The sequence below is a fragment of the Musca autumnalis genome, unplaced genomic scaffold, assembly GCF_047663935.1.
Source record: "Musca autumnalis isolate F117 unplaced genomic scaffold, ASM4766393v1 scaffold_1, whole genome shotgun sequence".
NCBI lineage: Eukaryota > Metazoa > Arthropoda > Insecta > Diptera > Muscidae > Musca > Musca autumnalis.
Window position 1 is genome coordinate 261,943,886 of NW_027411644.1, and position 72,089 is coordinate 262,015,974.

The 72,089-nt window shown below is 36.8% G+C and overlaps 4 protein-coding genes across 4 annotated transcripts in view; 2 read left to right on the forward strand and 2 right to left on the reverse strand.

Moving 5' to 3' along the window:
- The window catches only part of LOC141391433 (prolyl 4-hydroxylase subunit alpha-1-like), a 6,348-nt gene extending 4,026 nt beyond the window's left edge, over positions 1–2,322 (reverse strand). The window contains exon 1 of the mRNA XM_073964327.1: positions 2,033–2,322. Coding sequence (XP_073820428.1) covers positions 2,033–2,247 — 215 coding nt within the window. The 5' untranslated portion in view covers positions 2,248–2,322. The remainder of the gene's footprint in view (positions 1–2,032) is intronic.
- A 12,731-nt stretch (positions 2,323–15,053) lies between these two features.
- On the forward strand, positions 15,054–34,695 carry LOC141391448 (prolyl 4-hydroxylase subunit alpha-1-like). Its single transcript, XM_073964333.1, has 5 exons — positions 15,054–15,120; positions 33,024–34,066; positions 34,129–34,185; positions 34,258–34,423; positions 34,484–34,695. Exons 1-5 carry the CDS (start codon positions 15,054–15,056, stop codon positions 34,588–34,590), a joined length of 1,440 nt encoding a protein of 479 aa, XP_073820434.1. The 3' UTR covers positions 34,591–34,695.
- Positions 34,696–41,263: 6,568 nt separating this feature from the next.
- LOC141389480 (prolyl 4-hydroxylase subunit alpha-2-like) lies at positions 41,264–56,036 on the reverse strand. Its single transcript, XM_073961012.1, has 9 exons — positions 55,645–56,036; positions 50,162–50,313; positions 49,947–50,097; positions 49,600–49,787; positions 49,386–49,513; positions 41,771–42,226; positions 41,653–41,706; positions 41,429–41,594; positions 41,264–41,359 (listed from the first exon to the last, which is right to left on the reverse strand). The coding sequence occupies exons 1-9, from the start codon at positions 55,854–55,856 to the stop codon at positions 41,301–41,303; spliced, it is 1,566 nt and encodes a 521-aa protein (XP_073817113.1). The 5' UTR covers positions 55,857–56,036; the 3' UTR covers positions 41,264–41,300.
- Positions 56,037–70,201: 14,165 nt separating this feature from the next.
- The window catches only part of LOC141391460 (prolyl 4-hydroxylase subunit alpha-1-like), a 16,356-nt gene continuing 14,468 nt past the window's right edge, over positions 70,202–72,089 (forward strand). The window contains exons 1-5 of the mRNA XM_073964341.1: positions 70,202–70,307; positions 70,372–71,480; positions 71,546–71,599; positions 71,673–71,838; positions 71,913–72,006. Coding sequence (XP_073820442.1) covers positions 70,467–71,480; positions 71,546–71,599; positions 71,673–71,838; positions 71,913–72,006 — 1,328 coding nt within the window. The 5' untranslated portion in view covers positions 70,202–70,307; positions 70,372–70,466. The remainder of the gene's footprint in view (positions 70,308–70,371; positions 71,481–71,545; positions 71,600–71,672; positions 71,839–71,912; positions 72,007–72,089) is intronic.

Here is a 72,089-nt window from a genome sequence, read left to right on the forward strand (position 1 = left end):
TTAACGTTCGGTCAATAATTTGGGCCTGAGGGTTGATTACTATTTTAATGGATGTTACATGAAATTTTGCATAGAAACTTCCTCAAAGAAGAGTGACAGAGCAAAATAATTTGTTTTAAAATCAAGAACGGCGTTAAGTTCTGCCGGGCCGAACTTGGTATACCCTCCACCACGAGTTGTATTGAAGTAAAATGGAACAATTAGTTTCCTTTCGTTTATGAAGAAGACTAAATACCAAATTTTAGCAATATCAAAATACCGAATTTCGGTAGGTACCGTTCTATGGGGGCAATATCAAAACTTCGATATACAGCGACAAATTTCTGGCAGAAACTTTTTGGCTGAAAGAAGACTAAATACCAAACTTCCGATATTTCGGCCAGTTAATGTGGGTATAACCTTTAAAATACCGAAAATCAAGAGGTGCGCTTTTATTTGGGATACAGAAAGTCGTGGACCTATACTGTTAATTCTCTTCTGGAATATTTTAAAACCCCCTGGAAGACTAAATAACCAATTTCAGTCATTTCGGTGGGATATTGACGACGTAACCCTCAGAATAACGAAAATCGGAAGGTACCGTTCTATGGGATCTATATCGAATGGGAAAAATATCGAAAATTGGCATGAACAGTTCTGTGGGGCTATATGAAGGCGTGGACCTCGGTATAGGTGCACGCCTTCATATAGCCCCACAGAACTGTACATGACAATTTTTGACATTTTGAAAGTTGAAAGTTGAAGACTAAATACCGAAATTCAGCCATTTTGTTGAGTTATTGTGGTCACAACCTTCAAAATACCGAAAATCGGGAGTTACCGTTCTATGGGTTCTAGGGGCTATACTAAGGCGTGACCGAAACTTTTGGGTACCACCAACTAAGAGTAAATACCAAATTTCAGCAACAAAGCAAAGCATTTCGTAGGAATATTGAGGCCACAACCTGCACAACACTGATACACCCACAAATTTCATATGGAAAGTTTTGTACCCCAAATGAAAACTAACTACCATATTTCGACAATTTCGGTGGAATATTCATGCATAACCTGCAAAATATCGATAATCGGGAGGTGCCGTTCTATGAGTGCTATATGAAGGCGTGGACATATACCGACAGATTTCATATGGAAAATTTAATACCCCAAATGAAGACCAAATACCAAATTTCCGACATACGGAGGTACCGTTCTATGGGAAAGTTTTTTACTAAATTTATACTAAATAGTAAATTTCAGCCATTTCTGATGAGTATTGAGGTCACAACCTTCAAAACACCGAATATCGGGAGGTACATTCTATGGGGGCTATATGAAGGAGTGGACATATACCGACTAATCTCATATGGAACGTTTATTACCCCAAATGAAGGCTAAATACTAAATTTCAGTTCTATGGGGGCTATATGAAGGACCTATACGGACAAATTTCTGGGAGAAAGTTTTATACCCCCAACGAAGACTAAGTACCAAATTTCAGCCCCTTCGGTGTGATAATGAGGCTAAAACCTGCAAAATACCGATACTGGTACCGTTCTATGGGGCTATATCAAAACGTGGTCCGATATAGCCCATTTGCAATGCCAAACTTCCTGGGGGTAATAGAAACTGCTATACCAAATTAAAAAGCTCTATCTTAAAAATTGTGAGTTGTATCTTGATTTCAACAGACGGACGAACGGACAGACGGACATGGTTATATCGACTTAGAATTTTACCCTGATCAAGAACGTATATACTTTATAGGGTCTCCGATGAATATTTCGATGTGTCACAAACGGAATGACAAATTTAATTATAACCTCCATATTAAGGTGCAAGTATAAATATGATTTTGTTAGTGTAGCCGGTGTTGGGTCTGCTTGTAGAATCTTCTGTCATAGGCTGAGGATATATTTAAGTCAGTAAAATTGAGTGATACTTTCTTACATTTATCTATGCACTTTTCACTATAATATTTATTATAAATCTCCTTTCACTTATTCCCTTTATTAGCAAATTATTTTATATTATTTTTCGAAACTTCTCTCACTTTTTTAATGAATTCACTTTGGCTTGTAATTCTTCGACATATCTTTCCACAGTATTGATCAAAATTTTTTCCGACATCAATAGTTGTTCCATGCCCGCTATCGAAGTAGATATGCTGCGCTCTTGTGCATCTTGTGAATACGCGATTGAGGCATTTAATAACAAAATCAATAAAAATCCAAATGAAAATATTAATTGCCGCCGCCCGTGACTCATATTCACGATAATAACTTAAAACTACAACGGCACTACGAAAAGTGATGCACCTACGTTGACAATTTTCGTACTGCCTTCAATTGGAAACTGTCAAAGGCATTTGCCACTATCTCAGACAGGTCTATTCCAACAACATAACGTTGGTAAATTGTTATCAGTTCCAATGGTGTATGATACCGTGGCAATATGAAGACATGACGGTTCTAATCAATTGTTTGAAATACTCCACAAAATGAAAACATTAACGTTTTTTGTCGTCACCAACTGTTGTGCATTGTGGTGGAGTGTAATACATTTGTGCCTAACATTAGTTTTCATTTATAGTTCAGATAACAATAATTTGTTTACTTTATTTTTTTAATAATTGTGTTGAATTGAACCTAGAGGTGCAGCGGTATATTCTGTTTTCAATTTCTATAAACAAAAGAAACTAATATTTGAGTTTGAAGTTGTTACACTATTAATTTTATTTGTTTACATTGTAATGTATCCAACATTTTTATTATTGTTTATTGAATAGAAGCGTAGGAAATGAGGAAACAATTTACAATAAAATTGGTAGACAATATTCATAAAATATAATGCCCTTTGTTCCTTATGTACATAAGAGTACTTCTAGACTTACATTCTTAGTAGGTCCTCTACAGGACATTTGTTCTCACGGTGCGCCTTAACTAACTTTAAATGAAAGATGCATACACCTTGGAAGTTTTTGCGGATTTTGGAACTACAATGTTCATAGATGAGAAAAATCAAAAAACAACAAAAATCAAATAATTCGTGGTCAAAGTCCACATTTTTATGGTTTTATCGGTTTTCACAAGCTTTCTTGGAAACTACAAGTCCTATCGTAATCGGACTAAAGAAAATGTTGTAGCAGTGAAAATTCTCTACAACATTTACCTTAATGTATTTATGTAGATTTTACCATTTTTGAGATATAGAAGTTCAAATTGGTACAATGCACTGTCTGTATCGCCTCCATACAAAACAATGTCAAATACGGTGCCCTTTAACTAACTTTGAATGAAAACCGCTTACAACTGGGAAGTTTTTGCGCATTCTGAAACAGCAATGTTAAAGGAATGGACCGACATAGACCATGGGGGTGTCATAGGGGGTTTTTACACCCTTCGGGCTGTTTTCTCAAGAAGTATGGACTTGCCCCTGTACCTTCGTATAGGGGAAAGTGAATACAAGATGTAACAATAAAAACCAAGGCGATTCGAGAGATGGCCCAAAAGTGAACTTTTCTGAAATTTTGTGCGGGAGGTACCCGAAGGAGTGGACTGATTGAGTCCATACTGATACCTTATCTAAGTCTGGTACACATTTCACGATGGGCAAAGTACTGACCAAATCGGTTACTTTCTTTAAGAGTTATCGTGCGCACAAATTTTCCGAACATTTTCGAACTTTTATGGGGGTGGTACCGGAAGGAGTGGGCCGATATAGCCCATATTCGAACTTAAACTAAGTTTGGGTAAAATATTACGAAAGCCACAATTTGAACCGAATCGGTTTATCCGTTCGAGTGTTATCGTGCGCACCAGCCAGACAGACAGACGGACGGACATTGCTCAATCGACTCCAAATTGTCTGAAACACTTTTCGTCCAAACATACCTGGGGTCTAAAACCATTATTTCGATGAGGCACATTTTGCCCATATGAAAGTGTATATACCCTCGTTAGCATAAATGCTGAGGGTATAATTATTTAAAAATGCCCCTTTGCGATCGGCTTGGCTGTTTTGTTTTGTTATTGGTGAAGATTCATAGAATATAGAGTAATTATGAAGTTAAGCCAGACTTAAGCCATCATATGATTCAACAATAACTAGAGTTTGGGAATTCCCGACTTTTTTTCATTCCCGGGAAATCGGGAAGGAAAATTTCTCATTCCCGGGAACCCGGAAATTCCCGGGACTATGGGAAATCGAATCCGTGGGGCATAGACGTGACAGGGAGTAAGCAGACATGAAGTACTTACTCCCTTTATGTATAGTTGTCTCGTTAGTTATCTCTTTGGAATAATATTAAGGGTAAAATACGAAAGGGTCAACAAGCAATAGCAGACATCTTAAAAGACGTTGCTCCAAAATCTTGAAAGAACCGATAAATCATATACGATTTATGGCGGCTGTTCAAGAATATCTATATGTATGCGATCAAAATCCAATTATTCCTGACTAATTTGCGGAGGTTATATAAAATATATGTTTCGCACTACCATCCTAGCAAAGCTTTCTTGATATAAAAGAGGGCTGTCCGATTATATTTTTAAAGTCAACGATATGGTATGTTGTTTTTATGGTTCGAAGATCGTGTTAATCATAGAATAAATCCGTTTATAGCGAAACACCAATTATCGAGAATAACACCAATTATCGAGAGGAGCAAAATGTATATATTTTATACGAATTACCGCGATTTTTACAATGGACCCGCAATTACTAATAATCGGGGCACGAATTATCGCGACTCCACTATATTGCCAATATTAAATAACTATAAACCAAACAAGGCTGGGCGAACTTGTTATACCCTCCACCACGAGTAGTATTGAAGTAAAATGGAACAATTAGTTTCCTTTCGTATATGAAGAAGGCAAATACCAATATTTCTGTAAGATAATGTGGCTAAAACCTAAAAAATACCAAAAATCAAGAGGTATGCTTCAATGGGGGATATAGGAAGACGAGGACCAATACTAATAATTCTTTACTGGAATATTTAATAACCCCAGAGAAGACTAAATAACAAATGTCAGTCATGTCGGTGGGATATTGACGTCACAACCTTCAGAATTACGAAAATCGGGAGGTACCGTTCTATGGGGGCTATATGAAGGCGTGGACCTATACCGACAAAATTAGAAGGGAAAGTCAAATACCCCCAACGAAGACTAAATACCAAATTTCAGCCACTCCAATGGATTATTGTGGCCATAACCTTCAAAATACCGAAAATCGAGAGGGGGGCTATATAAATGCGTGGACCTATACCGACAAATTTCATATGGACAGTTTTTTACCCTAAATGAAGACTAAATACCAAATTTCAGCCATTTCGAAGGAATATTGAGGTCACAACCTTCAAAATACCGAAAATCGGGAGGTACCGTACTATGGGGGCTATATTAAGGCGTGGACCTGTACCGACAAATTTCTGGCGGAAAGTCTTATACCACCAACAAAGACCAAATACCAAATTTCAGCCATTTCGGAGGAATATTGAGACCACAACCTTCAAAATGCCGAAAATCGGCAGGTACCGTTCTATGGGGGCTATATTAAGGCGTGGACCTGTACCGACAAATTTCTGGGGGAAAGTTTTATACCACCAACGAAAATTAAATATCCAATTTTAGCCATTTGGGAGGATTATTGAGGCCACAACCTTCAAAATATTGCGAGCTGTATCTTGATTTCAACAGACGGACGGACAGACGGACATGGTTATATCGACATAGAATTTTACCCTGATCACGAATGTATATACTTTATAGGGTCCCCGATGAATATTTCGATGTGTTACAAACGGAATGACAAATTTAATTATACCCTCCATAGTTCGGTGGAAGGTATAAAAATATACATGACTTATATGTACATGAAAATACAAATACCCGTATTCCCGGGAATTTCATAAAAATTTCCCGGGAAATCCCGTTCAAAAAAATTCGGGAATTCCCAGGAAATCCCGGGCCGGGAATTCCCGACCAGAAACTCTAACAATAACAAATGAAACAAAAATAAAAATTACAGTATGCCAAGATGTTAGTTGAAACTCTAGCGCAGATGGTGAAAGGCGGGCTTTTTAGAAACGCACTCATTATAATATGTCATTACCTTTGATATTATGTACCAAGTACATAGTCGTATATTAAGTTAGTTGACAAAATCTAACAAGGAGAAAAAAACATACACACTTAAGACGAATTTAAAAATTATTAACGGTTTAATAAAAACCTCGATGCATATTATTCACTAATTGATACAATTTTTGTTTGCTCTTTCTTCCAATTATACTAATGGCGGAATTCTGTCATAATATCGATTGAAAAAATAAATATCGATATTAGCCCACAAATAAAATATCGATAGTGCTATCGATATTTTGCCAGCTCTATCAAACTAACTTATCTGCTTGCGCAAGTACCAACACTTTGGAACCATACATTATTAGCACGGGTAGTATAAGTGATTTGTAAAGAGTTTTTTTGTTTTACGAGATGTGGCTTTGTTTTTAAACTCCTTACTTAAGCCAAAGCATGACACAATAATACAGGTACGACGGAAAAAACAGCTGATTATCACACTAGTTATCAAAATGCATTACTGTGAATAAATTCACATACAAAACGTGACAAGCAATGGTTACTGGCACAATTACACTGTGCTACAGTGAAAATTTGAAGGGGTTCTGATGCATAAATTCGGTATTGTGGGAGTCCATGGAAGACGAAAATACCTTTGGTTTCTTTGGGTCACTTCGTTTTTTGATTTTATAACGGTAAATGTAGTGAAAAACGCGGTTTCTTGGATTTTCAACTTTCAACGGACATAACTTCTTTTTTCCACAATGGAAGTTTACAGCTTATATTTTATTTAAAAGGTGAAAATCCTGGCTTTCGAAAAAGCTCACGCATTTTTCAACCGATTTCATTGGTTTTTCCCATTTTGTAAAGTAACTAAATTTCCTTCTTGATAAAAGTAAATAATTACGCAGTTTGGTGTCTTCTACGCAGCCTAGAGCACGAGCAAAAGCATTTTCCTGTTTTTTAATGCGTTTTTGTCACACTTAAATCACTATAACTTAACCATTTTTTACCCGATTTTTAAAAATAAAGACATGATTCTCACCTTTTATATACAAATAAGCTGTAAATGTCCGTTGTGGAAAAAAGAAGTTATGTCCGTTTTAAGTTGAAAATCCAAGAAACCCCGTTTTTCACTACATTTTCCGTTATAAAATCAAAAAACGAAGTGACCCAAAGAAACCAAAGGTATTTTCGTCTTCCATAGACTCCAACAATACCGAATCTATGCATCAGAACCCCTGCAAAAAAATGTTGTCCACTTTTGTATCACAGTGTTATTGTTATTAATGTAACACCTTCTTATTCCACCATGAGCCAAAGTAACATCTATTATCCAGTACATTTCTTCTTCTTCTTTCACAACTGATGTTCTTCGTTGTGTTTATGGCGGTGCCGAAGTAGACCTACCTCAAAATTATATTAACCAAGGGACCCATTTGCGTCGATAACATCAGCTTGGTCTTATCGCCGCTTACTGCCAGGCCCACTTTAGCAGATTCTCCTTAAACCTTCTTAATGGTATCAGTTACTTTTTTTACTGCTCGGCAATTAGTTTCCTTTCGTTTATGAAGAAGACTAAATACCAACTTTCAGCAATTTCGGTAAAACAATGTGGCTAGCCTTCAAAATACCGAAATTCGGGAGGTATCGTTCTATGGGGGCTATATGAAGGCGCAGAGTGTCACGACCGTGACCAAAAATTGTCAAAATCAAGTACTTCGGAAAACAAATTTATTGATGAGAATTTTTAGTAAACATTTAAATTTGAAGGAATTTGAATTATGGCATTGATTTGTCAAGTAGTTTTGTCCATGGGATGGTTCAAATCCGATAATTGTTGGAATTATGTATTTTTGTCCTAATTTTACTAAAAATAAAAACTTGTATTCTGCTCCAAAATTTTAATATTACAAGTAATTTATCGTTCTAAAATAAATTTTTAAATTGCTTTGGATGAAATAAACATGGATTTAGTTGTTGGAGCGCAGCATAACTCTCCAACGGATCTGCCGATTCAGTCCAACATTTGGCCTTCGCAATATTTTGTGCAAACTTAATTTAAGTTCGAAGATAAGCCATATCGGTCCACTTCTTCAGGTACCTCCCCCACAAATGTTCAAAAATTGTCGCAAAACTTGTGTGCACGATAACTCTCGAAGGGAGTAACCGACTTGGTCCATACTTTGCACATATTGAAATGTCTACCAAACTTAGATGAAGTTCCAATATGGACTCCATCGGTCCACGCCTTCGGGTACCTCCCACACAAAATTTTGGAAAAGTTCAGTTTAGGACCTGCTCTCGAATCGTTTTGATTTTTGATGTAGCCACTTGTATTCACGGCCCTCCATACGACGGTACAAGTTTCATCAGGGGCAACCCCATACTTCTTGACAAAATAGCCTGAAAGGTGCAAAAAACCCATATGACACCGTGTGTAGTTGTTGGAGCGTAGCATAACTCTCCGACGGATCTTCATATTTGGTCCAAAATTTGGCCTTAGCAATTTTTGTGCAAACTTAGTTTAAGTTCGAAGATAAGAGATATCGGCCACTCCTTCAGGTACCTCCTCCACAAAAGTTCAAAAATGTTCGGAAAAATTGTGCGTACGACAACTCTTGAAGGGAGTGACCGATTTAGTCCATACTTTACACATCCTAATATATCGGTCAGGTATAGATCAGGTTTGAATATGGACTATATTTGTCCACTCCTTCGGGTACCTCCCACACAAAATTTCGGAAAAGTTAACTTTAAGATCTGCTCTCGAATCACTTCCAGTTTTGTTGAAGCAGCTTCAATTCACTGACCCACTTACAATTTTTTCAAGGGCAAGTAAATACTTTCTGGGAAAATATACCGAAAGTTGTTAAAAAACCCAATGATACCATGTGTAGTGGCTGGAGCGCACTATAGCACTCGAAGTGGTCAACGGATTTGGTCCAAAATTTGGCTCACAGTTTCAATTCACATAGGCTGAGGGTATATCTCTGTCGGCAAAGCCGACTGATACTTTTTTACTTGTTAAGTACGTAATATTTGTGGTTTAAAACGAGAGGCTTTTAAAAATATCATCATTAAACAGTCAAAAACGTTTTTTAAGGAAAATGCTCATAAATAAAGACAAGAGTTTGATGTATTCAATAAGCTCACAAAAAATATGAAGACTGAACACCAAATTTCAGCCATTTTGGGTAGATATTGAGGCCACATCATACAAAATACCGCAAAATTAAGAGGTACGGTTCTATGGGGGCTATAGGAAGACGAGGACCCATACTGACAGATTTCTGGTGGAAAGTTAAAAGCCCCCAACAAATACTTAATAATATTTTCAGCCATTTCGGTGTGATAATCAGGCTAAAACCTCCAAAATACTGAAAATCTGGAGGTACGAAGACGTCGACCTATGCAAACAAATTTCAAGGTGAAAGTTTTATGCCCCCAACGATGACTTAATACCAAATTTCAGCAATTTCGGTGTAATAATGAGGCTAAAATCTTCAAAATACCTATAATCGGGAGGTCTCGTTCTGTGGGGGCTATATCAAAACGTGGACCTACACCCAAAATTCTAAGTTGGAATATTTCGTACTTCTGTTTAAGACTAACCACCAAATTTCAGTAATTTCGGTTGGTCATTATGACTAAAACTTTCCAAATACTGAAAATAGGGAGGTACGGTTCTATGGGGGCTATATGATATGAGGGTATTATTAAATTTGTCAAATTAAATTGTCAGATCGCAATTTTTAAGAGAGAGCTGTGTGATTTGGTACTGAAGTTTCCATTACTCCTAGGATGTTTGGTATTATTTTGTAGATTGTGGCCACAGCAACCCACCCAAATGGCTTTAGTTTGGTATTTAGTCTTTGTTGTAGGTATATGCCTTTCCGACTGAAATTCGTCGGTATATGTCCGCTTTTCGATATAGCCCCCGTAGAACGATACCTCCTGATTTGCCTAATTGTGAAGGTTGTGACGTCAATATCCACCCGAAAGACTGAAAATTGTCATTTAGTCTTCTATGGGGTTACAAAATATTCCAGAAGAAAAATATCAGCATTGGTCTGCGGGTTCCTATATCTCCCATAGAAGCGAACCTCTTGATTTTCGTTATTTTGAAGGTTTTACCGAAATATCGGAAAATTCTTTGAGTCTAAAAACTTATCGCCAGAAATTTGTAAGTATAGATCGACGATTTGATATAGCTCCCATGGAACGGTACCTTCCGAATTTCGGTATTTTGAAAGTTAGCCACATTTTTTACCGAACTTGCTGAAATTTGAAACTATTTGTCCCATTTTACTTCAATACAACTAGTGGTGTATGGTATAACAAGTTTGGCCTGGTAGAACCTAACGCCGTTTTTACTTGATCAACTTCTAGTCGACATAGAATAACTAGTTATTCTACTGGTTATTTTATTTATTTATTTATTTCTTCCTACAAGGTCAAGATCTTATAAATTACAGTGCAGGATTACAACTATAACTAGTTACTCAGTGCGACATGCCCTTGTAAAAATAAAGTGTTACTAATAAAACCCATTACATGGTAACTATTTCTTTTTGCTGGGTGAGTACAGATTGTACTGTTACCACTGTTCTGACAAGATATCGCGACGAGGAGTGATTTGATTAAGCAGTTGGGCCAGTTGAGTGGTATATGCTATGGCTATCTGTTGTAATTGCAGCTTAGCGATGTCCAATTTCCGTGTCGTGTCTGTCCGTACTCTATTTTCTACGTTTAATTGGAGCTGTACCTTTGCTGAAACAAAGTAGTAAGCCGAGTTTATGTTTGCTGTGGACACTGAATTCCCGACTGTTGGGCCAAAGATATTTATTCACTTTACCAATTTTGACATTAAAATAACCTGGAATAATTTAATTAATGCCATGGGCAGGACAACGGTCACATGTCACGGTGCTCTTGAATCAAATTTAAATGGAAGGTGCTTACACCTGGGAAGTTTTTGCGGATTCTGAAACTACAATGTTCATAGATGAGAAAAATCAAAAAACAAAAAAAATCGCCGGAGCGTTTTTTAAATAAATCGCGATTCAAGTTGACATTTTTAGGGGTTGTTTAGGTTTTGACGATTTTGTTTAGAAACCGCAAGTCCTATCAAAATGCGGCTAAAGATAATATTGTAGCTATGAAAAGTCTGTACAAGATTGACCGTTACGGTATTTTCGTAGGGTTTACCCTTTTTGAGATATTGAAGCTCAAATTGGGACAATGCACTGACTGTATCGCCCCTTATAAAACAATGACATGAAGGGTGCGTCTTAATTAACTTTTAAAGAAAACCGTTTACACAGGGGAAGTTTTTATGAATTCTGAAACAGCATTGTTCATAGATGAGAAAAATCCAGAAACAAGAAAAAATCGCTGTAGGGATTTTTAAATAAATCGAGGTCAAAATTCTCAATTTTAGGTGTTTTTTAGGTTTTCACGATTTTGCTTGGAAACCGCAAGTCCAATCGAACTGGAGCTAAAGAAAATGTTGTAGCTGTGAAAATTCTCTACAGGATTGACGCTTGTGATTTGTTTTTAGGTTGTACCATTTTTGAGATAAAGAAGCTCAGTTTTCATTTTTAGGTTTTTTTGTTAGGGTTTCGCGATTTTGCTTGAATACGGCAAGTCTTATCGGCATGGGACCTGAGCAAATCTTATATCTGTGAAAATTCTCTACAAGACTGGCTTATGTAATTTTCCTAGTTTGTACCATTTTTTAAGATAAATAAGTTTAAGTTGGGAAATTGCAGTCATGACATTGTTTTATAAGGAGATGATACAGAATTTAATTGAATTTGAATTGTCCCAATTTCAACTTCTATATCTCAAAAGTTGTAAAGCCTACAAAAATATGATAAAGGCCAATATTGTAGAGAATTTTAATATTTACTTTATTCACATTTTGATAGGACTTGCGGTTTCAAAGCAAAATCGCAAAAACCTAAACAACCTATAAAAATGTCAACTTGAATCGCGATTTATTTAAAAAGCGCTCCGGCGATTTTTTTTGTTTTTTGATTTTTCTCATCTATGAACATTGTAGTTTCAGAATCCGCAAAAACTTCCCAGGTGTAAGCACCTTCCATTTAAATTTGATTCAAGAGCACCGTGATGTTTCTTCTAAGCGCTCGTGAAATATATCTTTGATCAGTTCGTTCTTGTCTTCAGTGGGAGCATGAGCGCAAATAAAGCCGATCAACTACAAATCCGCAGCCAAACTTTTGCTTTATGTCATGGTAGCTATAATATAGTGCATCACCTTTAGGTCTTCCTGTGATGCCCTTCCCAATCCATCGTTTTTCCTGTATTGCAGTAATATCGACCCTGTATTTTACAAGTATATCTGTCAATGCGTGTACCGCACTTTCTCCATAAAAAGTGCAAACATTCCAGGGGCTAGATTCTTGTTCTATGAAAATTGTAAATGAAAAATATTTTCTTTATAAATTTTTTTATTTGAAATTGATCTCATTTATAAAAGTTTTCATTTCAAATTTTCATAGAACAAGAATTGAGCCCAGTTAAAGTTTGTTCGTCATATTTGGGGGGTTAGTTTTTATTTTTCTTTGTTTTTTTATAGTACATATGTATGTTGCTTTTTGGTGGGATGGGTTACTAGTCCAACGCCCAACCCAAGTTGCTCATCTTGGTTGCGGGATCGTAATTTTCACTAGTTGCTAAATATTGGGCAGGAACTATTGCGACATAAACTGTAACCCCATCTGTAGTGATTTAACATGAATTGAATTCAACCTTTTGATTATAATAACAAATTTGTTGAACAAAATATTTAATATACATTTTCCAAGAAGAATAATAAATTAAAATGTGTACGTTTCTTCCGTATGCTACAGTTCATTTTTTTCTTTGAATAATTTGCTTAGGTAAATAGAAAAATCTACATTTCCTACACTTGTTTCAACAATAAAAACAAATATTTTTATAATAAAATCTGAAATATCTGCCCTAAGCAGTCGATTAGTCGATTGCTTACCAACTCTTTAATACTCTGCCATTGCTTGAAATGTCGAGAACAATTTTAAATTTCCTCTTGTTGTTTATTTTTATTGGCAACATAAAATGTGATTATTATACCTCAATTTCGGGTTTGGAAACTTTGTTACGTGTAGAAAGCCATTATATGTGGGCCTTAAGTGAACATTTGGCTGAAGTGGAAAGATTGAAAGTTGAATTAGATAGGTATAGAAAATTAATTAAAAGATGAATAAATACTAGATATTTGACATTTAATAACTATGTTTATAGTTTAATAGATGAACTAGAGGAGGAGCATGACAATGTACAAAATGCAAAAGAACTTTATTACGAAGATCCTGTAAATGCCTTTAAAAGCATTCATAGATTATCGGCAGACTGGGGAGAGATTTTAAAGATAACACAGAATATTGAGACATTAAAAGGTAAATAAAATTTAATTTAATTTTTCAATCTTAGTTACATTCAACCACGCTTTCGATGTCGGAGTCTAGCAAATGTAGCAATGAATTGGAAGCAGGTAAACGTTTTCTTTATAACCAAAGCAGGAATACGTAGTCATTAGTGCCCCACTGGAAATAGCATGCTGCCAATGCACGTATATCTACGAACTCTACAGAGTGTGGTGATTTCTTTGGATCCCTTTTATGTTAAAATATCCTAATCAAAATTGAATGCATGCTTATTAAGGTGGTTGCTTATGCGGTGATACTTGCCTCTGGTTGTTTTCCGTCCGTCTTAAGCTACATCATGAACGGAGTCCTGAAACCAGTGGATACTTCGCCCACAAGCAGTGGCCTAGGGACGAATCTGTGAAAACTAAGATGGGGCTATTCACTACAAAAACACGATTACGAGGTCAAGAAATAGCAATTAGAAAAGCATTAAGATCGGCCAGGACATACTTTTTATCCTCTCCACCTTTAAATATTCTGAACTTCTTCTTCTTTATTTGCCTATTCGTTTTACGAATTTATGGCGATCAGTGCAATTACATAAAATATATTACATTATATTAAGTGCTTATATGTATTTATAAGTTGTTTATTATTTCAGCAAAAGATTGTCGATTTATGCACCTGCTGAGTAGAGTTGAGGCATCATTTATACCGGTCCATTCCTGAATATTGTTAATCCAAGACTTCTCTTTTCTTCCCCTGGACTGTCTGCCTTCTATTCTGCATCGGATGATGTTTTGGAGTAGTTTGTATTTGCTGTTTCGCAGGATGTGTCCAAGATATGCTGTTTTTCGTTTCTTTATTGTACGTATAAGCTCTTTTTCTTGGTATATTCTTCGCAGTACTTCATTGTTCGTTACAAACTTGGTCCATGGTATTTTTAGAATTCGCCTGTAAGTCCACATCTCGAAAGCTTCAAGTTTTTTCACGTCAACTGCCTTCAGGGTCCACATTTCGACTCTATATAGCAAAACTGACCATACATATGTTTTCAAATATCTTAGTTTTGACTTTATAGTAATATCATGACTTAAAAAAAATTTCTTGTATTTTACAAAAGCTTCTCTCGCCATTTCGATTCTGCTTCTTATTTCATTTGAAATGTTCCACTTGTCATTTATTGTGACGCCGAGGTATTTAAAGCTATGTACTCTTTCCACGTCCATATCTTTAATTTTTAATTGTGTTTGATTACTCATACTTTCTTTGGAAATAACCATGTACTTAATCTTTTTAATATTTATCTTTAGACCATAGCTTTCACTGTGCGTTGTTAGTCTAGTAAGTAGGTATTGCAGCCCTGCAATGCTATCGGCTAGTATGGTTGTGCATATCTAATATTGTTGAGAAAAGTACCATTAACCAGGATTCCTTTCTTGACATCATTGATAGATTCTTGGAATTTTCTTTCGGAGTATACATTGAACAATAAGGGGGATAATATACATCCTTGTCTGACACCTTTTGATATTACTATGTCTTCCGTGCATTCTCCGTTTACGTCAACATGTGCAGTCTGATGCCAATACAAGCTTTTTATACATCGAATTTCATTCTGCCCGATACCAATGGACGTAAGAATCTCTATTAACTTGTCGTGCTGTACTGTATCGAAAGCCTTTTCGTAATCATCTTTTTGAACAGCTTTGCATTTTTCAACTAGGATTTGTAGGGAAGAAAGAGCTTCGCGGGTTCCCATGCCTTCCTTAAAACCAAATTGGGAAGCACCCATAACTTTTTCACACTTCTCATATATTCGCCCATGAATTATTTTTAGGAAAATCTTCAATGCATGGCTCTGACTGATAAGTCTGTAGTCACTGCAGTGTTTCGGCTGTGTTTTCTTTGGTATAGTTATAAACTTTGATCTCAGCCAGTCATTTGGGTATTCCCCGGTCTAATATATGTAGTTAAATAGCTTGTTCAGGATATTAATGTTATCTCCGTCTATTAACTTCAATATTTCCGATGGAATCTCATCAGGACCACATGCTTTTTTAAGTTTTAAGGATTTTACTGCTGACTCAATTTCTTGTTTGGTTATAGATGTTCCTTCTGGAGGTTCATTCGTCATCATCACATATGTTGATCGGTTCTGGTCGGCAAAAAGGAGCTTTATGTACTCCTTCCATATTATCATATTTTCTGATATATCAAAAATAGGTTCATTTTCCTTATTGTATAGAATTTTAGGTATTGATTTGCGGTATACACCTGCCATTTCTTTGATCTTTTTGTGAAGATTGAAATCGTCATTTAATTGTTGCAATCTTTCAATCTCCTGGCATTGCCTGTTTATGAGATTATTTTTCGCAATTCTGATTGCGGATTGTATTTCTCTATTTAATTCGTAATATAATTCGTAGTTTCGATTTTTATGTCTTCGACGTTCCACAGAGGGGAAATTTGTGTTAAAAGTTGATCAAAAGCCCTAGAAAGCTCATTTATAGTGGGATTGATTTAAAATTTTGCACAATGCATATCTTCTGTACAAGGATTAATCCTATAGAAAATAATGAAAATCGGTCCAGATTTGGATGCAGCTTCCATATATATTGGCATCTTATATGAGATAAAAATGCACCAAAATCACTGAAATTTGACACATGCAACCTGAACTAGCCTAAAAAAACATTGAGCCAATTTTCAAACAAATCGGTACAGATGTATATACAGTCCCATATACATATATTTCATTCCAAATTTAATTTTTTGTTTCTGAATAATGCAAACATATTTGATAGGTGTTTGTTTAGTCTGATAAATAAGAGTCCCGGTAATGAGGCGGAACCTTGCAATTCCATATAAAAATATTTCATATATTAGTTGAGAAAAATTACATTTTTTCGGAATGGCGCAAATATGCGCAATTTTTTATGATTGAATCTGATATTTGAGACTCAAGCGCATAAAACATTAGAAGAAATTATGGTCGGGAAACGACGGGGAAACAGACTTTTTCACTATTGAAATTGTAGTAATCTTAAAAATTATCATAAAAAATTTTCATAAAGAGGATATGTATCACCATTATTAAAGAGCAAAAATGTAAAATCAACCTGAAAATTTTAATTGCTAATCTTGTTCGGAGACTGTACAAAAACAATAAATCTTAAAAAATATAAATTTTCGCGAAAATAACGTCATTTTAATGTTCACCTAATTTCTTAGTTTTCGAAAATTTACTTTTTGTTTTCAGTATGGCTGAGTTCGATCGACTGCTGCATTGGATTGGTTTATCTTACGAAGTCGAGGATGGTTATAGCAAATGTAGAAAAGGGCCTGGTTGCCGTTTATCAACATTTTTTTCATAAAAAACGATTTTCATATTTTGAGTTTTGAGCAACTTTAGGCCTATGTTTCCCCTCTGTGCGTTCCTCCATCAGATCTAGTATCTCCTTTGTCATCCATTCATTCTTTTGTGGTTTTGTTGTGATTCCTAGATTATTGTCCGCTATGGATTTTAGCGTATTATTAACAGAATTCCACATCTGTTCACTATCTGCAGCTTCAATTTTTCTAAATTCTTGATCAATGATCTCCCTCATTCTTGTCCTTACCCTTGGTTCCTCCAGTTTTCCAGTATTGAGTTTTCCACGTGTTTTTCTCTTTGAGTTTCTCTTCAATTTTGCTCTTATTTTTGTCATTAACAGGATATGATCCGATGGAACATCTGCCCCTGGATATGTGGATGTCTTCATTACACATGAAGAAAAGCGTTTATTGATCAAAATATAATCTATCTGGTTCCGTATTATATTTGTTGGTTTGTCCTGAGGGGATTCTGAACTACTATGGAATAATCAGTTTTATTTCTGCTACGAAAATACCAATGTCCACAATTTTAGGTGGAAATGTTCTTTGACCACTGAACAAAACATAATTTTAGCTAATTCGGCCAACTAAAAACTTGAAAATACCTGATATGGAGGTACCATTATATGGGCACTATACCACAACGTGGAACTGTTGTTGTCTTGTTGATCACTGGGAACCCTAAATGCCAAAAGTACAGCCAATTTAGGTCGAAAGTATAGAAAAAAAATTTCCAAATACCTGAAATCTGGCGGTACCGTCGTATGGGAGTTATACCAGGGCGTCGGTCGATGTCCAAAATATTTAAAGGAGAAGTTTTCTCACCACTGACCAAACCCCACAGGCCAAATAATAGCTAATTCGCACAATACACGTAATCGGGCGGTACCGTTATATGGGGGCTATAACAAAACATGCACTTATGTCCATAAACTTTAGTAATGAAGGTACTTGATCACCTTGATCCGTAAATACCAAATACATAATAGCCATTCGTCAGAAAATGTTGCTAATACGTCAAAATATCTGATTTAGGACGGTATTGTTATATGGGGCTATAGCAAAACGTGGACATATGTCCATATTTTTTGGTGTGGAAGTTTCAGTATCACTGGGAACGCTAAATGGCAAATAAGAGCTAATTCAGCCAGAAAATTTAGCCGAAATCTGAAAATACCTGAAACCGGTAGGAACCGTTGTAGTGGGGCTATTTAAAACGTGGACCTATGTAATTGTTTACCCCTACGATCTCTAAACGCTAAATTATAATTCGATCTGAAAATATAGCTAAAACGTGAATATACCGGAATTTGGGTGGTTCCGTTATTTGGGGGCTATACCAAAACATGGACCTATATCCATAATTTTTGGTTTTTTCTTGATTACTGAGAACTCCAAATGCCAAATGATAGCTTATTTGGTTAGTAAATGCAGCTATCAACGCCAAAATACCTGAATTGGGACGGTGCCGTTATATGGGGTTTTATGCCAAAACGTGTTCCAATATAGCCTATCATCGAACTTGACCTAACTACGGAAAAAATAGAAACGGGTGCGACAATATACGAATAAACGAACATGCATAGATCGACTCCGAATTTTATCGTGATCAAGAATATATGTACTTTATAGGGTAGCAAATGATTACTACAATTCGTTACAAATGGAAAAACAAACTTAATATACCTTCCATACTATGTTGTAGGGTATATAAAACGGCGCCCGGACATAACTCCCAAAACCATCGTGGACATAACATCCAACGCTTTTTTCTTAATTTAAAAATTATTTCTTTGCTTAATTTTAAAATCTATAATTATAAAAATTGTTATTTTAGAGTAGAAATTAGAATTATACATTTAAAAAAGCCTAAGTGCAAACCAATGCCGGAGTATCCACAAAATCCTCCTGATTTCATAAAATTATTTAAAAACGAACTTATTTATAATTTATATTATTACTATTTGTATGTAAGTCAAGCTTAATCTCATATTTGTTGTTTTCAAATTTAAAAACAACAAGTTTAAAGTGGTATGTAGTTAAAATTGACTACTTTAGGGGACGGCAGAGAACACTAGTTTCGTCCAACGCCACTTGGAATCATCAGTTCTCTTAGTTCTTTGTATTGAAACAAAGAACCCTTCCCCAATTGTATGACGACTCGAGCTCAAGAATAAGTGTGACTGATGAATTCGTTTAAATGCGAATTCAACCGAAATTCGAAAAACAACAACAACTAATCGTCCACGGTGCTCTGGGGAAGGGTTCTTTGTTTCAATACAAAGAACTAAGAGAACTGATGAGTCCAAGTGGCGTTGGACGAAACTAGTCTTCTCTGCCATCCCCTAAAGTAATCAATTTTAAATATATCGCACTCTAAACTTGTTGTTTTTAAATTTGAAAACAACAAATACGAGATTAAGCTTGACTTACATACAAATAGTAAGTAAAACACACATCTCAACAAAACTGGCAAGTGAATCTAATTTATATTATTATTTAAAAATATATACAATTTTTTTAGTTAAAATTATTTAAAAATTAAAATATGCCCGAAATTATGTCAGTAGCAGTTCGGAGAAGTTTTGCCATACGGTATTCGACGAAGACATTTTGTATACACAATAAATATTTAAATTTTTCAATATAGACATGTAAACATAATTTGTTTCTTAATTTGGAGTAGTAAGAAAAAATTATAACGATTTTAAAGTACTTGCATATTTTTTCAAAAATTTTGTATTTTTTTTAAATTTTGAAAATATTTGTAAGGAAAATCGCGCGATTTTTTCAAAGGTACATTCACCTGCGTCGCTATTCTCTTTTTATACCCTCAGCATTTATGCTAACGGGGGTATATGGTAAATTTCAAATTTCTTTTGCAATTCCATTGGAAGAAATGTTACAAAAATTTTTGCGAGCACATCCGCAATTTTTGGAACATAGATTAAGAAAAAAATCATGGTTTTAAATCTGTTCGCGTTCACAAAATTGGATGCTGCGCTCCAAAGTTATGGGCGGTTTTATTCCCTTATAAAGAACAAATATTTAAAAATTCCATTTTTGCTGTAATAAGAAAATGTATATATAAAGCGTTAACAGCATTTAATATCTATCCGTAGATGCCTAAATATTTACTAAATGTATTTCTATTTTCGCGGAAAATCAAGAAATACTGAAAAAATCTTGGAGTAAATTTAATTTATTCTAATTTAGAGTCCAAATAAAATTCGAAAAAAATAAATTAAAAATACGTACAGATTCTTGACAACGCGTGGAAAAATATGAGACCAAAATTTTAACGATAGGATGTAAAACTGACATATTACAGCAACAACAAAAGACGGAAACTTATTGTTGGAATATTATTTCAAAAATATATTTTTTTGTTTAATACGAAAAATAGAAAAAACATTTTTGGGAGTTATTCTACTATTTCGCTAAATTTCGGTGCAAGGACTGTCGGACTTCATTGAAACTTCTTCAGGAAAAATGCGATGACAAACCCGAAAGTGTATTTGATTACTTTGATAAACAATAGGATTATGAAATAGAAAGTAATATTTAAATTACAACCAAAGAAAAAACATAAAAGTTACAAAACATATAATTCGCGAATTCGTTAAAATCAGTTAAGGCGCATGCGCTTTTCAGATACAGCGAGTGCATCTCTATCAATATGTAGCGATTTTTCCACTTTTCATCCAGCGGCCAAAGTGTGCCGTCAGCTGCATCTTACTGTTCAAAAAAACTTTATGTGGGTAAAAATTGCGCGATGTACATACGATTATAAGGCGCATCCGATTTCAGCGACCGCCTATAAAAAAATACGTCATTATAACAAATTTTAAGCAAATTCGTCAAGAACCGCGGATGTGCTACCAAATTCAATTTTATACGAAATACGAATATTACTCCAGAATCTCGGTAATTTATGCCACACGGTTTTGGAAAATAATGTAATCGCGTATAAAGGATTACATTTATGTAAAAATAACTAAAGAAAATCGCGGTTTAATGCGCGGATTCATCAAAATATAATTTTGCAGAATTTCCTACTTTCAAGGTATCTATATCCGCCGTTTTAGTGGATGGATTTGAAAGCGGAAGGGTTCATTAGATTCGGCGCGTAAAAAAACTAAAATCACGCGGGGTTCAAGGGTACCTGAGTCACAGTTGTAAATTTTGAAGCCAAAAAATAGGTTTTTTAAGAAAATGTACGCACCAAAATTTCGCTTTGGACTCCTATTACTAGGGAGCTTTTTGAAGCACACTCATGAGATATACATCAAACGACGTGGAATCACGAGTTCTACAATCCAATAGATAGTTTGGGTAATTCTCTGGTTGCGCCCTCCAATTATAAGAAAAATTAAAAAACCCCAGATTTCAAAACTTCAAAATGTCAGCATCGATTTTAGGGGGATGCAGTGTATATATCGAAAAGTCATACATTAGAACCATGTTGCCCAAGGGGTATTCTTCAATTCCTTCTTTGAGCTCAGGTCTGAATTTTCCGTGGTTTGACCAGAAATCAAGAAAGAACACAAAAAAACTTGTAAACTTCAACATATTTTTACCCATTTTTTAATATTTCCACCAACACAGCTTCCACATAAATTATTTGTTATGGTTCATTTTATGCGACCCCGGCTAAAACACTTCAATTAATATAAATATATTCATATTGTATAAAATATATTGATAATTCGCGACTTATTAAATGGTGAACCTCAACTTCAACGATTGTAAAACATTTTTGAATATTACCATATACACTTTCATACGAACAAAATTTGCCTCATCGAAATAATGGTTTTAGACCCCAAGTATGCTTGGACGAAATGTGTTTCAGTCAATTTGGAGTTGATTTAGCCTTGTCCGACCGTCTGTCTTGCTGGCTGGAGCGCACGATAATTCTCGAACGTATCAACCGATTCGGTCCAAAATTTGGCTTTCGTAATATTTTGTCAAACTTAGTCTAAGTTTAAAGATGGGTTATATCGGTCCACTCCTTCGGGTACCTCCACCACAAAAGCACGATAACTCTTGACCAATTTGGTTCATACTTTACACATCCTAATATAGCTACCAGATGTAGATCAGGTTCGAATATGGACTATATTTGTCCACTTCTTCGGGTATCTCCCACACAAAATTTTGAATAAATTCACTTTAAGACCTGCTCTCGTATCGCTTTGATTTTTGTTGAAGCAACTTGCATTCGCTGCCTCAATTACGACAGTAAAAGTTTTTTCAGGGGCAAGTTCATACTTCCTGAGAAAACAGCCCGAAAGTTGTAAAAAAACCCCTATGGCACCATATGTAGTGGCTGGAGAACTCGAACCGAATACTGCTTTTGTTCACACATTGGATATTGTAATATTTCTTCGAATATTAGATGAAATTCGAAAGGTGGTGCTTATAGGTCCACTCCTTCCGGAACCGCGATTTCTCATAGACGTAGCAACCGATTCGGTCCAAATTTTGGATATCTAAATATTATCGAAACATAGTTTATGTTCAAATATGGCCCCTATATGTCCAATCCTTGTGGTACCACGCACACAAATGTTCAACATTTTTGTGTGGTTCGAGGATCCTTTGCATATTTTTAAGGAAGGTTTTCTTAGTGGCCCTGTTTACAGCGATATTATGTTCTTCGTAGGCTAGTGTGATAAAAAAGAACTATCTATCGATATCCCCGCAAATTTTTGAGCTTTAATCCTATCCATACTTTTGTCGGTTCATACGCCCAAAATTTTGAAATCCCCCTTTAAATACATAGATTTTTTTTTTTGGGAAAAAAGTATTTCAATCCACACAGGCTGAGACGATATCTCTGTCGGCAAAGCCGACTGATACTTTTTTACTTGTTCAGATAGTATTTGAATATTTTTACAAAAACTTTTTATATTCTTAAATTGTGAAAATATTTTTGTAAAAAATTGCCCATTTTTTTCAAAAATATTTTCGACTGCGGCGCTTTACTTTTTTCAGAAAGTGTTTATCCATTTGCACAAAAACTTTTTATTTTCTTAAATAGTAAAAAAATATTATTGTAAAAATCGCGCAATTTTTTCAAAAATATTTGCGCCTGCGCTGCTTTTCGTTTTTCAGAAAGTATTTGAATATTGAAAAAAACTTCCAGAAAATTTGGATTCGATGTAGCCATATTTGTCTGTCTGGCTAGCTGGGCGCACGATAACTCTCGAACGGATCAACGCATTCGTTGCAATCGTTTGAGTTTAAGTTCGAATATGGGTCACATCGGCCCACTCCTTCGGGTACCTCCCCTCACAAAAGTAAACGATCAAAGGGTGAAATCGATTTGGTCCAAACTTTGCACATCGTAAAATTTCTACCAGGCATAGATGAGGTTCTAATATGGAGTCTATCGGCCCACTCCTTCGGGTACCTCCCTCACAAAATTTCGGAAAAGTGCAGTTTAAGACCTCCTATCGAATATCTTTTTTTCTTGCCACACCTTGTATTCGCTGCCCCCACTACGACGGTGCAAGTTCTTTCAGGAGCAAGTTCATACTTCATAAGAAAATGGTCAGGAAGCTGTAAAAAAACCTATGGCACCATGTCCAATGGCTGTAGCGCAAGATAACTCTCGAACGGATCAGCCGATTGGGTCCAAAATTTGCACTTCGTAATATTTTGTCCAAACTTAGTTTAAGTTCGAAGATGAGTCATATTGTTCCACTCCTTCGGTACCTCCCCCATTAAAATTCTAAACTTTGCGCTAAAATGGAGTGCACGATAACTCTCGAAGACGGTAACCGAGTTGGTCCATGCCTTGGACATTGTAATATCTCTACGAGACATAGATCAGATTCGGTCTATATAGGACCACTCCTTAGGGTACCTTCCACACAAAATTTTGAAAAAGTGTAGTCTTAGAGCTCCTCCCATATCTCTTAGATTTTTGTTGTAGCAATTTTTATTCGCTGCCCCCATTACGACGGGGCAAGTCCATACTTCCTGAGAAAATGGCCCTATGGATCGATCATTCGATTCGGTCCAAAGTTTGGCATCATTAATATGTTGTCCAAACTTAGTTTAACTTCGAAAATGGTCCATATCGGTCTTATTTTTGGGAACCTCCCAAAAGTTCAACATTTTTGATTAATTGCAGTTTAGGATCTGGAAGATCGTTTGAAATTTATACCGCAACTACTTCTTGTTGTCCTGTTTACTGCGATATTATGTGTGTCGTGTGTAAATCCATGCATCCTGACATAGTGGTCCACTGAAATAACTGGTTGGCGCGATATCTATTGAACAGAAATGTCTCCCAAAAATATGATCCACTTCCAAAAAGGTACTTCCCCAGCAAACCCAATGTCGGATGTCCGACACATCTGAACAATTTCGGAAGCAAAATCATTCAGATTTGGCTCTGATTTCTATACAAATTTTTGTAGGGGAATTCGTTCAGATTTCGTTCCGATTTCGGAGAGAATGAGGGAAATAAAACTCCCTTCGAGTATACCAATGTTTTCCTTCCGATTTCGTTACGAATTCGGATCGATATGTCGGAAACAAATTTCCCAACCACCTTTTGTATATATCAAATTCCTTGCTGTTATATATATATATATATATATATATATATATATATATATATATATATATATATGGGCAAAACTGCCAATTATTTCATATTCCATTTCCAAAAAAATGAATTTTTTCTTTTCGCGCTACATCAACGATTTTTGGTACATAGGTTAAGAAAAAATTCCCCTGTACAAATCCGCTCGCGAGCAAATTTTTGGTTGTTGCGGACAAATGTTATCGCGGTTTTACTTCTGCTTTTAAGAAAAAATTATTATAAAAACGCTAATTATTTTATTGAGCACAATTGTCCCTAAAAAGTTATCACGAAGTGACATCATTAAGTAGATTGCATAATATTTGTAAAATGTTACTCAGCATTCGCGGAATTTACAAAAAATTGACAAAATTTTAAATGTAATCCGAAGTTTTTGAAAATATAGGTCCATTTACCCGTCAAAAATTACAAAAAAGTAACAGTTTTAAATAAAGACATCACGGGGAATCAAATGAGACCAAACTTACAATCATCGGGATAGTAGTTAGGATATTATAGCCAAAATAAGCACATATTTGTGTTACAAAAAACAAATTTTGGTTTGGAATAATAGTTTTCACATGCATTCTAGAGTTGAAAATATTGGAAAAATTCTATAGGAGTACTTCTTTTATTTTTCTTCAAACTCCCAAAGAAAATGGGCGGATTTTGCTTTATCTACATTCACATAGAAGGTTTCCCATTGAGGAAAGTTAACGTGTTGATGAAATAATTCATTAGTCATTTTAAACGGAAATAGAGTTCAAATAAACCGCTTTCACATATACGCATTATTAAAATATGTGTAAATCGCGTAATTATCAAAATCGTTTTGTCCGCATGTGATTTTCATGTACAGCAAGACCATATCTTTTAATTTGTATATATTTTTCGAAATATAATTTTGACGCTAAGATGTAGCATCGGCTGCATCTTAGCATTAAAAAACCTATAAAACATCGCTAATTTGCGCAAAGTTCATACAATTTCGTTCCGCATCAGGTTTTAGTGTCACCATGAAAATCTGCATCGATATATACCTATTTCAAGGCAATCAGTCAAGAACCGTGGATGTAGCATCACACACTATTTTTGGGATAAAATTAATGTAGTTCCCTTATCAGTGAAGTTTTTAGATCTCTGTTTCCGCAAAAAGGAAGATGCTGCACTAGTTTTTTCATAGCAGTGCAAGCGGCCCCCAGAATACGCGATAAAATGCGCGATATTTTCAAAAACAATATTAGGTGATTTTCCTACCTTGGAATTTCTCCTATCTCGCGTTTTAGTAGATGGATTTTAACGAATAATGTTTTATTAGATCCGCAACGTAAAAATCCAAAATTTGCAATCATGCACGAGTAAATCGAATGCAAATTGTACAAATTAGTCCCGAAATATATGATTTTTAGAAATTTGTTCGCACAAAATTTTCGTATTTGGATACAGATTTCTCTGAAGCTGTGTAGGCTACATTCACGACACATATATCAAATAACTCAAAATCGCGAGTTCTACAATCCTATATATGAGTTTTTGAAAAACCTGTTTGCGGAACGAAATTATAAGAAAATTTCAAAAAACACTTAAAATCTGGCTTCAAAATGTCAGCATCATTTAATGGTAGACGCAGATCAAATTTTGAAAAGTTATACATTGGTGGGATGATCCTTATTTAGTTGTCTTCTACTTTCACTTTGTCAGGAAAATCGGGAAAAATGTGGTTTAATCACAAATCGAGAGAAAACAAAAAAAGTCACGTTGGCTTCAACCCATTTTTACCCATTTTTTAACATAAATATAGCCACAGCTTCCGCGCAAATCAACTTTGAAGGCCAATATTTTTTGCCAAGTCTAAAAACATTTCATTTTATCCAAATGCATTTAAATTGTACAATATACAACCACTATTCGCGAGTTATAAAGGGGTAAACCTTGGCTTCAACGATGTTAAATTTTCAATAATTTTGCCCATATATATATATATATATATATATATACTAGGGGACCCGGCGAACTTCGTCTCGCAGTTTGTTAGGTACAGAACTTTATGGCTTTGGTTCAAACCTATAATACTATTATTGCTATCACCTTGTTCAATGGCAAATATTTCTTTGTTTTGAAGTCTTTAGGACGATCTTTGAAGCAGATGCACATTAGACAATTGTCAGTTTGACGAAGAGAGAAGGTACTGAGGGGCAAAGTGTTTCTATTTTCCTCGACTCTCTCTTCAATAAACTGACAATAGCCGCGAAAAAAATTAGGTAACTCTAAATCGGGACTAAGATATAATTTTTAAGCAAATAACACGTTTTGCGATGTAAATAAAAATATTTGGTAGCGCAGTTGAAGCAAAATAATATCATAACGCCCTACTCGTTTCATAATCGATAATTTTCTGCAATTCTTGTTTCCACCACTGAACACGATATGTCACTCAAGCAATTGAATATGAATTTGAATCCACCATAGTACGGAGGGTATATTTAGTTTGTTTTTCTGTTTGTAACACATCGAACTAATCATTTGCACATATATTCTTGATCAGGATAAAATTCTAAGACGATCTAGCCATGACCGTATGTCTGTCTGTCCGTCTGTTGTAATCACCTCTAGGGTTCGCAATAATTGAGCTAGAGCGCTATATTTTTGCATCCGAGCGTCTTTTTTTCCATATGCAGGTCAAGTTCGAAGATGGGTTATATCGGAACACTTTTTGGTATAGCCCCCATATAACGCTACCTCCCGATTTTCAGTATTTTAGGGATTTTAACTACATTTTTTGACCGAACTACCTGGAATTTCACGTTTGGGGTTCCCAGTGGTCACAAAACATCCACACCAAAAACCGTCAACATAGGTCCATGTTTTAGTATAGCCTCCAAATAACGATACCTCCCAATTATCGGTATTTTGAGGATATAAGCTAAAATTTTTAACCGAACTACCTGTAATTTGACAGTTTAGGTTCCTAGTAATCACAAAACATCTCTACCAAAAACTGTCAACATAGGTCCATGTTTTGGTAGAGCTCCTATATAACGGTACCTCCCGATTTTCTGTATCTTGTGGATTTTAATTACATTTCTTGACCGAACTATCTGTAATTTCAGGTTTGGGGTTCCCAGTGGTTCCCAAAGTATATCCACTAAAAACAGTAAAGGTCCATGTTTTGGTATAGCCCCCATATAGCGGTACCTCCCGATTTTTGGTATTTTGAGTATTTTAGCTAAAATTTTTGATCGAACTACCTGTAATTTGACCGTTGAGGTTTCTAGTAATCACAAAATATCTCCACCAAAAACTGTCAACAAAGGTCCATGTTTAGGTATAGCCCCCTATATAACTGTACCTGCCGATTTTCACTTTGATATAGCCCCATATAAGGTTCCTTACCGATTGAATACATTTTTTATGTTTTTTACCTTATTTAGGTATCAGAGGTCACAACATATCTTCGTCTAAAATTGTGGACAGGAAAGAATATAATTATTCCGTTTTAGTTCAGAATGTTCAGATGGTGGAGGGTATAAAAAGTTCGGCCCGGCCGAACTTAACGCTTTTTTACTTATTTTTTCTGACTTCTCTATTTAATGTGATCTCCCGAATTCTACTTGCACTGCAAATTCGGTATTAGATGCAATGGCTCTGGTAACATGGACAGAGCTATTCTATTAGTTGCCGTTCTTTGTGTGTTTCGGATGCTTGAAGTCTTGTCACACTAACACGTGACTGTTGTCGATTACTTGGTCACCCTATATTTAATTTCGACGTAAATAACATAGTCAAATTAATACATAAACTAATTAACAATTAATAAGTATTTACCTACTTATGTCGCCGATAAAGAATATTTGTCAGATAATTCGACCAAAAAAACTCAAGGTACCTCCGATTTCTTGTTTTTTCCAATTTTGAATATCATCCTTTATTCGATTGACATACATACAGTGTACCAACAGTACCAATGTACATATGTATGTTTGTATGTATGTATTTGGCCGTTTGTAATTGCCTTCCAGCTCTGCGGGAACTTAATTGATTGAATTCATACTCCTTTAACAGTGCGGGCATCATTGTTTTTGTATCAATATTATACCGCATACATCGGAAGTTTATCTTTCGAAGATGTTTTTACCTACGGTTTAAAAGTATACATACGTATATGCCACAACTTCACTTCCAATGAAATAACCTCGGAGCTCTTAATGTTTCAATTAACCCACCAATTTTGTGGATTTGTACCTTTTTCCTCAAAACTGTGGAAACCACTTTTGGCATTATCATCTTAGTCTTTTCAATCGGTATCTGACCGAAACCACCACTAATCTTTACAAACTCTAAACTAAGCCCTTTTAAGCATTTTTCCCTGTTAATTTCCTAAAAATACGCTTGAAAATAAATGAAAATCGATTTGATTGTGAATAAAAAATTCTATACAACTTTCAAAAATTTACAAAACAGAGGCGTACAATGGACCCTCACAGTAGGTGCAAATACAATTTTCGCCAAAAACTGTCCAAAGTGTCAAAGTGCCTAGATTTACTCCATAGAAATTTGTAAAAAAATTGACTTTATTGAAAAAATATTTTTGCAAATTTTTCGCAAATTTTCGCGATTTTTTTAGGTTTTATCCTTTTCTGCCATGAGACCATTCCGAATTGGTGCGAATTGTCAAAATCTGTTCAGCCGTTCTTGAGTTATAAGCGTAGTAACTAACATCATCCTTTTTTATATATATAGATATATATACAAAAGGTGGTTGGTTTCAATTTAGTTTGTTGTCGAAAATCTAAATGACTGGTTATAAAATTCGCATGTAAAATTTTTAAATTTTTGCATATAAATGCAACATACAGTGAAAATTATTAGAACGTTTGAAATTATAATCTTCCAATAAAACATAACAAAGATCAATTAATAAAAAGGAGGCGTCAGAGAAAAATATTTTAATTCGATGCTCATACGACATTATTCCAAAATCGTACAGAAATCTTTACGAAGATTTTGATACGACATTATTCCGAAATCGTTCAGAAATCTGTACGTAAATCCGGAAGAAAAAACCCATTCTGAATTTCCCAAGGATTTTCTTCCGATTTCGTTCCGAAATTGAATCGAAATATATCCTATTAGGCTCCGACATTTCGTTCCGAAATTATGTCAACCACTTCATACAACTTTCGTTAAGATATCATTATGATTTCGGATCCGACATCGGACGTAGCGTCCGAATTTGGTTCCGATTTCGTTACAATGTCAGTACGATTGGTTTGCTGTAACACTTTTGAATTGTAATTCAAATTCATATTTTTGTCGGCAAGTTCATACGTTCAAAAAAAGGCCAACAAATTCAGAAAACCCTCTAAATACATAATTCTTAACGAAAAGGATCTTGATGAAAGTTTCAACTCATACAGGCTGAGGGGTTTTCTCTGTCGGCAAAGCCGATTGATACTTTTTACTTGTTTTATCGTACCAGATGCTGAGGGTATATAGAGATAGCGGTACCCGAAGGATGCTCATTTTCGAACAGAAATATTATGATATGCAAAGTTTGAACACAACACAGTATCCAATTCGAAAGTCGTCGTGCGCAATAGCCTCTAGGGTTTTTATAGCTTTCGGGCCATTTTCTCAGGAAGTATGCATTTTATAATTACTACAAAAACCCCATGAACATTGATTTCAATGCTTGGAATAACTCGAACAAACCACATTTTTAATACAGTAAAATCCCGATCATTAACAAGTATTGTTACGAATTGCTGAGGATTTTTATATTTACGAGTTTAAATAATAACGTGTTCAATGAATATTTAAATTTCCTATTTTAGAAAATTTGGATTTATATTATAAAGTTTCAAGAAGAACGCTTACTTACTTACTTACTTACTACTTACTTAGCTGGCCCATTACATCATCGCGGGTAGTATCAGTGTTTTGTAAAGCGTTATTTTTGTTTGACGAGTTGTGGCTTTGTTTTTAAAGTGTTTACTTAAGCCAAAGTAGCATCTGTTGGCCAATAAAATTTTCTTTTTATTTCACAACTGATGTTTGAATGTGAATTATAGGAACCAACTTCAACAGTTGGTCCGATCTCAATGGACACATTGCGCGTCGACACCATCAGCTTGGTCTTCTCGCCGTTTACTGCCAGACCCACTTTAGCAGATTCTCCTTCGACCTTCATAAAGGTATCGGTTACTTCTTTTACTGATCGTCCCATGATGTCTATATCATCAGCATAAGCAAGTAAGGTGTGGCTATTGGTGTAGATTGTGCCACTTCTTTTGACGTATGCCTCTCGTATAACCTTTTCTAGCAGGATGTTGAAAAGATCACACGAAAGGCTGTCTCCTTGCCTGAAACCTCTTTTGCTACAAAACTCTTCGGAGACGTACTTTCCTATTTTAACTGAAGATCTTGTGTCAGTTAGAGACATTTTACAAAGCCGATTGAGCTTTTCGGGGATACCAAATTCAGACATTGCTTGGAATCCTTTGAACGTAGCGGGCTGTCGAAGGCTGCTTTATAATCGACAAAAAGGTGGTATGTGTCGATCTGCATCTCATGGGTCTTCTCCAGGATTTGCCGCAGGGTAAATATCTGGTCAATGGTGGACTTGCCAGGTCTAAAGCCGCATTGGTATGGTCCAATTATTTCGTTGACCATGGGCTTTAGGCGTTCGCACAATATCCCTGACACTATCTTGTAGGCGATAGAGAGAAGACTTATGCGCCTATAGTTGGAGCATAAAGTCTTATCTCCTTTCTTATGGAGGGACACAGGATGCTCAGGTTCCAATCGTCGGGTACGCGTACTTCCTGCCAGATGGTGCTAACTAGCTGATGCATACACCTTATCAGCGTGTCGCCTCCGGTTTTAAACAGCTCGGCTGGTAGGCCATCAGCTCCTTCTGCCTTATTATTCTTCAGTCGGTTTATTTCTGTCTTTATCTCATCTTGGCCGGGTCGTATACATTCAATACCATATTCGGGAATTAAATCTGTGGTATCTTCGTCGACTTCGCTACTATTGGATACCAACAGTTTGGAAAAATGCTCCTTCCATATCTCCATATCAGTTACCAGATTACCTTGCTGGTATCTACAGGAGGATGTGCCAGTTCCAAAGCCATCAGTTTGATGTTTCACTCTTTGGTAGAATTTTCGGACTTCATTCTGTCTCCCGTACATCTCGATTTGTTCACACTCCCGCTATTCCATCTCTCTCTTTTTCCTGCGGAAAAGATGTTTCTCCTCTCTCCTTTTCTCCTGATACATCTCTCTTGCGCTACGCGTTGCTACTGATTGTAAAGTAGCCCTATATTCAGCGTTTTTCTCTTCGGTAGCAGCACGACACTCCTGGTCATACCATGGATTCCTTGGTGGAGGTCTCTGGTATCCAAGTACTGATTTTGCGGCTGTTTGCATGGAGTGGGCAATGTTTTCCCATTGTCCTGATATGTTATTGAGACGAGGAGTGACTAAGCAGTTGGGCCAGTTGAGTGCTTAAATCTGGTACTGCTAACTACCATGTTTCCTGCTGGTGCAAAGTCTATCAGCCTCATACCATTGTCAGATGTTTCACTGTGGAGACTGAATTTCCCGACTGTTGGGCCAAAGATATTCTCCTTTCCAATTTTGGCATTAAAATCGCCTAGAATAATTTTAATGTCATGGGCAGGGCAAAGGTCATAAGTTTCTTCTGAGCGCTCGTAAAATATATCTTTAGTCTATTCGTCCTTGTCTTCAGTGGGAGCATGAGCGCAAATAAAGCTGATGTTGAAGAATTTTACTTTTAATCGAATTACAGCGAGTCTTTCATTCACTGGGGTGAAGCTGGAGACCAGATGTTTTAACCTCCGACCAACTACAAATCCGCAACCAAACTCATGCTTTACGTCATGGCAGCTATAATACAGTGCGTCACCTTTAGGTGTTGTTGTGACGTCTTTCCCGTTCCATCGTATTTCCTGTATGGCAGTAATATCGGCCTTGTACTTTTCAAGTACATCTGCCAGTGCGTAAACTGCACCTTTTCTATAAAGAGTGCGAACATTCCAGGTGCAGATTCGCAGATCATGGTCCTTAAAACGTTTGCGGGGGTCGTCAACTTTTGAGGGATTTGTTTTTCTTTTCTTTCGTTTTTTCATAGTAGGCTGTTTTTTCTAGGGGAGGGTTACTAACCCGACGCCCAAACCCAAGTTTTTAACGTTCTTATGAGTGAACGCGCGGCACATTTTAGCTCACTACCTTAACCGGGTGTTACAGGCAGTTCCCCAAGTGACACCACGGGGAAGTCAGTTTCCACTTGAGATGAAAGAGGGACCAAGATAAATCCTGGGCTTTGCCATGTTAAAGCCGGTCAGGACCGTTCCTTGGTATCTTCCATCCCCTACGCCACCCGGTCTATTTAAAATACTGTACATTTTTCAGGAGGAACAAGTTCCACAGGGAGCCAGAAATACTAAATCAAAGAAATTGCTATGGTTTACGTGGATAACCCAAACAAACCAGTTATTATAAAAAATAAAAAAAATGTATGTATATTTTCTTTTAGTTTACAATGAATCATCGCAAATTCCCGATGATGAAGTTACACTACCAACTGTTGATGACTTGAGAGGTGCGGCTAGAGGATTATCACGTTTGCAACAGTTATATAAATTAGATATTACAAATATAACTAAAGGCTATATAATAGATCAAAAGTATAGTTCAGAAATGTCGGCATATAATTGCTATATAATGGGTAAAAGCTTATATGAGTCAGAGGAATATTTAGCAGCCAGTGAATGGTTAATGGAAGCCTTAAACAAATCTGAAGAAATGGAAAAATCGTTGGCCAAACAAGAAAATATCATCAACTGGTGCAATGATAATGTTTCAAATCACAGTGAAGACAAGGACTTTAATTGTGGAATAGGAAGTGCCGAATGCGGTATTTTCCCTTATGTCAGTATAACTGAAATCTTAGAACTGCTGGGTTCTGCTTTATATTATGCCGATAGACCAGAATTGGCATTGTTGGTGAATTCTCGACTTCTTTCAATTGAGCCAGGCAATGAAATTGGTCTTTCAAACAAGAAAATGTTTCAACCCCAAGCAAATATCGTAAGACGTATGCGATTTATAACACCAGGGAATGAACAAAATAAAAAATCAGAAATGCAAAATCTCTATGAACAAGTCTGTAATGGTGAAGTTGAACAAAATATGGAAATGAAACGCAATCTAAATTGTCATCTTACGAATAAAAATTTACCTTATTATATACTGGGTCCCCTAAAAATGGAAGAATTGAATAAAGATCCCCCTGTGGCAGTTTATTACGATGTAATTTATAATGAAGAAATTAAAGAAATTATTGAAACATCAAAGAGTGGCATAGAAAGATCTGAAATTGGTGATATCGATGAAGGAACACCAGATGAAGTGCGAATTAGTAAAAATTCTTGGTTGGGTTATGATTCACCGATCATGTCTAGAATTTCCCAACGTTTGGCAGATATCACAGGGTTATCGATGGATATGTCTGAAGAAATGCAAGTTGCCAATTATGGTATCGGAGGCTATTACGGAACACATTATGATTTTTCAGAGGTACAATAATTTCATTTGCTGTTTTAAATTTTTTATTTTAAAACTGTATTTCGCTGTTTTAGAATCCAGACGAAGAAAATCCCAAAGATGGAAATCGTATTTTAACTGCTATGTTTTATGTAAGAAATATTTGAATTGCGAACATCTAATATTTTTTTTTATTTACAAAATATTTCAATTTTCTTTTTCAGCTCAATAATGTCGATTTAGGTGGGGCAACAGCATTTCCCCATTTACGTCTTGCGGTTCCACCCATTAAACATAGCTTAGTCGTGTGGTATAATTTACATAAATCATTGGAACCCGATTATCGTACTGCTCATGCTGGTTGTCCTGTACTGAAAGGATCAAAGTGGAGTAAGTTACATTATTAGACATTATTAGAATTCTCATAAAATTACGGCATACTTTTTACAGTCGGTAACGTTTGGTTTCATACTGTGGGACAGGAGTTAAATAGACCTTGTGACTTAAAACCTGATGGCGACATCTCTAAACCTCACAAAGCCATGGGGCTGGATTAGTATGTAGCTTTTAAAGTAAATCTATTAAATAGTAATGTTATCTTTAAAATAAAGAGTCTGTGGATATGTTCTGTATTAAGTAATCAGTGGATCAGACCATGCAGGTCAGAAACATTTAATAAATTCTAGTTTGAATCATACGGAGTAATATTGAAATAATTATTCCTCCTAAAATCTGAACCTATTGTCACTGTGGAGTAAAATTTAAAAAAAAAAAGCTTAAATCAGGTGGTACCCTTATATGGGTAACCCGAAACCATACAACTCACGTGTTCTGGGCAGCGGCTGTCACCTCAGTGTACACATGTTTGTATTTGTATCGTTTTTCTGTGTTGGCATATCCCCGAATGCCTGTTCAGGATTCTCGTGGTCCGTGCCGGGACCGAGGAAAAGCCAGGACTAATTTATGTCCGCTCAGTTTGTTACATCCGCATCCACCACGCTCAAACTTCGGTGAGGTGTAATAGATGTCGGGAGTGTATGCATCTTAGGTGTTGTTCTGGACTCGTCCATTCAAGGGACTACGACAGGGACTATTATGCTGCATGTTGCGTGAACATATCCCAAGTTAGCCGTCGTCATCAGAATACGCGACTCTCCTGCAGTCCCCCCAGCAGCAGCTGCACATACAGCACTTAACACCAGCCTTTGTTGTAATGTGAAATGTATCCTTTTGCAGTTTAATTGGATTTCATGAGTCCGAAGAATATCAAGGTTGCAGCGGTGCAGCAAACCAGGCTCTAAAGGATCTGCAGCTTACAGCGTTATCATGGTTACATCGTACTGGGGAAGGATCGCACCAGAAGTGGAGGTGGGGGATTAGGTTACCTATTCCACTAGTCTGTTCAAAATAGCGCTTGAGCCTGGCTCTAATAACCCATATATGTAATGTATGGGGGTAGCAGTCAGGTGTAGAACTTCCTGCTGAACTTATACATCTTACTTATAGGTCATAATCGTGTGATCTTGGTAGGACTTGAATGCTCATGATGAGTTGTGGCATTCGGTCCTCGGAAACGACCAGAGGGTTATACTGCTGGCTGAGCACATTGATACTTCTATGTTTTGCACGGCCAAAGAGGACGCCGCTACCAGAATTAGTGAAGAGTGTCACAGTTCGCCAGACATAAAATCGTATCACCTGATCTGACAAATATCGTCACTTGGCAACCCGTCGTTTCTCTTGGATCAAACCATCTCCCCATAATTGCCTTCATTAGGAAACCGCCCGATTTCATCACCTCTGAACGTTCGGGTAGCGCAAAGGACGTTCCAAAACATCTTCACAGCTGCAGCCGCAAGCCATATGTCCGCTGGTCGACCAAACTTCCTTTCCAGCAGATGCGACGGACCCAAGAATTAGAGAGCTAACACTTTAAGTTAACAAGTTGGTCGATGAGCATAGTTGGAACAAGTGGTTAAATCATCCGAAGAGTTTGCAACATTGGAGCTGGGATAATTGAATTTTGGATAACGGCTAAGTCTCTCTCGAACCTGGAAAAAAGGAAGATTTGGCCGCTGTCAAGTTTGACGACGTTATGCTGACTAATCCGAAGAGGTGCGCAAGTTATTTCAACCGACAATCTGCAATGGATGATGCTAGGGGTGTCATCAGTAATGCTAAATAATCCAAAGCGTTGTGCCCTGATGGAATTTCCGTGGTAATGCTGAAACAGCTGGATGTGCCGGGAACAAGAAGTCCAAGATCCGTTGAGTGAAACTGGGAGTTCACCAAGGTGGGGTGATATCCACGAATTGAGATGGTAACATATTCTGATGATTGTGCGATCTTGCCGTCAGGTACCTTCCCTAATGTCATTTTTGAAAGACTTAATTCATATTTAACTGATCTTACTACCTTTTTCCACGCGAGGAATATGCGGATATCCGCTTCTAAATATACGGTCACTCTGTTCATCACATTGGGAAGAGGGTTAAAAGTCGTGGTCGATGGTAGAAGAATGCCAACCACAAACTGTACCTAAAATTAGGGATCACATTCTACAGCACTTATATGTCGTCCTCGTATGCCACAACTATCTGCGACAAACTGGAAAGTAGGAACAAGGTCCTCAAGTCCTTAGCCGGCAGCACTTGGGGTGCAGATAAAGAAGCCTTGTTGATAACATATAACGCGATAAGTCGGTCTGTGGTGAGCTATGCGGTGTCAGTTTGGTCGGCGATTTTATTTGATACACAATGGAATAATATTGAAACTTGTCAGAATGCCACCCTGAGGACAGAAACAGGTTGCTTCTCATGTCTTCTGTAAACCATCACAATGAGATGCTTTCATTGCACTACTTGCTTGGATATTACCGTGAGAGCCATCCCAATCACCATATGATGGGTAGGCCCGCACAACCAGATACATCACGAAGGATCTTGACGTCCTAGAGAGCGACGTCCAGCGATAAAGGAGAGACCCCTAGATCAACAAGTATATCAAGCAGGTTTGAACAGCATTCACACGGATGCAGTCGCTAAGGTCATAAGCAACTATAGTGTGAATATTGTCCTCGGAGTACATCTCCCATCTATCGCAGCTGATGGCGTCAGATGCCACGACTAACCAGAGTAGGTTTAGCTCAACTACGCTAGGGATGGTGCAGTCGATCAGACCGTGCAAAACATCGGCCCAGCATGCGGCACAAGCCCAACCAAACTAACTCTAATAGATCTGTGGTTATATGTCATCAAAGTATTCACATTCCTAGAAGAAAGTTTTATACCAGATAAGAATAAAGTTTTATACCATCAACAACGACTAAATACCAAATTTCAGCATTGTGGCCACAACTTTCAAAATACCGAAAATCGGGACGAACCGCTCTACGGAGCTTATGTGAAAGCCTCTTCTGGAATGTTTTATAGCCCCGTCGAAGTCTAAATACAATATTTCAAAATTTCTGGCCTGTTCCAGAACTGCAAGAATCTACTAAATTTTACTATTTTTTCCGATACCATAAAGGAAAAAATGTTATCGTAGTAAAAATAGTAGCTTCTTGCAGGTTCTGGAACAGAGCATTCATTTCGAATCGATATACCGACAAATTTCTTCCGAAAGTTTCATACTCCTAACGGAGACTTACTACAAATGTCAGTCATTTCGGTGAGATATTGAGCCCACAACCTTCAAAATACCGAAAATCGGGAGGTACCGTTCTATGGGGCTATATCAATTATCCTATCTATGAGTAATACAAACTTCTGGACCATATTATAAAGCTCTATGTTCAATATTGCGAGGTCTATTTTTAGATTTAAGCATCTCGATATTCATAAGGGCAACTAGCTGTCGCCAGATCAAAGAAAAAAAATCAAATTGATCACGTTGTGATAGATGGAAGACATGAATCAAGCGTGTTGGATGTACGATCGTTCCGAGGTGCAAACATACACTCGGACCACTACCTTGTTGCATCAAATGTACGAACCAGATTAAACGTAGCAAACAAAGTGCGAACAGACACAACACGGAAGTTGGACATCGGTAAGCTGCAATAACAACAGATAGCACCAGCATATTCCACTCAACTGGCCCAACTACTTAATCAAAGCACTCCTCGTCCCGATAACATAACAGGACAATGGCAAAACATTGCCCACTCCATGCAAACAGCCGCAAAATCAGTACTTGGATACCAGAGACCTCTACGAAGGAATCCATGGTATGACCAGGAGTGTCGTGCTGCTACCGAAGAGAAAAATGCGGCATATAGGACTCTTTTACAATCAGTAGCAACGCATAGCGCACGAGGCAGGTATCGGGAGAAAAGGAGAGAGGAGCAACGTCTTTTCCGCTCGAAAAAGAGAGAGATGGAAAAGCGGGAGTGTGAACAAATCGAGATGCACAGGAGACAGAATGAAGTCCGAAAATTCTACCAAAGAGTGAAACATCAAACTGATGTCTTTGGAACTGGCACATCCTCCTGTAGAGACCAGCAAGGTAATCTGGTAACTGATACAGATAGTGTGCTAAGGATATGGAAAGAGAATTTTTCCAAACTGTTGGTGTCCAATAGTAGCGAAGTCGCCGAAGATACCACAGATCCAATCCCAGAAGATGGTATTGAATGTATACCACCCGGCCAAGATGAGGTAAAGACAGCAATAAACCCGCTGAAGAATAATAAGGCAGCAGGAGCTGATGGCCTACCAGCCGAGCTGTTTAAAACCGGAGGCGACACGCAGATAAGGTGTATGCATCAGCTAGTTAGCTCCATCTGGCAGGAAGAACGCATACCCGACGATTGGAACCTGAGCATCCTGTGTCCCGTCCATAAGAAAGGAGATAATACTTTATGCTCCAACTTAGGGAGACGACTTATGTCTCCCTATCGCCTACAAGATAGTGTCAGGGATATTGTGCGAACGACTAAAGCCCATGGTCAACGAAATAATTGGACCATATCAATGCGGCTTTAGACCTGGCAAGTCCACCATTGACCAGATATTTACCCTGCGGCAAATCCGGGAGAAGACCCAAGAGATGCAGATCGACACCTACCACCTTTTTGTCGATTATAAAGCAGCCTTCGACAGCCCGCTACGTTCAAAGGTATTCCAAACCATGTCTGAATTTTGTATCCCCGCAAAGCTCATTCGGCTTTGTAAAATGACTCTAACTGACAAAAGATCTTCAGTTAAAATAGAAAAGAAACTCTCCGAAGAGTTTTGTACCAAAAGAGGTTTCAGGCAAGAAGACAGCCTTTCGTGTGATCTTTTTAACATCCCGCTAGAAAAGGTTATACGAGAGGCAAACGTCAAAAGAAGTGGCACAATCTACACCAATAGTCACATGATACTTACTTATGCTGATGATATAGACATCAAGGGACGATCAGTAAAAGAAGTAACCGATACCTTTATGAAGGTCGAAGGAGAATCTGCTAAAGTAGGTCTGGCGGTAAACGACGAGAAGACCAAGCTGATGGTGTCGACGCGCAATGCGTCCATTGAGATCGGACCAACTGTTGAAGTTGGTTCCTATAATTTTGAGGTAGTTAAAGACTTCGTATACCTCGGCACCGTCGTAAACACAGCAAACGACATCAGTTGTGAAATATAAAGAAGAATTGTATTGGCCAACAGATGCTACTTTGGCTTAAGTAAGCACTTCAAAAACAAAGCCACAACTCGTAAATCAAAAATAACGCTTTACAAAACACTGATACTACCCGTGCTGATGTTTGGTTCCGAAGCCTGGAACCTGCGTTGACGGTGAATATCGACATCATATGAACCACGAGCTGTATCTGCTATACAATGACATCAATATAGTTAAACATATCGAGATGCAGCGATTGCGTTGGCTAGGCCATATAACAAGAATGAGCTATGATGAACCCGCTAAAAAGGCGTATAAATTCGAGCCACATGGCAGTGCACACAGGATTGGCAGGCCAAATTGGCGCAAACAAGTGGATGAAGAGATGACAAGGCGCGGTATTCCAAAAAGCGAAGCACGAAACAGAGAGAATTGGAGATCTTTTCTTAGTTCGGTCTATGGAACAAATGTTCTGTAATGGGCCAATTAAGTAAGTAAGTAAGTTTATTTTTATTTCAACAGACCGACAGACGGACAATGTTCTATAGACTTAGAATTTTATGCGGAAAGACAAATTTAATCATACCCTCCCTATTATACTGAAGGGTATACAGATCAGTGACGAAAACCATAGAGGTTTGGTTCCTATGAAATTAAGTATATTCGCAAATTCGAAATGTGTGTTCCATGAACATCCTAAGGTTGACTTCTCTCATATGAGAATGATCTACGATTCATATTAGCTCACTGAGGTGGGATTTTTAATGGTTGGACAATAAACATAAAATTTTAGTACAATAAGTTGGCATCAATTGGATATGGGCAAAGTACCATTAACGAGAATAAAAAATTAAAATTTGCTAAAAAATATATAAACACCTAGTATATCGTAGAGTCGATCTTTTGATTGCCACCTCTTGCCACCCTGGCTCTTGGTTTGCGTTAATTGGACATCTTATCTGAAGCAAAATGTGTAAAAACTTTCTGCCATCCCTGCAACCTTCTGAGATATATCAATATTTTAATGAATAGTCCATTTTATATTAATGAAATCTATATCTTTTTTCTTGCTTTATGACAGTGTTGGTGCTTCCTTTTCAAATAGAAGGAGTCGCGTATCTTACTCAATAACTGTTCAATTAAAATTGGCTAAAATTGGATGGGGGCTATATCCAAATCTGAACCGATTTTGTCAAAATCGTTAAAACTACTCAGGGGCCCAAGAAAATAACTCGTATTAAATTTGAATGCTATTAGATCAAAGTTGATAGAGTTATAGCAAAATCGGGGGAAGATATATGTGGGAGCTATGTCCAAATTTTAACCAATATGGATCATAGTTGAAATTTTTTATACCTAATTACTTATTCAAAAATTCATCAACCTAGGTCAACGCCCTCTTTTTTGTCCACTTTTGTATGGAAGCGGCAACACTGTGCGGCGTGTCTTAAGACACCACTTGTAGAGAAGTTTTACATGGCTGAAATACTCAAGAAATGACGCCGTAAAAAAGTTGATGTTGTCTGACCTGGAAATCCAGCGCGGACATTTAGCGTGCTAGGCGGGTATGCATACCATTACACCACGTTGGTACCCATTCCGAAATTAGTTACAATAAATAGCTTTGTTTATAAATATACAATTTATTTATCACAATCAATCAAGTATAACATGGTCTCCTAAACATTTGAGCCTTCGAACGTATCCATTTATTGCAAACTGTAATTAGACAAAATTTAACACATGAATTAAAGAAGTCATTTTTAAAAACCACAAATAATCTCTTACCCCACTTTGAACCCACAATGACTGGGCATGCAGCATGGAATGTTCGCCAATCTCCCTCAACTTTATTATTTAAATTATACCACATGACGGCAGAACCCTTGCTTGGAAAAACTGCAGTTTGAATATTAGGGAATACGGTGGCACCACCCTGCTCCACATCGGTCATCTGAAAGAAATCTCTGTTTTTAATACAATGTCATAACAATAAGATCTCTTGAGCTTACATAGAACAAAACTGTAGAAATACGATCACCCTGTAGCCTTACCACTTCGGCAGTCTGCAAATAAAATACGTATGCGTCGTATATTAAAACATTAAATTATTTATAACCCTCAACTTACATCTGACACATTAAAGAAATCATAGTGTGTATCATAATGTCCGCCCAGTCCATAATTCATCACCTGCAATGATTCAGATCCTTCTATATCAAATCCCGTCATATCACGTATACGTTGATTTATACGTTTTGTGGTATTTGAGAAATTATCTTCGAACCATGAAAATTTCGATGTCCTGCGTTGGACAACAATTGGTTTTCCATCATCCAAATTGTATACAGTGGCTCTGTGGAGAGTTGGTTTCGCCAGTGTTTGTAATTCTTTTATTTCTTTGTCGGATATTACATCATGAAATATCACCATGTATGGATCCAGATGCACAATTTCCATTTTTAAAGGAGCCAAACGTAAAAAGGCTGTCGTTGTGGTATTGTAGACACAATGCAGGCGAGATGGTTTATTTGAATATTGTCCACGACATCCAATTTGATAGGCAGAAGCTTCAGTTTTAGGTCTCTGTAAGAGGATATAAGGAAAATAATTTAAAAATCTTAACAAGGAATCAAAAAAATGAAATAGGTATGAATAAATACAATACACAAGACGCATTTTAGCAATGTGAATTTTGTAAGTAATGAAAATATAACCATTTGGAGACACCGGAGCGTATGACTTAGGCGATGAAAGATACAAAACAACGGCCCCGACCGGCTTTAACATTGCAAAACGCAGGACTTAACTTGGTCCCATTTTCATCTCATGGGGACACGGACCTCCCCATGGTGTTTACTGAGGAGCTGCTAATGAGCTAACAGGTGCCGCACGTTTAGCCAAAACTTGAGTTGGGCGCTGGGTTAGTAACCCAACCCTCCAAAGCAACATGCTATGAAAAAACAAATCAGAAGAAAAACAAGTAAAAAAGTATCAGTCGGCTTTGCCGACAGAGATATACCCTCATATTGAAACAATTTTTTCCCAAAATACGTCTGTATTTAGGGGGTTTTAAAAATTTTGGGCGTTTGAACCGACAAAAATGTTGATTAGGATTAAAAATCAAAAGTTTTGCGGAGAAGATACTAAAAGTACATTGGTCGTTATGGAAGTGGATCTCCAGGCACAACATATGGTGCAATAGGGGGTTTTTACACTCTTCGGGCTGTTTGCTCAAGAAGTATGGACTTGCCCCTAAAAAAAACTTTTACCATCGTAATTGAGGCAGCGAAAGCAAGTTGATTCAACAAAAATCAAAGTGATTCGGTATTAGGTCTTAAAGTGAACTTATCCGAAATTTTGTGTGGGAGGTACCGGATGGAGTGGACAAATGTAGTCCATATTTGAACCTGATCTATATCTGGTAGATATATTAGGATGTGTATAGTGTAGACCAATTCGGCCACTCCCTTCAAGAGTTACCGTACGAATTTTCCGAACATTTTTGAACTTTTGTGGGGTATGTACCTGCAGGAGTGGACCGATCTGGCTTATCTTCAAACTTAAACTTTGTTTGGACAAAATATTACTAAGGCCATATTTTGGACCGAATCGGCAGATCCGTTCGAAAGTTATCTTGCGCTCCAACCACCTCACACGGTGTCATAGGGGTTCTTTGCAACTTTCATGCTATTTTCTAAGGAAGTATGGACTTGCCCCTGATGAAACTTGTACCTTCGTATGGAGGGAGGTGAATACAAGTTGCTAAAACAAAAATCAAAGCGATACGAGAAATGGCCCTAAACTGATCTTTTCTGAAATTTTGTGTGGGAGGTACCCGAATGAGTGGACCTATTGAGACCATATTGGAACCTCACATTACTCTGGTAGAAAGTTTACGCTATACAAAGTATGGACCAAATCGGTCACTCCCTTCAAGAGTTATCGTGCGCACAAACTTTCCAAACATTTTCGAACTTTTGTGGGGGAGGTACCGGAAGGAGTGGACCGATGTAGCTCATCTTCGAACTTAAACTAAGTTTGGGCAAACTATTACGAAAGCCAAAATTTGAACCGAATCGGTTCATCCGTTCGAGAGTTATCGTGCGCTCCAGCCAGCAGGACAGACAGACAGACGGACGGACATGGCTAGATCGACTCCAAATTGTCTGAAACACATTTCGTCCAAACATACTTGGGGTCTAAAACCATTATTTCGATGAGGCACATTTTCATCGTATCAAAATGTATATGAAGAAAAGACAAAAATTTTTAGTTTTCCATAAATAAAAAAATTAAAATTTTTTTTTAAGCTACATGAAAGATTTTTGGTACATAGATTGGGAAAAAAATCCCATTCTTAAATCTGTTCGAGATACTAATTTTGGTTGTTGCGCGTAAAAGTTATGGCGGTTTCAATTCTGAAAAAAGAAAAAAATCTTTAAAAGACTCTAATCATTATATTGAGAAACTCTCTTAATTAGGGGCTCCTTACGTAATATATGATTACTGAGGCCCCATAACATTGGTGAAAAAGTTTTAAGTTTTCGCGGAAATTGAGAAAGAGTTAAAAAAATTGGTACTTTGCAACTTGTTTTAATATAATTCAAGCTGCTTACGCATCCTAAAAATATCTAAATAAATATGTACGTAATCTAAACATCGCGATGATTCAAATGAAACCAAAACTATACAAATCCGTTTAATGGTTTGCATATTATAGCAAAAACAAAAAGATACATATATTGAGGAAATTTATAAAATTTTTGAAAGAGAAAATATTTATTAAAATTTATTTTGTGAGTTAGTTGAAAAAATGTAGGAAAATGTTGTCGGAGTTATTCTTCTATTTTAGAGAAATTTCACGCAAAAAATCGATTTTTTTATTCTAATCACTTCTCAAATACACACCAACATCTAGCGGAGGATATGGGTATCGTTCAAATAAATGTTGGGTTCCTTTTAATGGGGTATACTCTTGAAATAAAACTGTATCGAGTAATGTTCTTTTTGAAATGCGTGTAAAACGCGAAATCCTCAAAATCACTTTATGCGCATGCGGTTTAAAAACATAGCGAATTCTTCTCTTTTAATTTGTACACATTTGCTAGGATTTACTTTGGCCGCTAAGATGTAGCATCATCTGCAGTTTAGTGTGCAACAAACTGTATAACGCTTATAATTTGCACAAAGTGCATACACTTTTTATGCGCATCCGATTTCACTATCATCCATGAAAAAATACATCGATCTAAACCTATTTCGATAAAATCTATCAAGAACCGTGGATGTAGCATCACACACTAGTTTTGGGATAAATCGGATAAAGCTCCAATGGCACTAAATTTTTTAAACCACTGTTTTCGCAAAAACTCGAGTGATGTGTCAGTTTCTTCATTGAAAAGGAAACGATCCACAGAAAACGCGATTTAATCCGCGATATTTTCAAAAACATTTTTCGCAGATTTTTCAATTTTTGCAGTAGCCATTTCCGCCGTTCTAGTAGATGGATTTTTACGATCTGTTATTCATATGATCCGGATCGTCGAAAAACTAAAATATCGCGGGGTACCAGCACACTCAAAACGATATTGTAAATACTGTACCCAAAAAATAGGTTTTTTAGAAAAAATATCGCACTAAATTTTGGCCTTTGGCAGTAGATTACTCTGCTGCTGTGTGGGCTACATACTCAATATACATATCAGATTATGCGAAATCGCGAGTTCTTTAATCCTATAATTGGTTTTTTGAAATATCCGAATGCGCGTCCCAGTTACATAAAAAATACAAAAAACACCTGAAATCCGGCTTCAAAATGTCAGCATCGATAAAAAGTGGATGCAGTGGAAATTTTGGAAAGTGATACATTAGAAGTGCAATCTTCATTTTGTATTCTCCTACTTTTACTTTGGACAGATGTCCGTCATTTGAATGATTTAATCAGAAATCGAATAGCAATGTAAAAAACCTGTTTAGCTTCAACGTGTTTTACCTATGTTTTTTCCTTTACGCGGTCGTAACTACCACGTAAATTAAATTTTTTTGCTAAATTTTTGAGCTTTGTACAAAAACATCTAAATTAATCCAGCAATAGTCATAGTTACTGGTAAACTACAATAGTTCGCGTATTATAATAGTGCAAACCTTGGCTTCATAGAAACTAAAAAATTTTGACTTTTCCTCATATACCCTCCTTAGCCTAAAGGCTGAGGTTATAACAAACTCCCCTAAAGTTTACGACTCCCGCAAACGTTTTATGGGTCATGATCTGAGAGTCTGCAACCTGGAATGTTCGGACTCTTTATAGGGAAGGTGTACACAATAGCAGATGTTCATGATATTACCGCCATACAGAAAATTCGACGGATTAGGAAAGGCATAACAACAACACCTAAAGGTTACGCACTGCAATATAGATGACGTGGCATAAAGCATGAGTTTGGTTGCGGATTTGTAGTTGGTTGGAGGTTAAAACATCTGGTTCACCTCCGAGAATGAAATACTTTCGGAGAGCCTAGAAGAAACCTCTAGGCGATTTTAATTCCAATAATAGGAAGTACAATATCTTTGGCCCAACAGTCGGGAAGTTTCGTTTCCACAGTGAAACATCTGACGATGGAATGTGGTTATTCCACTCAACTGGCCAAATTGCTTAAAGGCAGCAGACTTCGTTCCGATAACATCTACAGTGTGGCAAAGTATTGCCCACTCTATGCAAACAACCACAAAATACATACTTGGATACGAGAGATCACCACCAAGGAAGCCATCGTATGACCAGGAGAGTCGCGCTGCTACCAAAGAGAGAAATGCGGCATGTAGGGCTACTTTGCAATCAGTAGCAAAGCGAAAAGCAGGCTATAGGTATCTCAAAAAAGGAAGGAGAGGAGAAACGTCTTTATGCAGGAAAAAAGAGAAATGGAATAGCGGGAATGTGTAAAATCGAAATGTGCAGAAGCCAGAATGAAGTCCAAAATTTCTACATAAGAGTGAAACGTCAATCTTATGTATTTTATACAGGCAGATAGTGTGCTCTAGTTATAGAAAGAGCATTTTTCCAAAGACTTGACATCCAATACTAGCGAAGATGACGTAGATATCACAGATCCAATCCCAGAAGATGGTATTGAAAGTATACCGCCCGGCTAAGATGAGGTGAAGACAGCAATAAACCGGCTGAAGAATAATAAGGTAGCAGGAGCCGATGGCTTGTATTCATCAGCTAGTTAGCAAACATCTGACAGGAAAAACATGTACTCGACGATTAGAACCTGCACGCAGAGAAAAAATATTTTTCGGTTTTGTTGGAACAAAAATATTTATTTTGGTTCCAAAAATGTGTTTGTTTTGTACAAATATTGTAATCCAAATCCAAAAATACCATCTTTTGTTCCGAACATAGAAAACAAAAACTTTCGAATTTCCGCAATATTGTAAAAATCGTTAACAATACCGATTGTAGGAACAATCATAATCTAAATTTTTTACAAAACATATTGTCAGCCCTTGAAACCAGATACTAAATATTTTGATTTGAGTGTATATACTTCTCATATACACTTTCCACACAACTTTGATGTAAATATCGCGTATAATATTACGAGCATTGATGAACGCAATACATGGTTTGCTACTTTAGTTGACAACAAAGACAAACAAAAAGCCACAAGCAGCCACCACAACATAAGGAATAATTAAACACCATAACAAACATGAAAAGGAAAGAAGAATGAAACAAAACAGAAACAAATAAAAACAAGAGCCTCACAAGTACATACACACAAAAACAAAGGTAAAGGCAGCATGTCATACAAACACACCACAACTCACCAAAATTGTTTTTTCAACACGGCATCGAATAGCGAGAGAAGAGAAACAAATTTTCGAAAAAAAGAGAGAAATATTGTTCAGTTGACACAAACTATTTTTGGATTTACAATACTACATGAGGAATCCAACAATATGTTAACAATACATATTTTGCTCTTGGAATATTGTTGGATCAAACATATTTTTTTCTCTGCGTGTGAGCATCCACTGTTCCATCCACAAGAAAAGAGATAAGACTGTGTGCTCTAACTACGTATAGGGGCGGGGATATTGTGTGAGCTTATGGCCCGTGAAATAATTGAGTCATACCAAAGCCGCTTTGGACCTGGAAAATCCAGTATTGACAGATATTTACCCTGGTCTTTCCCCGGCAAATCCTAGAAAAGACCCACGATATGCAGATCGACATTTACCAACTTTTTGTCGATTAATGCAGCTTTCAGCCAAAGGAATTCGAAGCCAAGTCCGAATTTGGTTTTCCCGCCCCGTATAAATATGGGACGCATGGTGGTACAAGCAAAAATGGACGGCCACAGCTTCGATGTTGTCAAAAGATGGAAGACTAAATTAAAACAAGTAAGAACGGTGTTAAGTTCGGCCCGGTCGAACTTGTTATTCCCTCCACCATGAGATATATTGATGTAAAATGGAATAATTAGTTTCCTTTCTTTTATGAAGAAGGCTAAATACCAAATTTAAGCAATATGGGTAAAACAATGTGGCTAACTTTCAAAACACCGAAATTCGAGAGACGCTATATGAAGGCTTGGACCCCCAATGAAGACTAAATACCAAATTTCAGCCATTTCAATGGATTATTATGGCCATAACCTTAAAAATACCGAAAATCGGGATGTACCGTTCTATGCGGACCATATTAAGGCGTGGGCCTGTACCAACACATTTTTTAAGGGGAAAGTTTTATACCACCAACAAAGACTAAATAAAAACTTTCAGCCATTTCGGGGTAATACTGAGGCCACAACCTTCAAAATACCGAAAATCGGGAGGTAGCGTTCTATGAGGACTATATGAAGGAGTGGACTTATAGCGACATATTTAGGGGGAGAAGTTGAATACACCCAACGAAGACTAAATACCAAATTTCAGCTGTTTCGATGGATTATTGTGGCCATAACCTTGAAAATACCGAAAATTGGGAGGTACCTTTTTATGGGGGCTATATTAAGGCGGGGATCTGTACCGACATATATCATATGGAAAGTCTTATACCACCAACGAAGTCTAAACAAAAAATTTCAGCCATTTCGGAGGAATATTGAGGCCACAACCTTAAAAATACCGAAAATCGGGAGGTACGCTTCTATGGGGGCTCTATGAAGGCGTGGACCTATACCGAAAAATTTCATACGGAATGTTTTATACCAAATATGAAGACTAAATACCAAATTTCAGCCACTTCGGAATAATATTGAGGCAACAACCTTCAAAATACCGAAAATCGGGAGGTGCCGTTCTAAGGTGGCTATATGAAGGCGTGGGCCTATACCAACCAAATTCTTGGGAAAAGTTTTATACTACCATCTCGGTGTGATAATGGAGCTAAAACCTTTAAAATACCGAAAACGGCTCTATGGGGGCTATATCAAAACGTGGACCGATATAGCCCATTTGCAATACCAAACATCCTAATAGTAATACAAACTTCTATACCAAATTACAAAGCTCTATCCTCAAAATTGCGAGCTGTACCTTGATTTCAACAAACGAACGGATGGACGGACATGGTTATATAGACTTAGAATTTTACCCTGGTCAAGAATATATATACTTTATAGGGTGTCCGATGAATATTTCGATGTGTTACAAACGGAATGAAAAATTTAATTTTTCGCATGTACACATCTACCCTTTTGTAACTGTTTAAATTTTTTGCGAGGGAATACATTACCATTACTGGAGGTCCATCATATAATTTGGCTCTCATTTCAATATCATTTTTACGATTTAATAACTGAGCATCCTCTGGAAGTAACTTACAAGCCTTTTGCATTGCAAGAACAGCATCATTAAGGCGATCTGTAAGAAAAGTTAAATGATATCAAAACACTTTCGTACTTTGAATTCGAGTATATAGAAATTCTTCCAAATGTTACTATACTTACATTCATGTGCCAAAGCTTCAGCATACATATAATATGTTATTCCCAGATTATGGTTTACAATTTTATTAAAATCAGAATTCTGATATGAGTCAATGGCTAAATTAAACCAAATAACAGCTCCGTCATATATTTTCTTGCCATACAAATGAACACCCATATAATATTTATCAATGGAACTTAATTTAGCGCTAAAATAGGATAACATATAAGTTATAATGTAAAATGTGCAAGGATAAATATTTAAAATTATAACACCAGATAAATACTTAATTGTTGGCTTTATTCTTTCTAGCACTTAAAATAGTAAAGCATTGACCCGTATACAGGAACTGTATATGGAAACTTACTCATATTGTTTGCCATTTAATATGCCCTCAGCAATATCATCAATTTCCATGTCATATGTTGTTTGCAGACGATATATAGCCTCTGAAGCTTCTGTTAAATCTGTTACAGTTGGCATTTCTGGTCGATATTTGCGTATAACATTTAAGTGAGCTACACAGAGAAAAATATTAATTTGAATGGGGGGTTATTAATGCTAAGAATATACACAATTTACCTTCTCCGACTGGCCGCATCATAAACATTTCAATTTGTGTCCAATCATTATGCATACGGCGTATTAGGGAGAAACCATTCAATGGATTATGAAGATATTTTTCGGAATTCTGTAAACCTTTTTCATTTTCTGCTTTCAGTTGGTTTACTAAGCTATAAAAGAAAGTAAAATAAAATTATATAATCGTGGAGTAAAGTTTCACAAAACTCCTGAGTACAAGGTTTCAGAATCGAATTTCGCATTAGAATTTCTTTGAGCAAAAACGGCTTCTACTTCAAAGAACCCCTAAGATGTATGGTATCAAGGCGCAATAAAGGTTTAATGCACTTGAGATTGATAACGATACAATTATACTAAACATCATTACAACTGAGCAATGTATTGTTCTCGAACTCCACTCAACATTTCATGACCTTTCATGCCTTACTAACTTCTTTAGTTGGCAATCTACAGAACATTTGGCATATAAGAAAATATTTCCATCTCTCTCTCTATTTATTGATTTATTTCTCTAATTTGGAATACCGTGTTCTTCGATATCGTCACTCCAGATCTGCGTGTACCGTCATGGGGCCCGTATTTATACGCAATTTTAGCGGGTTAATCATCGCTCATTGTTATGACATGGCCTAGCCAACGCAATCGTTGTACTGATGTCGTCGTATTGCGGATACAGCTCGTGGTTTACACGACGGTGATATTTGGTATCAACGCATATTGGTCCGTTGATCTTTCGAATAATTTTTCTCTCAAACATACATTAGTAAGGGCGTTGGTAAAGTTATTGTTATTATACCCTACTCCAAAATGTGGTTAAGTTTGTTTTGCTAAAAATTCGTGTAACACCGCGAAATATTCGTCGTAGACCCCCAATGTTAAATACCATTTTTCATATCTCGACGAGATAAAGCGATATAACGATGTGTGTCCGTCTGTCCATTATAAATTGTAATCAAACTCCAGGCCGCAATTATGGACCGATCGTCACGGAATTTGGTATGGAGGTCGGTTTCACATCAGAATAGATCGCTATTTTTATTGGTGATGATCGTGAAATATTTAGGGGGTGAAATGGACAAAAACAAAATTTTTATCCGAATTTGTATCTGCTCTGTAGGTCGCAATCATAGTCCGTTCATATAAATAAGGTGTGATCTTTTTGCAATTTTACATGATGATCAGATAGTTTTTAGCGGGTGAAATGGACCGAAACTTTTGTTTGAAAATTGGAAAAAAAATAGTATATGTCCTATATCTTAATTAAATTTTTGGTCTATATTTCCAATTTTAAAGAATCTTTTTTTGTATGTTTTGTTGTTTTATCAGCTATTAAATAAAAACCAGTAAGGAAAGGATCAAAGTCGGGCGGGGCCGACTATATAATACCCTACACCACTGTGAATATGTAAAATATAAATCGGAGCTATATCAAGATCTTAACCGATTTTGATATAATTTGGCACATTTATTTCCAGACCGAATTCAGTCACACATTCCAAATATCATTGAAATCGGATTTATATATCGTGTTTGGAGCTGAAAATACACGAAATCGGCCGAAAATATATATGGGTGCTATATCCAAATCTTAACCGATTTCGATATAATTTGGCACATTTATTTCTAGACTGAATTCGGTCACACATTCCAAATTTCATCGAAATCGGAAATATATAGCGTGTTTGGTACAGAAAATACGTGAAATCGGCCGAAAATATATATGGGAGCTATATCCAAATCGGAACCGATTTCGATATAATTTGGCACACTTATTTCTAGACCGAATTCAGTCAAACATTCCAAATTATGGGAGCTACATATATCCAAATCTGAACCGATTTCGATAAAATTTCAGCTGGTTTGGGCAACAAATGCGGCTAAGATCCTTAAAATACCTTATATCGGGAGGTACCGTTATATGGGGGCTATACCAAAACTTGGACCGATATAGCCCATATTCGAACTTGATCTTCCGACGGCTAAAAAATGGTATTCCCCAATTTTCAGCGAAATCGGTCAACAAATGCGACCTGTATGTTGCGAACGGACGGACGGACGGACATGCATAAATCGACTCAGAAAGTGATTCTATGTATATCCCTAGAATGAACTATGGGTCTATCTCGCTTCCTTCTTTTATATATTACATACAAATGCACTAACACATAATACCCCTTACCACATAGTGGTGTAGGGTATAAATAGCAAAAAAAAATTTCACAGTGGGCATGGGTGCTATTTTCGCGATTTAATATTTAAAATTCAAATTGGACAAATATTAACGAAGTTATGAGTATTTCTTTGCATGTAGTTTTTACAGAATTTTACTTTTTCAAGGCGCGATATCTCTGGAACCGTTAGTCAAAAAAAATCTGAAAATATACTAAAATGTTTTGCTAATGAGCAGCATCACCACAGCAAACAATAAAGGAATTCAAAAACCTCATCTTGAAAAAGTGTCTGATTTCACTCAGAAATTCCCATATATTCTTGATCAGGGTAAAATTTTAAGTCGATATAACCATGTCCGTCTGTCCGTTCGCCCGTCTGTTGAAATCAAGATGATACAGCTTTGTAATTTGGTATAGATGTTTCTATTACTCCTAGGATCTTTGGTATTGCAAATGGGCTATAACGGTCCACGTTTTGATATTGCCCCCATAGAACGGTACCATCAGGTATTTTAAAGGTTTTAGCTTCATTATCACGCCCAGAAATTTTGTCGGCATAGAACGGTACTTCCCGATTTTCGGTATTTTGAAGGTTTTAGCCTCATTTGTATTTAGTCTTCGTTGGTGGTATACAATTTTTCACCTGAAATTAGTCGGTATAGGTCCACGCCTTCATATAGACCCATAGAACGGTACCTCCAGTTTTTGGGTATTTTTAAGGTTTTAACCTCATTATCGCACAAAAATGGCTGAAATTTGGTATTAAGTCTTCGTTGGGGGTATAAAACTTTCCACCTGAATTTTGTCGGTATAGGTCCAAGCCTTCATATAGCCTCCATACTTTGAAGGTTTTAGTCTCATTATCACACCAAATTGACAGAAATTTGGCATTTTATCTTCGTTGGAGGTATAAAACTTTCCACCTGAAATTAGTCGGTATAGGTCCACGCCTTCATATAGACCCATAGAACGGTACCTCCCGTTTTTGGGTATTTTTAAGGTTTTAACCTCATTATCGCACAAAAATGGCTGAAATTTGGTATTAAGTCTTCGTTGGGGGTATAAAACTTTCCACCTGAATTTTGTCGGTATAGGTCCAAGCCTTCATATAGCCCCCATGGAACGGTACCTCCGGATTTCGGTATTTTAAAGGTTGTGGCCTCAATATCTAACCGAAATTGCTGAGATTTGGTACTTAGTCTTCATTTGAGGTATAAAATTTTCCATATGAAATTTGTCGGTATAGGTCCACGACTTCATATAGCCTCCAGAGAACAGTACTTCCCGATTTTCGGTATTTTGATGGTTGTGACGACAATATTCCTCCGAAATGGCCTCCCGATTTTCGGTATTTTAAAGGCTATGGCCACAATAATCCATTTGGTATTTACCGTTCGTTGGGGGTATTTCCCCTCTAAATCTGTCGGTATAGGAAATGGCTGAAATTTGGTATGTAGTCTTCATTTGAGGTATAAAACTTTCCACCTGATATTTGTAGGTATAGGTCCACGCTTTTATATTGCCCCCATAGAACGGTACCTCCCGATTTTCGGTAATTTGAAGGTTGTGGCTTCAACATTCCACCGAACTTTCTGAAATTTGTTATGTATTCTTCATTTAAGGTATAAAACTTTCCACCTGAAATTTGTAGGTATTGGTCCACGCTTTTATATTGCCCCCATAGAACGGTACCTCCCGATTTTCGGTAATTTGAAGGTTGTGGCCACAACAACCCACCGAAATGGCTGAAATTTTGTATTTAGTCTACGTTGGAACTAAAAACCTTTCCGACTAAAATTCGACTGCATAGGTCCACTGTTTTCTATAGCCCCCATAGAACGGTACTTCCCGATTTTCGTAATTCTCAAGATTGTGATGTCAATATCCCACCGAAATGACTGAAATTTTTTACTTAGCCAGAAGAGAATTATCGCACCTCTTGATTTTAGGTATTGTTTAGATTTTTGCCACATTATCTTATCAAAATATCGGAAATTTGGTATTCAGTCTTCTTTAAATCTAAAAACTTTCCGTCAAAAATTTGTCTGTATGGATCGACGTTTTGATATAGCCCCACAGAAGGGTACCTCCCGAATTTCGGTATTTTGAAGGTTAGCCACATTGTTTTAAACGAAAGAAAACTCGTTCGGTCCGGCCGAACTTAACACCGTTCTTTCTTTTTATTGTTTTCCTTTGGGTTTTCATAGTATGTTGATTTTTAGATGGATGAGTTACTAACCCAACGCCCAACCCAAGTTAATTCACTAACTTTAACGGGTGTTACAAGCAGCAGCTCCCCAGGTGATACCACGGAGAGGTCAGTGTCCACTGGAGATAAAAGAGGGATAAAATAAATCCCGGGCTTTACCCCGTTAAAGCCAGTCAAAATCGTTGCTTGGTATCTTACATCCCCTACGGAACTTATAAACTCTCCTAAATTTCTAGTGAATTGCTCTGCGGTTCCTTTAACGATACCGATATCCTTTACATTTGGGGAGAAAGGTAAGTGATTTTTAATTGATTTCCGTTTTTCCGTTAGTTTCCTGAACAGGTCTCAATCAGAACTCCATTTTGAGTTTTCTATAAAATTTATTGGCAAAGTTCCGCATGTATTCAATTAAGGCGCTCAGTGGCAAAACGGCGTAACCCACATGCCAAAAAAAATCAAACTGATTATAAAAATTTAACATGAACCTTTAGAAATAAATACTAAAAACTCCATATAGCATGATTTTGAGTAGTTATTACAAAATGTTCCGGTTAGATCTTTATAGCCAGTTTGATTTTTTTTTTTTTGGAATGTGGGTGTTAGGCCGTTTTGGCGCTGAGCACCTCAATTGTCAATATAAGGGTTGTCCCATAAAATTGACACACAATTCTGAATGCACGATCTTGCATGATCAATTTTCGACAAAGTTTAATAGTAAACAACTCCTGAATACGTCCTCGGACAATGTCTATATAAACAAATCGTTAATTTAAATTCAAGATATTATTGGATGCCTGGAGTAAATGTTCCGCATTGCATATTTTGTATTGTCACAGACTGTGGGAATGTTCCTGTCGGCAAAGTCGATACTTTCAATTTGTCCTAAATCAACAAACTCATTTCCAAGTTCTAACTCACTGAGGCATTTAAAGTCATGCCTGTTCTTGCACAGAAATTTAGCGCAGATGTTTGGTTATTTTATTTTGTTCTCTTTTTCATTAAGGAAATTCAAAATTCAATGTCAACAACATTTGATGAATATTTTGTTTATTGTTGTAAATGTTTAAACATTTTTTTTATTTATTTTCACCAATCAATCTCACTTTTTTAATGCATTCACTTTTTCTTGCAATTTATCAGCATAATGATCTACATTTGCAATCAAAATATTTTCCGTCATCAATAGTTGTTCCAAACCCGCTACCGAAGTGGCAAAACTTTTCTCTTGGGCATTTTGCGAATACACCGTTACGTTAAAGAATAGAATAGTTAAGAGAGCAACACGAATTATATTTAAACGCCGGTCGTTACTCATATTCACGATTTTAACTTAAAATCAAAGAGCGTCAAACATTCGATGCTGATACGTTAACAAATCACTTTCAATTAAAAATATATTTTGGCCTATTGCAACTATTAGAGGCCTATCGATGAGACCGTAAAGTTGTTATCAAAATTTAGTTTGATTTTCTGTCTATGGTTCTGTGGCAAATGTGAATCAGTTCCTCTATGTAACACCTCTCTCTTAACCATCAAAACTGATAAGATGTCTTTCAGCAACTATTACTTACCTCCGTTTTGTTATCACCTGCAATGGTATTTTGTAGTTTTCAAAAATAAATTAAAACACTAGAGTGAAATGTTATGTTTTATAGAAATGATAAAAATATGTACATACATACATAGGTATTTTCAAAAATGTTTGTATGTCTCTTCTAGAAACTCCATCTGAATTTACTTGATAAGTAATTCTATTTGGCAAATCAATTCGAGTGTTCTTTTATTAAATGTCAGTTGCGTATTTTTAGACAGTAAAATGTTTCTTTGAACAATTGTTTACATGTCTCTTCTACGAGGGCAGTTCGGAAACTTCTTAGCCTAGCACAAAAAGCGATCTGGCAACTCCTTCATATAGAAACAGGTGTTCAAAAGAGACGCATCCGCATTTTTTTTACAATGGAAAAATTAGAAATGCGTGCTGTCATTAAATATTTACATAAAAAAAGGTTTATCGGGACAAGAAATTCATAATGATATGGTGAATGTGTTAGGTGAAAGTGCTCCTTCATATGCAACAGTAAAAAATTGGGTTGCTGAATGTAAACGTGGTCGTACAAGCATTGAAGATGAACCACGTAGTGGACGTCCAAAAACAGCAACAACAACAGAAATTGTAGCCAATGTGCATGATATGGTATTAAATGATCGACGAATAAAAGTGCGTGAAATTGCTAATATCATGGGCATCTCGAATGATCGAGTCCATTTAATTTTGCATGAAGAACTACACATGAAAAGGCTTTCTGAAAGATAGGTGCCGCATTTGTTAACAGTCGATCAAAAACGCATAAGAATGAACATTTCTCAACCTTGTTTGGATCGTTTTAAGCGAAATAAAATGGATTTTAAGCGTCGTTTCATAACTGTTGATGAGACATGGATCCACCACTATACTCCAGAGACAAAAGAACAATCCAAACAATGGACTGAAGCTGGAGGAAGTGCCCCAAAGAAGGCAAAAACAATTCAATCGGCTGGTAAAGTTATGGCAACGGACTAAGTGTATTGAAGTTTCAGGAGATTATATTGAAAAATAAAAATATTTTTGAAAAACTAAATATTCTCTTTCATTGATAGACTAAGAAGTTTCCGAACCGCCCTCGTAGAAACTCAGTCCCAAAATTTCTGGAATAATGCGTTCCTGATTAGTTAGTTATTTAAAGACACATAAGCTCCGTTACAATGCTTTTTTACTGGTAATGTTGGCAAAAAAGCGAAATGTGGCGTGGGGCGGATGATACCACCCATGCCTCTTTCATGTTAAGTGGATACTGATTTCCCGTGGTGTCAACTGGGGAGCTACCTACCTTTAACTCCCATTAAAGATAGTGAGCTAAAATGTGCCGCAGGTTTGCCTATAAGAATGAGAACAAGTAAAAATCGTTAAGTCCGGCTAGGCCGACCTTTTTATACACCTTACCATAAATTATTCTTAACAAAAATGGAATAATGCCCACAATTTTAGGTGGAATAATTTTTCGACCACGGTTACCCCAGGTGGTACCTTAATATGGGGGCTATATCAAAGTATGGACCTATCTTAAAAATTTTTGTTGTGTATCTGCAGGAAACCTCAAATGTCAAATAACGGGAAGTTCCGTCAAACAATGTAGCTTAGACCCTCAAAATACCGAAAATCAAGAGGTACTGTTATATGGGGGCTATACCAAAACATTTACCGATGTTGACGATTTTTAGTAAAGAAGTCTGGTGACCACTGAGAACCTCAAATGTCAAATTATAGCTAGTTCGATTAAAAATGTTAGCTAAAATTCTCAAAATACCGAAAATCAAGAGGTACTGTTATATGGGGGCTATACGAAAACATGAACCTATGTTGACGATTTTTAGAGAAAAAGTTTTGTGACCTCTGAGAACCTCAAATGTAACAGCTGGTTCGGTTAAAAATTGTCAAATGTGCGGGTAGTTCCGTCAATGTAGCTTAGACCCTCAAAATACCGAAAATCGAGAGGTACCGTAATATGGGGCCTACACCAAAACATTTACCGATTTTTAGTGAAGAAGTCTCATGACCAATGAGAACCTCAAATGTCAAATTACAGCTGGTTCGGTTAAAAATTGTAGCAAAAATGCTCAAAATACCGAAAATCGGGAGGTACCGTCATATTAGGGCTACACCAAAACATTGACCTATGTTGACGACGATTTTTATAAAACAATTTTTGTAACCATTGAGAACCTCAAATGTCAAATTATAGCTGGTTCGTTTAAAAATTTTAGCAAAAATCTCAAATTACCGAAAATCGTACCGTTATACATATGTGGGCAACACCAGAAAATGGATCTATGTTGGCGATTTTTAGAGAAGAAGTTTTGCGATCACTGAGAACCTCCAATGTCAAATTACAGCTAGTTCGTTTAAAAATTATAGCTAAAATTCTCAAAATACCGAAAATCGGGAGGAACCCTCATATAGGGGTTATACAAAGCATGGACCTACGTTGACGATTTTTAGTGAAGAAGTTTCGTGACCACTGAGAATTTCAAATGTCCAATGTTAGTTAGGTTAGAAATGTTATTAAAATCCTCAAAATACCGAAAATATGGAGGTACCGTTATATGGGGCGGTGAAGAAGTCTCGTTACAACTGAGAACCTCAAATGTTCAATTACAGCTGGTTCGCTTAAAAATTGTAGTCATAAACCTCAAAATACCGAAAATTTGGAGTACCGTTATATGGGAGTTATACCAAAACATGGACCTATGTTGACAATTTTTGGTGGAGAAGTGTTGTGGGCACTAAAAACCCTAAATGTCAAATTACAGCTAGTTTTCGTTAAAAATTGTTGCTAAAATACACAAAATACCAAAAAAGGGGAGGTACCGTTATAAGGGGGCTATACCAAAACGTGGGCCGATATAGCCCATCTTCGAACTTGTCCAGCATATAGCGAAAAGACGGTCTGGTACAAAAATATAGCGTTCTAGCTCAATTATTGTGTACGCTAGACGGACATAGCTATATCTACTCAGAATTGTATCTTGATCAAGAAATATATACTTTATAGGATCCAAAGTTATTAATTCAATGATTTACAGTAATATACTCTCCATACTATGGTGGAGGGTATAAAAACTTGGGTTGGACGTTGGGCAAAAAGCAACATGATATTAAAAAGCAAAAAAACTCTCCTAAGTTGACGACCCTCGTAAACATTTTAAGGACGATGATCTGCGAAACTGCAGTTGGAACGTCAGAAATGTCTACGGAGTAAGTACAAATCTGACATTTATCGCCTTACAGGAAGTGCGATGGAATCGGGCGACGTAAATATCACAAACGATTACGCATTGTATTATAGCTTCCATGAAACGAAACATGAACATAAACAGATTCTGCCAGCGCCTAGAGAGAGAGATTATATGACCGCTGCCCTGGCCAGACCTTAAGATTAATCTAGGAGATTTTAATGCTAAAATTGGGAGGGAAAATATCTATGGTTCCACGGTCGGCAAGTTAAGCCAACAAGAGGTAACATCCGAAAACGGAATGAGGCTGATCGATTTTGCAGCAGCGGCAAAAATCATGGTAGTGACCAGCACTAGGTTCTAACATCTCGACATACACAACACCAGATGGGAAAACAAAAAACCGGATTGATCATGTTGTGATAGACTGAATATACTCTTCCAGTGAATTAAATGTCTGATCAATTCGAGGAGTGAACAACGTTTATGATTACTTCCTTGTGATACCCAAGGTACGCACCGGGGTTTCGGAGTCGAAGTCTACGAGTCGGAGTCGAACAATTTTGCTGGTGTCGGAGTCTGAGTCGAAAAAAATAACTCGACTCCGACTCCGGGCAATTTGTTTCGTTGGAGAAATTTTTTCGAGTTTTCTTCTTAAACTGGACACAAAAAATTTATAAGGGTCGATATCAGGAGTTTGGTCCGAGGTATTTATCAGTTTAGTTTTGTTATATTACATCAGCAACATACACAAACAAGATTAATATGTCATGATCTGGCCTTTGGAATGGTGGTATTTGAACGAGTTTGAGCATTTTACCGACTTTCAGAATAATGACTATTAAATATTTCCCAATGATGCCAGTGGGGATGTCTTCCCAATCATTATTATGTCCGTGAACCCGATTTTGCATACTTTTTTGCTTGGTTAAAGTACCTAGAAGGTGTATAATTTCCATAGTTGATGGGTTTTTTAGATTTGGCGCACTTTTTGGGATTTATTATGATAGCAGAGTAACAATAAAGTGATTCCAATAATATTGAGACAGGAAACAGAGCTCTGTTGTAAGTCTTTCAAAATAATTATTTTTCCCTATAGTGTCCAGAGGTATTTCGATGTTTTCAAAACCAAAATCGGACTGTATTGCATTGGTCCATTATCCCACAATACATATTGAGTCTTTGCATACGAGGGCGGTTCGGAAACTTCTTAGCCTATCAATGAAAGGGAATAGTTAGTTTTTCAAAAATAGTTTTATTATTCAATATAATCTCCTGAAACTTCAATACACTTAGTCCAACGCTTTTCTAGCAATTCTATCCCCTGATTAAAATAGTATTCCTCAAGGTCTTCAAAATAGTGTTTTAAAACTGTAATTGCATCTTCATTTGAGGTAAAACGCTTGCCAGCAAGGAATTTTTTTAGATTTTGGAACAAGTAAAAGTCACTGGGAGCTAAATCAGGAGAATAAGGTGGTTGGTCAAGCAACTCGTACTTTAATTCGTTGATTTTAGCCATTGTTAAAACACTCTTGTGCGCCGGTGCGTTGTCTTGATGAAAAATTATTTTTTTGTGTTGTAAGCCAGGACGTTTTCTCGAATTTGTACATTTAATTGATCCAAAAGGTAGCAATAGTACTCTGAATTTATTGTTTTACCCTTTTGCAGATAGTCAATCAATAAAATACCTTTGAAGTCCCAAAAAAACCGTTGCCATAACCTTACCAGCCGATTGAATTGTTTTTGCCTTCTTTGGGACACTTCCTCCAGCTTCAGCCCATTGTTTGGATTGTTTTTTTGTCTCTGGAGTATAGTGGTGGATCCATGTCTCATGAACAGTTATGAAAAAAAAAACATTGTTCCACAACATCCCATACGGGACAAGGGAGACTTCTCTCATATCAATGAGTGCACCCCGATTCATATTTAGCTCAATGATATGGGACCTACTGTTTATCGCCGAGTCCGAACGGCGTGTCCTAAGACACCACTTATAGAGAAGTTTTTCAAGGCTGAAATACTCAGGAAATGTCGCCAACATTACTGAGGGGTATTTTGCCACCGTTGAAAAATGTTTGGTGTTGCCTGGCCGGGGAATCGAACCACCGACCTTCTGCGTGCAAGGCGGGCGTGCATACCATTCCACCACGGTGGCACACGAACAGTTATGAAACGACGCTTAAAATCCATTTTATTTCGAGAAATGTTCATTCTTATGCGTTTTTGATCGACTGTTAACAAATGCGGCACCCATCTCGCAGAAAGCTTTTTCATCTGTAATTCTTCATGCAAAATTAAATGGACTCGATCATTTGAGATGCCTATGATATTAACAATTTCACGCACTTTTATTCGTCGATCATTTAATACCATATCATGCACTTTGGCTACAATTTCTGTTGTTGTTGCTGTTTTTGGACGTCCACTACGTGGTTCATCTTCAATGCTTGTATGACCACGTTTAAATTCAGCAACCCATTTTTTTACTGTTGCATATGAAGGAGCACTTTCACCAAACACATTCACCATATCATTATGAATTTCTTGTCCCGATAAACCTTTTTCATGTAAATATTTAATGACAGAACGCATTTCTAATTTTTCCATTGTAAAAAATTGCGGATGCTTCTTTTTTGAACACCTGTTTCTATATGAAGGAGTTGCCAGATCAAAACAAAATTTAACATGTGTTCATAACAGAGATGGAAGTTTCCAAAACACTTAACTTTTTTCTGTTCATACCGCGCTTTTTGTGCTAGGCTAAGAAGTGTCCGAACTGCCCTCGTACTTCGGCCGATTCGTCATTTTTTATTGTCAATATGGTCTCATACGTTTTTTACCTGTCTGAAGACCCCCCACGACGGGTTTTATTATCACTGAACTTTATCACATTCACTACTATTAGTCCATTATTAGCCGCAAAAGTCATAAAAATGCATAATGACTACAAAAATTTTAAAAAATTATTAGTTTTATAGTACTGCTTTTCCCTATGCAATACATTGATTGTCACCTCAAAGTAGTAGGTAATTATTATTTTACAGAAAACGGTATAGTTTTTACATAATTTGTTGCCATAAGCGAACAATTAAAAGTATTTTTTTACAATTTTGGCTTTTGGAATACATTTGTTGTCAAACTGTAGATCAATATTTTTATAGCCCCTTCAAGCTGATAATGTTCAAAGCTTAAAGATGTTCACACGTGAAATGGTGCCAGTAGAACTTAACTTCAATTTTATTTAGTTCTCATTTCAATGGGATAGGTTCAGGAATTATATGCAAGTTTTATAGTTTAGTATTATATTAGAACGAATGTTCTCTCATGGAATGTCTTATGAAAAAGGCAACGTATAGGAAAAAATTGGAAACTTGTAAATATTTTATTCATTTTAAGTGGTATTGAAAATTACCCTCGGAGTCGACTCTGGAGTCGTAAAAGAAGCCGACTTCAGAGTCGGAGTCGAACTAAAAATGGTTCGACTCCGAAACCTTGTTACTCACTCGTTTTAATGTTGCGGTCATAGTGCGATCTAACACAGGACGGAAGCTGGATGTCGAGAAGCTCCGATGGAGAAGTAAAGTAGAAGATCGGCGCGTTTAGAAATTTATTCTCTGATCGGCTTATGGGGCATACCGTTCTATTTAGAATACAAAGCCTTTAAGTAAGTAAGTAGTAGAAATGTGAAAATCGGCGTATCAGCCTAACTAACCCTTTGGCACTGCAATTTAACTATCACTATTGCACTGCATTCTAACTGACCCTTTGGCACTGCATTTTAACTGACCCTTTGGTACTGCATTTTAACTAACCCTGTGGGGTAGAATAGGATGCAGTCCAAAGCACTTGTTTTGATACATGCATTCTGCGGAATGTTTGCGAGTCATTGTTTCCTCCGCTCTCCATTTAATCCAAGCTGGCACTGTTTTTGCTTCATCTGCTAAATGGGCTTGTATATTGTCTCCCATCATCAATCCAGTCCATTACCACAAAAATGTTAGCAAATTATATATTTTTTTATTTTATAGTAACTAATTTTTGGAAATTTTTACACGCTTTTCTGTTTTTGTAGAGATCTACTAATCGAATTGCTTGTTTGAACCTCTAAACAAGTGCTAATAAAATGTTACGAACGGAGTGCCTTTTTCACGACTCCTTTTGAACTGCATCCGGATGCTGGCAAAGTGTGAGGAATTGGAGTGCCTTTTCATGCATTCGGATGTTGTTAAAATGTGACAAATTTCTCTGATTCTTTGGATTGCATCCAAATGCGGTTAAAATGTGAGGAATGGAGTGCCTTTTTCACGACTCCGTTTTAACTGAATCAAACCATGCCGTGAAAGAACTAGTCCACATTGTACTACTTCCAATTTATTTTGCTGGATATCATTGAGCTAATATGAATCGGGGTGCACTCATTGATATGAGAAAAGTTTCCCTTGTCCCTTCTGGGACAAATAACATCAATAGGTTTTAATGTATATATATAATTGTTCCACAAACATCCCATAAGGGACAAGGGAGACTTCTTTCATATCAATGAGTGCACCCTGATTCATATTAGCTCAATGATATGGGACCTACAGTTTATCGCCGAGTCCGAACGGCGGGTCTAAGACACCACTTTTGCAGAGAAGTTTTGCATGGCTGAAATACTTAGGAAATGTCGCCAACATTACTAAGGGGTATTTTGCTACCGTCGAAAAGTGTTTTGAGGTTGCCTGGCCGGGGAATCGAACCCACGACCTTATGTGTGCAAGGCGGGTGTGCATACCATTGCACCACGGTGGCTGTTGAATATTTTAATACACTACTCAGGAATTGTTTAAATATTGTAACAAATAATTTATATATTTTTTACATCTACAAAATGTTTACCCAAAATGTGTATTCATACCATTAGACTTTTAAAAAATTCAATAAACTCAACTTAATATATACGGATAAAATTTCCAATTTATCAAAATTTCCCAGAGAGTTTTCACCTACAGAAAAAAACGAAATATCTCAAATCGTACCGTACATTTTAATGACGCTTATTGACATTATTAAATTAATTTCCTTTCAATTCAAGAATACCATCAGCTCCACATGACCTAAATCAACAAACGAACCAAACAAACGATCTCTTCGTGCACTTGTCTTCCAAACACATAATTTATTAAATAATATGTATCTTCGAATAAACCACTTGTTCACACATTACGCTAACACACTTTCTTCTATCAAATTTCACCTAATTTTGAAATTTAACTTTATCCAGAATTTAGTTTAGAATTATCTTTGAAAACGGTAGCTAAGGCTTAAGAGCCTCCTCGACAGAAAATGATATTATTAAAAATTGTTATAAGTATATTTTTATTTTATACCTCAATTGGTTTCATCAAATGTGATTTTTATACTTCAATATCGGGTTTGGAAGAATTACTTGCACTGGAAGATCACTATATGGAATCTATGGAGAAACATTTAAATGCTGTGGAGGTACTTCATAATCAATTTAAGAGGTAATACTAATAAATACAAAAAATAAATGTATAAGAATGTAACAAAGGATAAATCGTTTTAACCTCGATCAAATACGCTCAGACTATTAATGTACAAAAAATCTATGACAGGAGAGGTGCACCTACATATATGTACTGCATATGAACAGATTCACAATGCCTACTAAAACTTATAGTGAGAGAGGTGTAAAGAAGTGTCCCTAAATATTGAAATATTTCGAGAGCCATATCTCAGAAGGAAGGGAGTTCTCCTAAAATCTAAAATCTTGTAATAAAACTGTTTTGACATTCCAACACGATCCAAGAAGTGGCCTTAAACTGAATTGAAGCGACATAGTCCCTCTTGGGACTGGATCTAATTTTTCGGAGCCACTCCTTACGATAATTATTGTGCCAACCAGCCATTTTAGAACGCTGGATTTTTGTTTCGGATTTCTATAACTTTTGGATAATTATGTCCGGAAGCAAGTACTTGCACCCCAAAAAATATCAAACAGTTCTTAAGCTACACTCAACCGAAAATTTTGAACTTTGGTGAGGTACCAAAAGAAGTTGTCCAACTCAGAAATATAATCAATATCTGTTTATTGTCCAAAATATTTGATCACTATGTGACTGATAGAACGTATTTTCCGGGGGGATGACTTTTTTCCAACCTTATATCTCTGTATCATACTTTAATGCATTTCCATTTAAAAGGAAATCTTACACACAAGGTGATTTAGTAAATAAACTCAAGCACAAGATGATTAAAAAAAAAAAAAACAAGTAAAAATATCAGTCAGCTGTGTTGACGTATATATACCCTCAGCCTATCTCCAAAAAAGAATATATTGATTTTGTATCACGAGTTTGCTTCAAAACACGTGGAATCTGTGAGTACCTACTGAGGTGCTATACCAAATCATGGGCATGTATCAAAAATGTTAGGGAAGCAAAGTTCATGTCTACAATAGGCAATGTTCCTGGCGTTAATTGTCAGTTTCAGGGAGAGAGAGGTGGGGCATATGGTAACCCTTTGCATTTCAACACCCTCTCTTACCGACAAACTGACAACTGCCTCAAGGAAAATTGCCTAATGTATATATGGACAAACTTCTGATTCACAGAGAACTCGAAACAATAAATTACTTAGTTTAAAGTTTGGAAGAAATTGCTGAAAAAGTTTGAGAGTTAATTTGCACTCTAGCCGTTTTATTATGTGTCGGCAGGGATTTTTTGAGATTCCTCCGGAGAAAATTGTACCGTCAAATGATCCGAGAAGAGCTCTTAAGCTTCACTTTTTTCGAATTTTGTGTGGGATGTACCCAAAGGGATGGAGCGATATAGTCCATATTCAAAACCTATAAAACGATGTGCAAAGTTTGAACCAAATCGATTGCTCCCTTCGATAGTTATCTTTAACACCATTTTCAATAAAATTGAACTTTTGTTGGGGGAGGTACCCAAAGGGATGGACCGATATAGTCCATATTCAAACTTAAACTTAATTTCGTCGTACCAAAGTGTATATACCCTCTTTAGCCTAAAGACTGAGCAAATTTTGGCAATTTTTGAACTCAATTTTAACTACAATCGTCAGTCCATGAGGAAGAAATAAATGAACAGATTTTTCGCAACCTGTTACAGGTTCCAAGCATCCATGGTGAATTACAAATATTTTGGATCCCTTGAAACAAAGGTATTTTACTCCTTTCAGTGAAGGGACGGAAGAGAAACTTCATGATCATCATATCTAACACAATGACGTCCTTGATGTTTTGCGATTTATTCCACCCATCAGGAACGTAGTCAGGCCCAACGGAAAATTTCTAAAAAAAATTACCATTACGGGGGTTGGGTTGCCACCTATGGATCTAGTCGTCCACTACGACAACGCGATCCAGCACAGTATGCTGAACTTGGGTGTCGGGTGATCATTTCTTCAAACTGTCATTTAGATGTTATTCACACTTCTTGTTGTTGTGGGCATAATTTATACCCACAGGTTGAACACATCTAACTCGTTCTAAAGCAGAGCTCACCAACAACTACAAATTCAACCGCTCCGATGATGATCGGTGGTGAGATTCACGTTGATACTCACCAAAAATGAGATTGTGTGTGTTCACACAATACGGGCTTGCGAACCCCGTGGTGAGGGCCATTGTTCTAAAGTCCCTCTGCGATTGTTTGAGCATTCCCATCTTTGCATTTGAGCGCAGCCTTTTTAAGATATACAGATTCATTGTTGAGGTCCACGGTCTGATATTGAATGTTTTCAAGGTGTTTGTCGTCAAAGCACATGACCCACTTCTCCAGATAGAGCGTGCTTACAAATACTCATGAATGCTAGCAGGTTGTAAATAGCCTTGTGGATTCCTGACTGACATGGCATTGGGATTTCAATGCCCTCAACGGAATCTTGGTGGCACATCGTTGCTGCTTTGTGGGACGACATCTTTAAGGTTATAATGAAGCGCCTCGCAATGTCTGTTTGCTCTTTGATGGTGCATTGTCATTCTCCGAAGGACCACCTGTACTTGTGTACAAACCGCCAAAAAATAATTGTGCCCTGGGTTATATGTCTGATATTAGTTCGCTTTAGGAAGGCAATAACAGTCTGGTGCAAGGGTATTTCAATACTAATCATGAAGTTTGGCATTCCGTCGAAGGCATTGATTGCCAAAGCTCACCAGACATCAGCATTGTGGAAACCGGTCTTATAAAAGGTGTGTGCTGAGAAACCATCATTTCGCTTGGCTCAGACCACCTTTATATCATCGTCTCCGTTAACGGAAACCGGGTGCATAACATCTGACAGTCGTACTTTTCTGGAAAATATGATTGCCCAAGGTTCAGAGAATTTACAAATCACCGCTTCAGACAGATGTCCACCACAACTGCTACCACTCGCTTCATACCTGCTAGTAGAATACTCGAAAATAAACCTAACTTCCCAGCAGATGCTTCCGAAGACCCAAGAGTTAGGGAACTTGCACATTAAATCAACTAGCGGAAAAAGTGTCTAGCTCATCAGAGGCAATGTAACATTGGTAGATGATTGAATAATGATGACAGATCTGCTGCCACCTTAAGATCAAAAGAGGTGTACGTGTTTTCTTTATCGGAAATTTATAGAGCACCCTGATAGTGATAGAACGAAGGGGATTTTTCTATGCCCCATAAGAGCTTTCTCAGGTGAGGATGTACCACCACAATTATGATGAGCGAAGTTGCAGATGTCATCTGAAACGCTAAATCGTACAAAGCGTTGGACCGGCACAGAATCTCAATGGTAATGCTTAAGCAACAGAATGAACCTGGATGAGAGTATTTGGCAAGTGGCCTAGAAGGTTGGCAGGATAATCCCGCTACTGAAGCCAGACAAGGATGCCGATCTCCCTCCTGTCGCCAGTAGTAAAGATTCAACAGGGACTGCTCCTCCTGGTGATCAGAAGCAGTTTCCAAGTTACACAACAACAGCGAGTCCCTAAGGCGGGGTAATATCCCCGGAACTGTTTAACTGTTATCATTCAGAAATTCCACACCATACACACAGGATAGATATGATTATTGTACAATCTTGACATCGATTCCAGCGACAAATTTGTGGATAGGCATCACCCACTCATACACGTTAGGAGATATGTTGATGATCTAGAGAGGTCCAAAGGTACAAACGGGAATCTCAAGATCAACGAGCAGTTGCACAGACAGCTAAGAGGTATTGTGTGACCGTCCAACACCAGTCGCAGGAGAAGAATGCCAGCTGTCGAGGCAAACACGAGTAGTTTTAAGTGGATCCGAATTGACAGCACTATATAAATATTTCGCACGATTCGTGAAGTGGTCTGTAGTGGAATTCTGTAACTCATTTTTTGAGTTACCGACAAATATCGGTAAAATTAAAATGCTTAAAAACTCGGTAATTAGCGATATTATTCGGTAAGTTAGCGACCAATAAAAAGTAGTCGTAAAGTTCTACCGACATCAACAGTGTTGTCAACTTTTATTTGAGTTTTTCATTCATAATTTTGCGTTTTAATTTTACCGACATTTGTCGGTAACTCAAAATATCGCACTACTGGACTGATTGGATTGCAGGAGGTACCTAAAGGCCGCCGTAGTCCATCCACCAAACAACGCTTTTGTGTCATGGACTTATCATCAAAAAAATTATATGCTGTAATCAGAATCCCAACGACTACATTCGATAAAAATTTCAAAACAATTCTCGAATATCCTAAAACTGTACTTAAGCAAGGGAGTTAGAGAAAGGAGTGATCCGATGTTCTTCATCTTCGAACTAAATTTAAGTTTGAGAGAAATATTAAGATGCGCAGCAGTGTCCAGAAGTCATTTTAGTTAGTCACCGTAGAATATTTTAGAGCTTTTGCACCATTTCGTCAGAAAGCAGCGCTTGCCCATGAAAAACATTACATGGATCACGAATTTTTTACCCAGGTCAGGCATATCACAGTTTCGACATTTCCTAAATATATACGTATTTCTGCTTTGTAAAAGTTCTCTACAAGTGGTGCCGTAAGACACGCCGTTCGAACTCGGCTATAAAAAGTAGGCTTCATATCATTCAACCGGGGCGTTATCATTGGTATAAGAGAAATCTTCTTTGTCCCTTAAGAAATGTTTGTGGGAACATATCTATGTATTTTATGAAATATTTGTAAATAAAAATCAAATGTCGTTCGTTGATAATGGCATCAGTTGAGAACGGCTGGAACGCTTTGGATAATTTTTTTTTTTTTTGACATGTTCGTCATACCCCAACTTAGGTTTTTATGCAAAGAAAATTTGGCCACGACAACTTTTACTCCCTCTTTTCCCTTTGCCATATTCAAAAAAAGACATATTTTTGTGAGCAAAAATCCAAACTTAGGTTATTATGAAACGAAAATTTTACCGCATCAATGGGCGGAAAAAATACGACAAAGTCCGTAAAAGAAAATAAAGATTGCAGACAAAATCTGTTGATAAATTTTAAATTCTCAATGAATAACTCGGTTTGAAAATAAACCCGAAGAAATAAGAGAGAAAATGTCTATTTTTGAATTGTAAAGCATAAATTCCATAAAAAGTTGTCATTAAACCGCAATATGACGGGTCAGCAACGCGGACCCGGGTCTGCTAGTGATTAAATAACACTGAACTACTTTCGCTTAGGTTCGAGCTGATTTTATAAGTTCTCGCTCGTATTTTTATACGTTTTGGATCTGAGGTGTTGTTTTTTGTTTGGAATTTTGAAGATTTCAAAAATTGTGTTTGGCTCATTTTTTGCAGGGATGTGTAGTGAAATCTTTTCTAAACTTTAAGCATTTCTAATTTCTTCTATAGCCTTCTAGATGAAATTGAGTTTGAGCATGCCCAAGAAAACCAGAAGACTTCTGAATATTTGGAAAACCCTATAAACGCATTCAAATTAATTCGAAGAGTTGTTGCCGATATATCACAATTGACTCAATTAACATCTGACATAGGAAACTTACGAGGTAACCTACATACACACCTCAGTAACAATAAAGCATTTCAAGTCCCAACAATCTCTCATTACAGTTTACAATGAAACAGCATCAATTCCCAGCTTATATGACCTTCCCACGGACAATGATTTACGAGGGGCATCATTGGGTTTTTCTCGTCTACAAACAATGTATAAACTTGAAACAAGCGATATGGCAAAGGGTTATCTAAAAGGTCAAAAATATAGCTCAGCAATGTCGGCCTATAACTGTTTTATTTTGGGTAAAAATCTTTATGAAGCTGAGCAATATAATTTAGCAAGTGAGTGGCTGCTTGAGGCACTAATAAAGTCAGAAGAGTTGGAAAATTCACTAAAGGATAATGAAAACCTCGTGGAATTGGACGAAGAAGATCCTGATGTCAATGTTGATGACAATTTAGAATTTGAAGAATTTTTTGACAATGATGACTTTGAGGATATTCTCAGGGAACTTCAAGACGAGGATGATGATGACTACAATAATAAATTGGATAATGCTAATGGAATTTACCCTTATGTCAGTGAAGTTCAAATTTTAGAATATTTACCTGCGGCATTATATAACGCTGGTCATCGAAAGTCAGCGGCCCTCTTAAATGACAAGTTACTCAAACTTGAGCCAGAAAATGTTTACGGTTTGGCAAATAAAGAACTCTTTGTCAAAGGTGTACGGGATGAAAGGCGTAAGAGGATTTTTGATATAACTCCCGAACCCATATCCAAATACCACCAACTTTATCATCAGGTTTGCAGTGGTGAGGTACAACAGACACCGAGAGAACAACGACGCTTACGCTGTCGTTATGTTACCAACAACATACCGTATTATTTTGTTGGACCCTTGAAAATGGAAGAATTGAACAGAGATCCCTTTGTAGCATATTATCATCAAGCAATTCACGATAATGAAATTGAGCAAATTATTGATTCGGTTGAAGACAATATTGAGAGGTCGAAAGTCGGAGGAAACGTGAATCCCAGATTCGATGAAATACGTGTTAGCAAAAACTCATGGCTATATTTTAAGAATCATAGATTTTTAGACGGCGTTAAACAACGTTTGGAAGACATAACTGGTTTGACCATAGCGACTGGAGAACCACTGCAGGTTGCCAATTATGGCATTGGTGGACATTATGGTCCACATCATGATTTTCATGAGGTAAGTTTAAATATTTGTGTGGTGGTTGTTTTCATTGGAACTACAATATATTTACATTATTTCAGCAAGTTCTGGAAGATTGGAAGACTGGAAATCGCATACTTACGGCCTTGTTTTATGTAAGTAAACGAGAAAATATTTAAAAATGTTTTGTAATTAATATTAATTTTTATTTTTTTGTTTGGTTTTCAGATTAATCATGTGGAGTTGGGCGGCGCCACAGCTTTTCCAGCCTTACGTCTGGCTGTACCACCCATAAAAGGCAGCATGGTTGTATGGTATAATTATCACAAATCTCTTGAAAGAGATTATCGAACTTGGCATGCTGGCTGTCCAGTTTTGCAGGGTTCGAAATGGAGTAAGTAACAAATACAATATTGTTATTATTTTTTTTTTTTTTTTTTTGTAATAAATGTTTTCTATTAATTACAGTTTGTAATGAATGGTTTAGCACAAAGGGTCAAGAATTTCATAGGCCCTGTGGTTTGAAACCCGATCATGAAGTATCATTGCCATATAAAGGCTGGTATTGAAGGTCAATAGTTAAGTTATACAATAAGTTTATAGAAAAGTAAATCTCGAAGAAATTAAAGAATATTTTTATACGAA

Coding starts and splice junctions, on each gene's coding strand:
- LOC141391448 (XM_073964333.1), top strand. CDS start 15,054: ATGTGCAGTCTGATGCCAATACAAGCTTTTTATACATCGAATTTCATT. Junction 34,186..34,257: donor TTTTAACTGCTATGTTTTAT/GTAAGAAATATT, acceptor TTTCTTTTTCAG/CTCAATAATGTCGATTTAGG. Junction 34,424..34,483: donor ACTGAAAGGATCAAAGTGGA/GTAAGTTACATT, acceptor TACTTTTTACAG/TCGGTAACGTTTGGTTTCAT.
- LOC141389480 (XM_073961012.1), bottom strand. CDS start 55,856: ATGAGTAACGACCGGCGTTTAAATATAATTCGTGTTGCTCTCTTAACT. Junction 42,227..49,385: donor ATGATGGACCTCCAGTAATG/GTAATGTATTCC, acceptor ATCCTCTTACAG/AGACCTAAAACTGAAGCTTC. Junction 41,360..41,428: donor CATTGTGGGTTCAAAGTGGG/GTAAGAGATTAT, acceptor GTCTAATTACAG/TTTGCAATAAATGGATACGT.